Below are 72,089 nucleotides of genomic sequence, written 5' to 3' on the forward strand. Positions count from 1 at the left end.
TACTATGAGTCTATCTAGATATATTGAATAAAGATAATAAAACATTTATTAATTAATAATACAAATATATAGAAAATTTTTAATGTTTATAAACTTTAAAAGTGTATACTAAAAAAACAGTTTTCAATTACAAAGTTTTAAAAATATCATTTAAAAAAAAAATAAAAAAAAATTATTTTAGAAGTTTTTTTTTTATAATGTTTTTAAGAAAAGTTTAAAAAAATAAAAGTTATTAAATTGCTGCATTTTCAACAAAAAAAACTACAGAACAAAAAAGTTACCTGTTTTCAACAAAAGTTGGAACCAAATTCAACAAATGTCAAAATACTTGGGGAATACTTGTGGGCTGATCTTGGTGAATTCACTGTGTCTATTCCTTTTACTTTATTTTTTCATTTCTGTTCAACTTTTTTTCATGGGTAAAGATATAAAACACTATTCAGATAGTGGAAGCACAAAACTGAAAAATTGCCTCAAGTATAGGGATGAAATTAGATAATCATATGGAGCTTAAGCATGTGACCTAGGTATCTATAGTATAATATATAATATAGATCTCTCTATAAATACCATCTGGAATTGTCTACTTCCTCTCAGCTTTAATGTTCCAACAAAGATTTCTTTATTGTTCCTAGTGAGAGAGTTGTCAACATTTGGCCATTTAAAAGTTAATATACCATTATAATCCACTTTAGCTTTTTCCAAAACATGGGAAAAATTTTAATGAGGTCATGTTTGATAGTTCTATGACATACTTCTAGGATCAGCAGGTTATCAACATATTAACATACTTGAGAGAATCAAACCAATTTCATTAATCAATACTACAGCTCAGAGTGGTCCTAACAAGGTTTCTTGAGGAATCCCATGATAATTAGGGAGGGGTTCAGAGAAAATATTTTGTACTTTAAAACTTGGGATCTATTTGAAAGAAATATTTACAGAATTTACTAAGAGAGGGTCTACTTCAAAGTTATTAAGTGATAAATGAATTAGGGTGTTGTGATCAACCAAGTCAAATGCTTAAAAATATGAACATAGTATGAGGCAAAGCAGCAGTTCGTCAGGTAATGGAAAAATCTAGCATCATATCATCAAAACTACAATAAAAAAAAAATTAATGTTTTATTCATGTGAAATATTATTATAAATAATAATCATCAAAATCTCTTGTTGTTGAGAAAGTACCAATACCTTTTACAAATATGTTTTTGCCAAAGAACAATTGAATTTCATCATCACTTGTGAATGATATATATGATACGTTCAGTGAAGTTTTGAATAATCTATATATTGTGAAAGGGACTGGTGCCGTCTGTTGAAAATTATGACAAATTTAATACAATACAGCTATAAGTTACATGAATTTCAGTATAGATGCTAATATCTACATTTGAATTTGGCTGAAGGAACATTTTGAATTGGTCTGGTATTCCACTACATCAGACAAGAATTTCCAACACTTGGAAAATGATTATGTCAATATAATATTATCTGCCATTTTAACTTAATTTTATCAAGAAAAAGCCAATGTGGCTACATTTTCAAGAAGATCAGATACATCTTTATGCATTGTTGTGATCCCAACATTTTTTTTGCAAAAAAAAATAACCAAGTTAAGTCAGCTCGAAAATTATCCAGCATTTATAAAGAAATGTTTATAGATTTATAATATTGGATTCTGATAAGGAGAGAAACTCTAATTTAATCACATCGGTGTCTAAATTTATTAACCGCATAGTTATGATGTCTATTGATACTAGTGTTAGTCCAGAGTCTTATTATATATGGTTCACTTTAGTTTTAAAATGATTCTTTGCATTAATTGTACGTGATATTTTCTTTAACCTTGTGTTGATTTTATCTTCTTGATAGATAGATCTGCTTGCTTATATCTTCTTAATGTGTAGTGTTATGTTCAATTCTGCATTCAATTTTTTTACATTTTCTCTTAATATGTAAGTCTTCATCTTTTTATAGCACAAATAGCTGCGAGGCAAGTTCACAAATAATTAGTATTAATCTTGTAGACCTTTGATGTATTCTTTTTCTGAAAAAGACTTTAAATATTATTGTTTTTAAGTTTTTGAGTTTTTTTATTTCAGCATTTAATAATTAAAATAATGTTTGCAACCTTTGTCTTTACAATATTAAGAGGTTATGATGATTAGATAATTGTAGGGCATTTCCTTGGTTAATTCTGTTAATACCTTCAAACTGTATTCTGTAGGTTCATCAGCTGCCAGACCTGTTCAAATTTTCTTTACGTGATTAGTCCTATAGTCTCTTGTGTAGTTTCCATCATTATTTTTATAATTTGAATTGCATTTGAGAGATTTTTTCCAAATATAACTATATTCAATTATTATTAGTCCCCATCGGTATTTAATTATTATTATTAATTTAAGATTTCAATAAAAACAAGTTAGTATGAAGTAAATGTCTAATTGTTACGTAATTATCATTTAGGTGTATCAGTTTGGGGAGTGACTTGGTGGGTGTTATAGATATTTATGTTCCCTATTCTATAGGTTCTTGGGTAATGGTTATTATTTCTCTTGTATGTTATGTGTTGGTGGTCCTTAGTATATTCCGTGTCTTCACTTGTGTTTAGTTTTTGAATTATTTTTCTACAAAAATATTGAAAGTTTAATTTTATTATTTATTTACTAAAATTTTTTGTATAATATTTCTACCTATCTCGAAAGTAAGTTAATTGAATGATGAATTGAAAAGTACTTCCTTTTGAATCATCATTTGACTGGAATTTTCTTGTTTTACCTTTACGTTAAGTGGATTTAAAATTAAAAATAATATGTTACAATTAATATAATTTTGGTTTTTTTTGGTTTGTTAAAACATATATATTGTGAATTTTATAAAGTTTTTCTTTTGGATCTTTTTATAACTTATTGCTTATATAATTATTTTTCAATATTAATTTTTTTCTCTAGATTAACTCGATAATGTACCATTAATTATGTCTTTGGTAATAGTAAATATATTATTTACTTCATTTGTTAATTAATAGTTTCCATCAAAAAATTTAAATTCTTGTTCAGGGGGTTGACTTTGACTCTTTTACTTTTTATGTTGGTATTGAAATTTTTAGGATTAGTTTTGTTCATGTTTAGATATTAAGCGTCTTGTCAAGTTTGCTATTAGTAATCGGTAGTTCCATCTTTTTTCAAGATTCTGATAACATTACTATATTATGTATTTTTATTTAAATTTTAGTGGTACGATACATTAAATATATTCCTTCTTTTTTTGGAAGTTTTATTTTAATTAAATCATGGTTCTGACCTTAGAAAATGAAAGAGTTAATAATGTATTACATGTTTATTTATTTACAGTCTCATTAATTTTAGAAATATGATATCAAATAGTTTTTGATATACTTTAAAGAATATAGTACATTGATATTGGATTGATATTAATGAATTTGTGACATTAAGTATTAATAAATGTTTTACTATGTCCTGAGCTTTTATACTGACTACTAAAAGGATAACTTTTAACAATCTTATAATAATTATTGTCTATACAGTGATGTTTAACATAATTTATTTATTTCAGTAATAATTAATTATTTGACCTTAAATTGAAAAATTTTAATGTTAAATATTGTTTTGATCACACAATGACGATTGATTTTTATTTATATATATTTATATAGTCTTTTAGAGTTTAGGAGTAATAAAAATACTGACATTATTCATCATTATTTGATAAAATTGTTAGCTAGCATACCCAATAATTTTAGTTAATTTCCAAATTTTATTAAACATTTACTATGACTAATGTTCTTATTTATTGTCTATGCTATACTAAATTGTTTTATAAGGTTAAGCTAAAGCAATTATTATATACTAATTCTCAAAACATTAAGCATTGTATCATGCATTATGGTTAGTTGATGCAAGTCAATTAAGCATCTTTTAGGTTTTCTTGTGCTGGGTTTTAACTGGGTTGAATTTACTCATTTGGTAATATATCCACTATGGCTGATATTAGTATTAATTGTATTTAAAATATATAGTACATTAAATGTTAAGCATAACTAGTTTCTGGATGAATTTTTTTTAGATAGGCTATATTGACAAGTAGTCCTATGTCAACTTAATTTAGGTTTATGTTATGTGTATTTTTTTTTCATATATTAAATAATAAATTAATTAGTTCAAAGGATTGCATATTTGGTAATTAAGTCAATTTTTATACATTTATTTTATTTAATTGTTAGTAATTTAATATCCTGTGTAGTTTAACAAGAATGATTTTGGATGTGGTATTGGTCGTTCTAATGTTTGGTTGGTTTAATTTGTCAAGTCTGTTAGTGGTCTTTATGCATTATTAGTGTTTAGATGTGTAGGCTATAGGATTTTTGTCCTTTAACTAAAGTTATTTTTGTATATAACATTGAAATATATACACATATAATTTATATAGCCTATATATATAAATATATATATAGACTATAATATAAAGGACTTATATTGATAATATAGTTAACATTGATATTTGATTATAACTGTGTGGTTAATAGGCCTATTTTATATGTGGTTAATATTTGATTTTGCTTGACATTGAGTAGTCTATAATTTGTAAATTAGATTTGATATTATGACTCTGCTTTAGGGAAAGAGGGTAAGAACTTTTTATGGAAGAAAAAAAGGTTTGGTTTATGTTGTTGTACTGGATATTTCTTCTTAGGTTAAAAGTCATTAATTAGATTGTAACCATATATCTTGAAAATTAAAGATAAGCCTACTTTGTAGGCTAGGTTAAACACACTTATCCTCGACTTAAAAAATCATAATGTTGATTTAAAAAATTTAAAATAATCTTTGGTAGCTATATGTTTCTATGTGGTACAATTAAAATGTTGGATTAAGTACATGCAAACCAAATCAGCTATTTTGTTGCAAATGTTTTAATGTCATGCAGCATAGTTGTGTAATAACTAACTTTCCCAAAGGATCATTGATACTGAATTCTATTATTTGTATTTAAATAAATATGATTTTTTTTGTTTATAGATTATTAAGGTTTTTTATGTTTTAAATTATATTTTTTTCTATTTAAGTTCGTTCAAAATTATATTCTTAACGTATTATGCAAGATTTAATTTCCTTTATTTTGATTGGCTTGGAGTTTAGGAACGGAAAATTCTTTGTTTAAATTTACGCCATTTTAAGAATGACTTGATTCGTTAGTCTGATTCTTCTGTGCTTGTGAAGCGGATATTAAGGTAAAGAACATTTAAAAAAGCTAATCTTTGTTTTCTTAGGCTAAACTGTTTTCACTGTTAAACTGTTTGACGTATTCTAGGGCTTCCTATTCTATGCTTTGGGTGAGAAACCGTTTAAATGTCAAGAATTTGACCGAACCTTTCTCGAGCAGCAATGCATACAGGTTAGAAGCCGTTTAAATGCTATATATATATATAAAAAATGCCTTTCTGAACTGGCATTTTTGCTTCTGCCTCTCTGAACTCTGCCTATCAGAATATGTATATTAAAACTGACAATGCACATTCATTTGTAATGTTTTTATAAAGTGCAAATTATGTTCTGGCCTTGGGAAGACATTGGGGGGTTTTGAGTCCAAACTTGTGTTAATTTCTGCTCATTTTGAGTTTGACTCAGTTATTTCTTGTAATTTCTGTTCGTTTTGGGTTTCATTTATTTATCGATGCTGATTTGTGGTAGTTTCACGCTTGGTAGATTATTTGATTTTATTTTTTCTCATTTTTTATTTAATGTATCTATTTACTTTTATTTGAAAAACTTATGTTGCGAAAAAAGTTTTTTTTTTAATTAATTTATGTTAGTTTTATTTTTCTAAATTCTTTTCAGGGGAAAAAACTATACTTTAAATCTTTTCGTTTTTTTAAGAATTTATTTTGGCCTGCTATTTGTATACTGGAGAAAAATTGGTAATTATTTAGCTGTGGCCCCCTCATAAGTAGACATGTTAAGAAAACAATTCTTACTTTAAAATATGTATAATGATCCTAGTTCTTATATTATCCAAGGGGAGAACCTTTATCATCAAGTCTTTCCTCTAAAAATCCTCAAAACTAAAAAAGTTTCCAAATATCACCACACTTTCAATTCAATGCTTAAGTCTTTTTAAATTGCCGCTTTAAATTGCCACCTAATAAATTCTTTTATATATAGCGTTCATGCTGGTCTTTTTATTTTATTTTTATTTTTAAATAGTAGTGGAACAGGGAGAATAGCAGTGGCGATGGGAGAATAGCAGTGGCGTAAATACAAAATATTAATAGCAGTGGCGAAAGGCGAATAGCAGTGGCGAAGGGCGAATAGCAGTGGCGTAAATACAAAATATTAATAGCAGTTAGAGAAATTCACAATTTCTATAATCTCAATACACCACTACTTTTTCCTTAAACACGTTTTTCGACACATGTGTTAAACACGTGCTAAGCGCTATCTATAAAACAACTTATTTGGCAGCAGTTTACAGCGGCAATTTCAAAAGACTTAAGCATTGAATTAAGAACGTGGTGATATTTGGAAAATTTTTCAGTTTTCAGGATTTTTAGAGGAAAGACTTGATGATAAAGGTTCTCCCCTTTGATAATATAAGAACTAGGATCATTATACATATTTTAAAGTAAGAATTGTTTTCTTAACATGTCAACTTATGAGGGGGCCACAGCTAAATAATTACCGAAAAATTTTCAGCAATTTTAGCAACATAGACCCTTTTAAAAATCTGAACACAAATAGTACTGTTTAATTTAGTTTCATACCTCCTCTAGTTGACCTGAAAGGGAAAACTTGAGGTAAAATTATACTTTAGCTACTTTTGGCTACCTTGGAAAGGGGTCAGGTTAGGAAAATGAAACTTTCAGGGATGGGTCTACAGGCTAAAGTATGTCCCGGAAGGTATTTTGAAGTACCTATCTCAACTCCTTCTCCCTCTAGAGGGCCCTGAAATTTGCCTACATGACAGGTCTATACCTATTGAAATTTTTACAAAACAGCATTTTACCTTAATTTTCAGTTATCAGTTTCTGTTTCTCTAGGTTTAGTTCTGAAAATGCAATTCCTGTTACTTGAGTAGAATTTTAAGCCATATGATTTTTTTTTTCACAATTTAGGAAATGTATTTGCATATCTTTAAAACCTTATAAATTGGGACTTAGCAAAGTTGTGACGCTGAAAACAATTTTGTTGTACTTCATTTAAGCAGAAGATTAATTTTGCAAGTCTTCACATTTATAGAACAAAAATTTTTAAAGATTATCAAAGGTCAAGACCCTCTAGAGGGAGGAGTGGAGGTAGCCTAGGAACTTTAAAATACCGTCCCATGACATACTTTGGTCTGTACACCAATCCCTGAAAGTTTCATTTACCTTACCTAACCCCTTTCCAAGATAACCAAAAGTTGCTAAAGTAGAATTTTACAAAACTTGATACCAGTTGCAAAAAATCTGTTTACTGTTTTCGATAGCTTATAAACACTTACGCTCTTTTGATCCTCCTCAAAGACCTAATTTCCAGAACTTTCTACTACGTTGAACACAATGGCTATGTGAAAATTTTCAGTCGATGTGTTTGGGAGAAAGGTGCATGTGAGAGGGTGGTTAGTTACCCTCGAATCACTTTTGACTATTAAAAAGGACTCTAGCCCTGTTAAGTCCTAATTTAATAAACCCCTTTAGAAGTTTCTACGAAAACAATCCCTAATAACCTCAAATGCTCCCAGGTCATAATTTAAAAACTTAGCCTTGGGGACTGTGGGGGGTTTCTTGTCCTTAAATACATATTTCCAGAACTGTCAACTAGGTTGAACAAAATAGCTATCTCTAAACTTTGATTGAATGAAGGTGAGGAAATGGTGGGAGTGGGAGGAGTGTATATTACTCTTGACTCACTTTCAAATATTAAAAAGGTCAATTTAAATTTAAATAAACTATTACATATTTTTTAAATTGTTAAAAAACCGCTATAACAAACTAATATGCACCAATGGCATAAACAACAACCATTACAAGGAAGGCTCGGAGGAGGGGGGGGGTTATCAACTTAACAGACATAATGTCCCGAAATTTAGAAGACGGTGAACCATCGGATATATCAAACTTTTGTGTCGCTGTGTTTGGGGAAATTGTGGGCGTGAGACGGAGGTTAGTTGCCCTTCAATCCGTTTCTACTATTAAAAAGGCACTAGCCCTTTCAATTTTCATTATTACATAATTTCATTATTTCAATTTTCATTATTACATTTCATTATTACAAAATGAAGTATTTTTGAACGATTAATATTTACTTTGGCTTTACTAGTGAAAATTACAATATTAAATTGCTAAATAAGTATATAAAATGGTCCGTGATAGGTCAGTTACAATATAACCCAAATATCAGAAACAGCTTTCCATGCTGACTCGCCTGACTGCCTCTTTGCAGTGGCATTGATTTAAGTGGCATTTGCTTCATAATCCTATAGATTCTACGGTGTAAGTACAATATCCCGTATTCAGTTCAAATGAAGAAAGACAGATATGAAAAGAAATCTTTAAATCACATTCACGTTGAAGAAATTCAATGGCTAGACTTTTAAATAAGATCAGGGGCAGTTTTAGTAAATATTGTGTTTTGATTAATGTCTTAAGGGACTTGAATCTGAAGCTCTTTGTCTGTGTTTTTTTGACATTACAAAAAACGGCTAAAATCCACGCTAGGAAGGCCAATTTTCTATAGGGTAATTTTGGAACCATGTGAGTGGTTATAAGCTATAAATATTGAAAGAATTCATAAGGAAATTTAGGCCCAGGTAAGGTACTGAATTGCTGATTGTAACAAGCAGAATAAGCAGTGAATAGTTGGAAAACAAACAACCAACAGCAACAAAAAAACAACCAACCAATATCACGATTAAGAACTATACAGGTTGTACCTCTTAAGCATAAAGAACTACAGTTTGCATCAGCTGCATTAAACAGGTTCAAAACTAATGATTTTTTTTTTGCAGCGGTTCGAATTGGAAACTGGGATTGGTGTCAAAAGGTATTTTTATCTTATGGCTGGTTATTTCTGCTCTGGAATGGATCTTTTAGTTGCACAAAATGCTTTATTTTTTCTATTTTGCTCTTTCTATTCTTCTCTTTAAAAAAATAACAATAGGTGTATTTAAAACATTTACAGTTTTTGTTGAAGAAATTCACAGACTTACTAAACACAATGCAGCACTAACAAAACCTTTCAAGTAAAATAAGAAGAGAGGAAAGAGAAAAAAAACCCGGCCAATTTCTCTTCGCAACTGTCCTAGTTGAAAATTTTTCTGCGCCACCTCCTAAGCCTCACCTCTTTACGCATAATCATCATTTAAGTTAAAGGTTCTTGTGATTAAGCAGTCATTTTTAAAAGATTGGGAAAAAACTTCAAATTTTAATGTAAAAGAGTTGTGGTTAGGCAGGGAGGAGTCGTTTTCACATATAAAAAAAAATCTTTTTAATTTTTATTTATTTCTTTAATTTAAGCTTGGAAAAAAATGTTTCTTCAATTATAACAAAAGATTTAAATGATAATACCATCTACTGCTTGTCAAGTTAAAATTATTTGGGCTCCATTTCAATTATTGGTTAAAGTAAATGATATTAACAGTGTAACAAAAAAATTTCATCGCCAAGCCACTTGAATTGTTGATCTTATAGTAAGTTAAACTATAAGTTTTGTTAACAAAGCCTGTATTGCTGGAATTAAAAAGCCTGTATAGATAGACTGTATTAATAAAGCCTGTAGCCTTTTTGTTTTGACGTCATATGCATATGTTGTGCTGCACCTTCTTTCTGTTTTAATTTTTTTTTTTTTTTAAGGGAAAGGTATTGGGCCAAAATGCCTTTTCCCTTTGCAGGTGCCCACAACCACTAAAAGATTAGCCATTAAGAAAACAACGTAACCATTAATAGTAAAAGATTTAAAATTTCTTTTAAACTTAAAATTTCACTATTCGTTGAATAGCGAAACTGATTGTAATATATACGATACAAGGTATATATTCCCACAAAAAAGAGCTATTTTGCTGCAAGTCAGCAGCTTTAACTTGTCTTAATTACTTAGTCTTAAATTTGTCAATCACCAAGCCGAAAAACAAACCTGCATTGATTTTTTCTTAGAGAAGGATCTAAGCTGGCTTAAAAAATGGAAATTTTTTCGTTTTCTTAACAAAATACAGCCAATATTCAAAGTATTTACAATTTAAAAAGAATATAATACGCGTTAAAATTTCAAAATATGGTTTGGTAGATTTATAGAGATATAGTAAACTGAGGAAAATTAGAATAACAAAGTACAAAAAGTGTTTACAAGTCACATAAACCTTAAGTATTATTTTTTTCATTGTGGGAAATATCTAACATAGATTTTTTGTATCAGGTGAACTATTTGATTCAAAATCTGTTCAAACCTGCCAGGCTCTATTAAACACTCTTTTGGGATGATTTCTCCGGAGGAGTCCTCAAAAAATTAAGCAAATTACAGCTCTTTACAATATTATCGGGCAGAATTGAATTGTGTATTCTGAATCTAAAGAGCTCGCATGTCTTCTTGTTTGTTTTTTCCTCTTTTGGACATTTTTATTTTGTAGCAATTTGGACAAGCTGCATTTTTTCTTATAGGGCTATTTTTCTACGCTTATTTTAGTTTTATACCTTTGGTAGTTCTTGCTGTTTTTATTTTTTTATTTTCATAGTGAATTATTTAATACTGTTCCATTGGTTTCAAACTCTACTTTGATAAAATGCATGAAAAAACAAAAATAAAATATTTGGATCAGTTTCAAGCACTGTCATTTGTCAACCAGGTCCAAATAAGTTAACTCTAAGTGCAAAAACATCCTGTATGGCTTTCTTGCATTAGATCTCTTAACAGGACCCTTATGATTGTTGATTTTTATATTTACATTTGATAAGCACTGGAATATGTTTTATTTTAAACACTGTAAATAAAACCAAAAGGGGACAACTCTTTTGCAAAGGAAAATGAATAAATGCAAAATGTCAAATTACTACTAAGAAAAACGAGAAGGAAATAAAGTTCTTATATATTTCAGCTCATGCATCAGTGTTGCCACTTGACCGATACCAAAAAGCAATACCGGTCGATGAAAAAAGCGGTGTTTTTGCGGTATCCTTTCTACCGAAACACGGTATTATTTACGGTATACTTTGATACCCGCAATGCAAATACGTCGTCACTAGTTTAAAAAAAAACTTATTTTTTAAAAGCAATTAATTCCTCGCTACTTTTCTAGAAAATGGATAATATTCTTTATTATTTTTTTTTAAGTGGTTGATTTTGCCATGGACTTTGAACAGAAAAGGTAGAATAAAATGAAATGAGACATCTCCCAGATACCCACCCAATATAAAAAAGGAAAAATAGTCCCCAATGATGAATTCATATCTTCCCCATTTTATGGCACTCTCACCCGTTCTTCATCACTACCAGACCATTCGTTCTCTAAAAAATTAGAAGCAGGATAATCTACTCTTTTCTGTTTTAAACCAGATTAAAAGTTTATTTATCAATATTTGCTTCATTTTCGGTTCTTTCTCCAGAAATACTGTGTATACTGTCGTTTTTGCCCCATTTTTCTGTTTTTGTATCCTCTGATATAACGGCCTTTAAAAAGATAAAATGAGTATTCTCAAAGACATAGTTTCCTGACCTTTCAAATACGTCGCACAAAATGGCTATTTCAAAATTTTGATTGGAAGTGTTTGAAAATATGGTGGGAGAGGGCTAGTTGCTCTCCAATCGCTTTCGACTATTGAAAAGGGCACTAGCCCTTTCAATTTTCAATCGAATGGGCCCTTTTTCAAGTTTCTACGACAACGTTTTCCATAAAAAAAAACAATGTATATGCCCCCGGGGCATTACGTACCACCCTCGCCCTGATAGTTGTGGGAGGTTTGTCATACTCAAAGACGTAATTTTCAGACCTTTTATCTACGTTAAACAAAATGGCAATATCAAAACGTTGATCGGAAATATTTGGGAAAATGATGGGCGTGGGGGGGGGCGCTTTCGCCCTCTGATCACCTTCGACTATTAATAGGGGCACTACCTCTCTCAATTTCCAATCAAATGAGCCCCTTTTGAAGTTTCTAAGACACCACATTCTACAAAAACCTTATATGCACCAAGGGCATAAATTACAACCTTTGCCCTTGAGGACTGTGAGGAGGGAGTGTCATCCTCAAAGACACAATTTCTGGACCTTTCAACTAACTTTAACAAAATGACTATCTCAAAATTCTGATTGGATGTATTTGGGGAAAGGGTTGGCTTGGGAGGGGGCTTAGTTGCTCTCCAATCACTTTTGACAATTGAAAAGGGCACCAGCCCTTTATATTTCCCATTGAATGGGCCCTTTTTTAAGTTTCTACGACAACGCTTTCTATAAAAACCTTATATACCCCAAGGGAATAACTTTCAACCCTTGTCCTGTGGGGGGGGGGGTTGTCATCCTCAAGGACCTAATTTCCAGAGCTTTCAACTACGTTGAATGAAATGATTATCTCAAAATTTTGATTGGATGTAGTGATTTGGGGGAGGGGGATGTCATCCTCAAAGATAAAATTTCCATACCTTTCAACTACGTTAAACAAAATGGCTATATCAAAATGTTGATCTATATCAAAATGGCTATATCAAATAAGTTAACTCTAACTGCAAAAACATCCTATATGGCAATCTTGCATTAGATCTCTTAACAGAACCCTTATGATTGTTGATTTTTGTATTTACATTTGATAAGCATTGGAATATGTTTTATTTTAAACATTATAAATAAAACCAAAAGGGGACAACTCTTTTGCAAAGGAAAAAGAATGAATGCAAAATGTCAATTTACTGCTAAGAAAAACCAGAAGGAAAAAAATCCTTATATATTTCAGCTCATGCATAGTGAGTTCTCTGAGATCTTTATTAAAACATCCACTATAAAAGCTCCATTAATATCACTGACATGGAAAGCCATATCTACTTTCATGGCTACGAACTTTTTTTAAGCTACGCTATGAGTATTCACTTATTAGCAACCTTAAACTATGTTATATATATAATATTATATACATATGATATTATATTGATAATATTACAATATCATTAACATTATAATAATATTATTAATATTATAGTTATATAACATGCGCCAAGCATTTGCAACTTCACTTGGTTTTATAATTGATTTCTATTTTCAGAGGCTCATGGCATGTCCAGCTCACAATTTCAATCGTTGAAAACAACGATTTTCTTCTGAATTTTTTTTTGGCGGAGGTACGTATTAACCTTTAATTCAGCTGTTTAAAAGTAATCTCTAGCGTTTTTCTTTGAAAGAAATCCTTGAATTGGTTTACGGTCTTCTAGAGCATCTATCCTACTTCCTGTTTCCATTGTTTGGACAACAAATAATTCTTTGTCTTTATTATTTTTGTCTATTTAATTTTTGATTTAATTAAAGTGTTTTTTTCCAAGTCATACCCCAGTCTCTCTAGTTTCTTACCAATTGATTTCTAAACTTTACATTTTGGTGTTTTGTCATCAATGATTTTTGAACAGTGTTCTGGAAAATTTATATATATATATATATATATATATATATATATATATATATATATATATATATATATATATATATATATATATATATATATATATATATATATATATATATATATATATATATATATATATATATATATATATATATATATATATATATATAGTACCGGGAGGCTTCTATATATAGATTCTCACTGTCGCTTGCCTTCTAAACCCAAACAAATCACCGAACCTTTGTTTCTTTTAATTATTCAGGTAGTGGGACAAGAACTTCTTCTTTTGCCTCGGCTTCTCTTTTGTCATTATGAAAGACTTATCACCGAACCTTTGTTTCTTTTAATTGTTCAGGTGGTGGGACAAAAACTTCTTATTCTTCCAACGATTTATCTAGCTAGGTGTTTGATTTTCAAAGGTATGGTAGGGATTGATGACTTCATTCATGCCAAAATCCAAAACCAAATCATCATCGCTATCATTTTCAATTTGCTTAGTTCGTTTTACCTTGGCTTGTGTTTTATCATTATGAAATACATATAGCCAAACCTTTGTTTTTTGTAACAAAGGCATGGTAGGCATTGATGATCAAAACAGATATATCACTCTAACAATAAGACGTTTCGTAAGTAGTTGTCAGGACTTCCTTCCACACTTCGTTATGTTTTTCATTCATTTCCAGGTGGTAGCAGAACTTTTAAGCTACGTTGTCTTTTCACAGGAGAAAATGCAACGTATAACATTCCATGATTAAAAACTGGAATACTAAGGTCGGCGCCAACGAATTCAAAAGTTTGCCCTTGCGACTTATGTATAGTCATGGCAAATGCGGGTCGAATTGGAAATTTATGTCTTTGAAAAGTACATCCAAGTTGACCTATACTAGAGTCCAGTGTAACTCGGTGTTGGGGTTCCACCCCTTGTTTCTTTTCTTTTCAGATAAATGACCTATTTTCTGTTCCGTAATTGCATTTGCCTATAGTATAATTTTCAATGATAGTCAAACTTGTTGCTAGGCTAGTGTGTTGCAATAAGCAAGCTTTCGAGCTAAGTTCTATTTTTGTCTTTTTTCGGGGCCATTGAAAAATAGTATTACGCAAAAAGAAGCCAGAGATTTGAATGTTGATTTAGCGGATTGGTAGGGGCAAATGTAAGGTCCACCCCTATGCAAAGTTTGTTGTATACACCCAGTGTTTTAGTAGTTAGTCGACTTTAAGACCCTGTGTGGGGATATATATGTGTGTTTTGTGCACTTTTTTGGAAGATTACAAGTAAGCTATTTTCTACAGCTGTGTAGACCATTTATTCAGGAGCCCAGACAGGGTAGGAAAAGAGTTGCGAGAAATACCGTCATTATCATATTGACAGGGGGCCCGTTTACCCTCCAAAGAGATAGCTAGAGATATTAATGGTGACACAGGTTGGGGCACCCTTGGCCTAGAGTAAAGCCGTTTGACCGTTTGATCACGTTATCATATCTTGGAGCAGGGTATACCGTAATAGGGTGTTAATATACTCTATATTTACGGAACAGTAGTGTTAAACACAGGTATTCCATTACAATATTTGGTGCCAGCGAGGCTTTCCCTCCAGTAAGTTGTGTAGCACCATTTTTACGCCAATATCTGGTGGCAGTTGTGGCTTACCACTATAAAACTCGGGATAAGTAGACTTCTTTTCCTGATTTTCCCCCAGTAACTATATTTGCCTTAGTTATGTTGTTACATAATTCAGTAACAATAAGACGGGTCCCATTACACATCCCTTCTGAAAATATGTAAGTTACGCAAACGCATAACTATTATATTTTTCTTTATTTTTAAGTCTTGTGGTGGTAAATCCGCTGTTTCTATTGAATTGAAGAATTCTGGAGTAAATTCATAGATAATTTTGGAGACCACACTGCCTTTCCATGACGATAAATAAAAGTTTAAATAGGGATAAAATCCTTTTAATAGACATTGATGATGATAACAGTGATAGATATTCACAAAAATACTAGATATTTCGGTCACATATGCAGTGACCGTCATCAGTTTTACTACTGATGATGGTCACTGCATATGTGACCGAAATATCTAGTATTTTTGGGAATTTCTATCACTGTTATCATCATCACTGTCTATTAAAAGGATTTTATCCCTATTTGAACTTTTAATCATCGGAGTAAATTCAATTCCTCCTTTTTCTATATCTTTTACAGAATCGTAACTTTTATACGATTTGTATTCTCTTGGAAGACAATCGACAATTTTTGCATTTATTTTATTAACGTCTTTGTTGACTGAAGCTAAAATAACTCCATCCTTAACTAAATTAATTTAAAAAACTTTTCCCACAAAATAAGTTTTTCAAAGAAAAGTAAAGAACTCCATTAAACAAAAAGTGAGCAAAAATAAAATCAAATAATCTACCAAGCGTGAAACTACCACAAATCAGCATCAATAAATAAATGAAACCCAAAACGAACAGAAATTACAATAATTATTCGAATCAAACTCAAAACGAACAGAAATTAACATAAGTTGGGCGCAAAACCCCTATGCCTTCCCAAGGCCAGAACAAAATTTGCACTTAACTGAAAAAATATAAATGTTTTTACTTTTATAACTTTAATAAATCAAATAATATTAACATTTTGATTACTAAATATCAGTATTTATATATTAAACTGGCAATGCACATTCATTTGTATTTTTTCAGTAAAGTGCAAATTTTGTTCTGGCCTTGTGTGGCAATTTAGATGCGCCAAATGTGGCAATAAAGATTGACCGCGTCAAATCCAACGTTAAGATTTAAAGCTGTATACCGATCGCGGCAACTGCGCTGTTGAGATTTGAAGCTTTGAACTTACACCTTATAAGTTTTCCGATAGTTCCACTTGTAACGCTAAGGATTCTGCAATCAAGGACTCCGCCTCAGCAACGGGGATTAAGGCAAATGGGTGACCGCGCAACTCTCGATTTTAGAGAGAAAATAGAATACGTAACTATATAAATGTAACCTCTTTTCCTTGAGTTATCTCGAAATCAGATTTCTTAGGGAACGCAACCAATGAAGGCAAACGAATTAGTCATCTGCTGTGCGATTAGATACAGACATATAAATAAAACAAACACAAATAGAAAAGCAATAGTTTTATTGTGACTTACATTTTAGGGGTACAACAGTGCTTCACTTCAACTGACGACAAATAGAGGCAGAGTTAATCATTAAATTGACTCTCAAAAACAATGATGATGGCAATAGTGACAATCCATAATTGACTGCATAATAATGATTCTGACAAACGAAATGCCCAATAATAGTTCTGACAAACGAATATTCTCATTATAATGCCTCTATAATAATTCTGACAGACGAATGTTTCGAAAAACACTTTTCTTCACTATATCAAAACTAGTATAGATTCTGCGCCCTACTAGCTATTTCACGATTGGCCCAACTCGTGCGGAGGGGGCCGCTACCTTGCAATTATGTTTGCAAACTCACTTCATTATGCTAACTGTCCATCCAATAATTTGTTTTAAATATTTTTGATGATAAACATTCATACTGCTCTTATAACTTAAGCTTCCTGTGAACTATGTATCTAGTAATTTTTTTATTACCAAATATCTTGGCGAAATTCAAAACCGTCTCCCGTGATTAGCGCCAAGGTTTGGCTGAGACTAAAATGCAGTTTTTTATTTTGCTGATTAAGAATTTAGACTCTTGGGGATTTAAACTTAATTAGGGAAAGTTTAATTTATGTCGGAATTATTCTTAGAAAGAAAGAATTTAATTTTTTTTTGTATTTTAAATATATCACCTATTACTCACGGTACATATTACCCTTCCCATTATTCAATGACGTCCCGTCATTAGGACTTGCTTGCCCTTGGGTTTTTGAAATACTTGCGATTTATTTATTATTGGTCCTACGTAATTTTAATTGAAATTGTATTATTCTGTACTTTTGTATAAGCTTAATCAGGAGTACTAAAAGTTTTTTCTTATTATTACTTTCCTTGTTGTATTATTTATCGCTTTCTAAAGTTCATCTACCGGACTAAGATTATCTATGGTTCTAGCCTAGCTACGATAATAAAGTTTTTTTTCTCTACATCTAACATTAATGACTTCTACATTTCCAACAAGGTTGAGGCTATTCTAGTTTTACTATAAGATTTTTTGAAAATTCACCTTTTGCAAGTTTTTTTTTATTTCGTTTACTATAGGATAATTATGCTTTCTATCTCCGCTAAATTAATGGGGAAATACATTGACTTTACATTAACTCTATCTAAGTAAATAGCAATACGTATATATATATTATATATATATATATATATATATATATATATATATATATATATATATATATATATATATATATATATATATATATATATATATATATATATATGAACGATTTAAAGTGTTCACAACCTTCACTGGTAATCAATAAAACATTTTCACTTGGTTTGTTCGTTATATAATTCTGATAGTAAGTTATCGAAGTTGTTTTTCAAAACTATTTTTTTATCAAAATTATTAAAATGTGACATGTATAAATTCACACCTATTTCATAACCTACGTGTCTCTTAGCGTACTCACTCCTTCTGTTTTTTTAAATTGTGGCCCTTCACTCCTTTCGTCTTGGCAAAATTTTTAAAACACTTACAATATAGTTTCTTCACAGAACAGTTCGAGCATGATTATGTTCATCTTGGACGAAACGCTTACTCTAATTGTCAAACGGGAAATGATACTCCCAGGTAGAGGTGTGTGGAATTTTGATATCAGAGTTCATTCTTACCTGCTGTTTTTTGGATAGTTCATAAGGTGCCTTATCGTTAAGGGGTTGAACACTGGGACTGTTGGGACTTGATCTATTATCAACGCAGTCCGGATTGGGAGCGTAGGCTCGAATCCTACCAACCGCGCCAAATGTGGCAATTTAGATGCGCCAAATGTGGCAATAAAGATTGACCGCGTCAAATGTAACGTTAAGATTTAAAGCTTTATACCGATCGCGGCAACTGCGCTGTTAAGGTTTAAAGCTGTGAACTTACACCTTATAAGTTTTCCGATAGCGCCACTTATAGCGCTGAAGATTGTGCCATCGAGGACTGCGCCAAAGCAATGGGGAGTAAGGCAAATTGGTGACCGCGCCACTCTCAATCTTAGAGAGAAAATAAAATATGTAACTATATAAATGTAACCTCTTTTCCTTGAGTTATCTCGAAATTAGATTCCTTAGGGAACACTACCAATGGAGACAAACGAACTAGGTATCTGATCTGCGATTAGATAAAGATATATAAATAAAACAAACATAAATAGAAAAGCAATAGTTTTATTGTGACTTACATTTTAGGTGTACAACATTACTTCACTTCAACTGACGAAAAATAGAGGCAGAGTTAATCATTAAATTGACTCTAAAAAACAATGATGATGGCAATAGAGACAATCCATAATTGACTGCATAATAATGATTCTGACAAACGAAATGCCCAATAATAGTTCTGACAAACGAATATTCTCATCATAATGCCTCTATAATAATTCTGACAAACGAATGTCTCGAAAAACACTTTTCTTCACTATATCAAAACTAGTATAGATTCTGCGCCCTACTAGCTATTTCACGATTGGCCCAACTCGTGCGGAGGGGGCCGCTACCTTGTAATTATGTTTGCAAACTCACTTCATTATGCTAACTGTCCATCCAATAATTTGTTTTAAATATTTTTGATGAGTAAACATTCATACTGCTCTTATAACTTAAGCTTCCTGTGAACTATTGTATCTAGTGATTTTTTTATTACCAAATATCTTGGCGAAATTCAAAACCGTCTCCCGTGATTAGTGCCGATGTTTGGCTGAAACTAACATCCAGTTTTTCTTTTTGCTGATTAAGGATTTAGACTCTTGGAAACGGGATTTAAACTTAATTAGGGGAAGTTTAATTTATGTCGGAATTATCCTTAGAAAGAAAGAATTTTATTTTTTGTATTTTAAATATATCACATATTACTCACGGTACACTTGGGAAGGCATAGGGGTTTTGCACCCAACTTATGCAAATTTCTGCTCGTTTTGAGTTTGACTCGATTAATTATTGTAATTTCTGTTCGTTATGGGTTTTCTACGCAATCCTTTTTAAGTTTCTACGCTTTCAATAAAAACCTTATTCGCCCCCACGGCAGAACTAATAACCCTTTCCCTGAGGACTTTGGGGGGGGGGGTGTCACCCTCTACGACATAATTTCAAAAACTTCCAAGTACGTTGAATAAAATGACTATCTAAAATATAGATTGAATTGGTTTGGAGAAAAGATGGGGGTTAGTTGCCTTCAAATCACTTTTGACTATTAAAAAGGGCACTAGCGCTTTGAATTCCCAATCGAATGAGCCCTTTTGCAAGTTTCTACGACAAAGATTTCAATAAAAACCTGATTTGCCCCGAGGGCATAACTTATAACCATTGCCCTGAAGAATGTGGGGGGAGTGTCCTGCTCAAAGGTATAATTTCCTGAACTTTGAACTGCGTGGAGCAAAATGGCTATCTCAAAATCTTTATTGCATGTGTTTGGGGAAATGGTGGGCGTGGAAGGGGTGTTAGTTACTTTCCAATTACTTTCGACTATTAAAAAGGGCACTAGCCATTTTAATTAACAAAAGAATACAACCCTTGCCCTGAGGGCTGTGGGGGTTTGTAATCATCAAAAACTTAATTTCTAGAACTTAAAACTACGTTGAATAAAATGGCTATCTGAAAGTTTTGATTAGATGTGTTTGGGGAAAAGGTGGGCGTGAGAGACGGGTTATTTGCCGTCCAATCACTTTCGACTATTAAAAAGGGCACTAGCCCTTTGAATTTCCAATCGAATGAGCCTTTTTTAAAGTTTCTACGACAAGGCCTTCTATAAAAAACCTTATATGCCCCCAGGGCATAACTTACAACCCGTGCCCTAAAGGCTGTGGGGGACTGTCCTCAAAAACATAATTTATATGTGGAAATCAACTACGCTGAACAAAATGGCTATCTCAAAATTTTAATTGGATGTTTTTCGGGAAATGGTGGGCGTGGAAGGGGTATTAGTCGCCTCTCAATCCCTTTCCGCTATTGAAAAAGGCACAAGCCACACCAATTTCCGATTGAATGAGCGCTTTTCGAAGTTTCTACCACAACTTCTTCGATACGAAGTGCCCTTCTCTAAAGGAAAAAATTAATAAATAATACATTGTGCCAACATCGTTCTTATATGCCCCCAGGGCATAGCCTAAAACCCTTGCCCTGAGGGTTGTAGGGGAGTTTCCTCCTCTTTACTTAGTCCCCGTTTCTTGTCTCGTTCTCGAGTGTCCCCGTTCTTTGCTTAGGCAGCACGATCGTGCTGCCTATGATTTATGCAACAACTTTCTATATAAACCTTATATGCCCCCAAGGCATAACTTACAACCCTTGCACTGAGGGCTCTGAGGGGGCTATCATCCTAAATGACCTAATTTCCTGAGCGCTCAACTATGTTGAACAAAATGGATACTATTATGGATACACTACTATGGCAGAGTCGTCCAAATCTTCAAGATTCAAACCTTCAGGTAAAGTTGCACTCGATATGAACCGCCATTCCTGGTCCATCTTTGCCTTATTTTATATGCCAGATGTATAGCACTAAAAGAACTACTGATGATTAGGAACTCGTAACTAGAGAGGTCAGAAAATAAAGGAAGTCATTTATCTTTTCAAAGAAGCGTAAAAGATCTAGAATTGGTTTGATGGTCTCTTGTGAGGGATCTTTAATAACAAGAGTCCCAATACAACGTTTGAGTATCCCACAACTCGAGAATACGCCTTGTGGAGTTTTTAAATGAAAGCCCACAGGTGGGAGCCAAAGCAAGGAATATGTGTTGTTCCACCTGAGTGAAGACTCATGTATATTTATTACTATATGCATCTTGCCATTTTACACTGTGTTAAAAGTGATTGCAAAAATTTTTGCATAAATATTCCCGACTCTTAGATTTTTTAATTTTTTTTTACAATTATGACTTGCAACCAGGGTATATTTACAACTGTAACCCATGGTCATTTTTCTTCAACAAACCTTTTGACCAAATGATTTATTTCCATTGGTGGTGCGATCTCCAATCTAGTTCTGCATGGGAACGCCCGTCTTCTTAACATAGTCCGTCCCTCCAACCAACTGTCTGAAAATAACAGATACCGATCCATGATTACACTCTAACAGAGCAAGTAAATCTACCAGTAAATCCATTATGACATTACAGAAACTAACTATTGTCTAGTCAATATCCACAGAGAAAAGATTAGTTTTTAGGAGAACAAGAAGTTTTTCATGAAAATGAAATGCCAGAGCCTGTCGAGCAATGTTGGTTGCATTTATTCCAATCAGACAAGCATGGCTCAGCAAATTCGGTCATGGCATACTTTTCACGAACTTCAGCAAGTTGTCAGTGATCGAATAGGGTATATCATGTTCAAAAAAAAATTAGACAAACCTTGCTTCAATAATGGTCTCCTTTTCGTTTTTGGAAAAAGTGATGAACAAGTGGCAGAGTCTGAGAAGACGAAGCGATCCATGTATTTTCATTAACCCCTGACAATAAAGGTTACAGGTCTGCTACTTAATGGAACCATGAAACAGCCTAGGCTACAAGAAGGAGTATGTGGTTTCTATCCTGCTTCCTCTGGACAGGAACTCTGCAACTTTGCCTTCACATTTGATTTGAATGAATGATATCCAATAAAAAATCAGGTAGAAATTAAAAAATAGATAATTTTCTAAATTTTGGAATGCATGTTCTATAGGAAATGAATTTTAGCCTATATTTGAATACAGTAATAAAGTTGAATAATAAAGTTCTAAGTGAAATAGCATTTTTATTTCTTAACCGTTGTTCTGCATTCTGAATTTCACACATACAAGAGCTTCTTTTACTGTATACTGTTCAGTCTGTTGGGCTGTAAAGGTAGAAAGGTAATGCCCAAAAGAAGCAAGATAGGATAGCCCTGGACTACTTATTTACTCAATTCTAGTATATTATTCACTCTGCTTTGCAGTGTTTGTACACCTTTACCATATTAATGGTTGAAAATTAAAGTAGAAAGACTGAGTTGATTTAAAAACATTTATTGAGCCAATCGTTACAACTCTTTAAAAACTTTCAAAATAGGCTCCTTCTGCGTCAATGCAGCGCTGCCAGCGGGATTTCCAAGCATTGAAGGCGCCACGGTATACATTCTCCGGAATAACCTGGAGAGCTGCGGTGCATGCTGCTTGGATCCCCTCTGTCACCTCAAAATACTTGCCTTTCATCGGCCTTTTCAGGCGAGGAAACAAAAAAAGTCCGGGGGCCACATCTGGGCTGTAATGCGGCTGTGGAAGCCTTGGGATGCCAGCCTTGGTCAGGTAGCTGTTTACGAGAAAGGCGGTGTGATCTAGGGCGTTGTCGTTGGGCAACTTCCAGTCGGCTGCGATGTTTTGTCGGACCCGATTGACCATTCGTTGGAGTCTCTTGAGCACTTCCACATAAAACTTGGCGTTGACGGTTTGTGAATGAGGAACAAATTCATGGTGGACGATGTCTTTGATGTCAACAAAGACAGTGAGCATCGTTTTGACTTTGGATTTGCTCATTCTTGCCTTTTTGGGTGAGGAGACGCCGACGAATGCCACTCGGAAGATTGCCTCATTGTCTCAGGATCATACTCAAGATTCAGCACTCGTCACCTGTAATTACGCTATGCAAAAATTGGGGGTCACTTTCGCTCATGTTCAAATTTACTTGGCACACTTCCACTCGCCGCAATTTCTGGTCGTCAGTGAGCCCTTTTGAGACCATCTTCGCGCACACCTTGCGCACGTTTAAATGTATTGGTACAATGTCATGAACGACAGATTTTGGTAAATTTGACATTTGGGCAATTAAACGAATACTTAGTCGACGGTCTGAGTTAAAAACTTTGCGCGCACGAGTCACATTGTCGGTTTTTGTCGAAGTCAAAGGTCTTCCTGCACGGTCTTCATCGACGACCTCTTCCCGGCCCTCCAAAAAGGCCTGGTGCCACCGAAACACCATTTCTTGCTAAAGCAACATCTGGGTAAGCCTGCTTGATCATATCAAACGTGTCTGTCGCAGATTTACCGAGTTTCACACACAATTTAATCGCGTCCCTCTGCTATAACGAACGCTGCATTTTTGGCTTGCACCACTTACAGAAAACAGGTCACGAAAAAATGCCTGTCCTGACTCTCTAGGTGCTCCGAGACAACTGACCAGCAGCTCATTTGTTAGCTAGGAAAGTCCTTTACTGAACCCAATCGGAGTGCAAACGCTCCGAAGTACATTCATGGCGGAAGAAAATTAGTCCTATTACTTTCCGGACAAACCCTGTATGTAAAATATTTGCTCTTGGGAGCACGTTAATTACTAGTTTGAATTCTCACGAGTTCCGCAGTAACCTATCCAGCCATTATGTCATTAGAAGTAGAGAGCAAACATGTCCCTTTTCCCGTACGGTGACATTACTTTGTATAAATTCAGTGATAAAATTCATTTCACGGTATAAATACGCTGATCAAAGTCATTTTGCAGTATAATTGCGGTATGTGGTATAATCAGAAAAAAATGAGGCATTTCTCTCCAAGTTGTGGTATTATACCGTAAGATGCGGTTTAAGTGGCAACACAGTCCTGCATAGTGTGATCTCTCATATCGTTGTTTAAATATCTACTATAAAAGCTCCAGTAATATCATGGACATGGAAAGTTTAATATCTGACACTGCCATATCTACTTTCTTGGCTAGGATCTTTTTTTAAGCTACCCTACGAGTATTTAATTATTAGCAACCTTAAACTATGTAGTATATAATTTTATATACATATGATATTACATTGATAATATTACAGTAGTATTATCATTATAATAATATTATTAATATTATAAAGATATAACATGCACCAAGCAGTTGGAACTTCACTTGGTTTTATAATTGATTTCTATTTTCAGGGGCTCATTTTCAGTTGGACTAACAATACTGAATAACGAAAACAACGATTATCGGATCAATTTTTCTTGTACGTATCAATTGTGGTACGTATTCAGCTGTTTAAATGTAATCTCTAGTGTTTTTCTTTGAAAGATGTCTTTGAATTGGTTTACGGTCTTCTAGAGCATCTATCCCACTTCCTATTTCCATTGTTGAAACAGTTGTTGAAACATTGTTGAAACTACGCTCATTGAATAACAAGCTATTAAGTGCATTCATTAATTGTTTAAAGACAGAGAGGATATGAGGGATTGTTAACTCCGTCAGCACATTGGAATACTGTCCGCTTCTTCTGCATACATGGATCCAGGGGATACTGTCCGCTTGGAATATAGGGCCGCTTGTAAGGATTGCCCATAAGGCCGCTTCCTTATATTACTACATAACTACTTTCGATACAGCCACCACGGTAAAATACAAATTCTACCTTAAAGTTGTGGCCAATTTAGGTCGTTTTAGTGACCAGAAATGTCAATATGCCAGTTAAGAAAAAAACTATGTAGCCAATTTCGACGCCGGGCCCTGGCACTCGAAATGTGTTAGGATCGTATATATTCATTCTCGTTGTAAGTAGCAACCTCCAAATGAGTCAGCTTTGTTTGCTACTCTTTCCTCGGGAAATTGAGGGCTCCCTATGGAAGACATTGAAAGATAGTATATATATTAGACGAGCGACAACGAGAATCAATATAGAAACTTGTTTATTTCTAAATAAATTAAGTTAAGTTTAAAATTTGTTTAAAAATTAGGTTTCAATAATTGGTAAACTGTACTTTGATAAAATATAGCAATAAGGCTAACAGCAGAAAAATAAGATTGATGTCTGTTTTAAGCATGCCAACTCATTTCAAATACATTGGCTAATAGTGCTATATCCTATCTGGCTTTCCTGCTTTAGATCTCTCGACAAAAATTTTAATATTTTTATTTTTATATTTGTATTTAATAAGCATGGAAATATGCTGTATTTTAAACCTTTAAATAGAAGCAAGAGGGGGAAAACGGCTTTACAAAAGAAAAAAAATGAAATAAAATAGGAAATTACAACTAAAAATGTTTCTTCGTGAAATTTGTCTCTTTCTGTCTCTCTGAAATAAAGCCATAGTTGTTTAGATTTTCGTGAAAACGGCTGCTTTAGAAGGTCCAATAGTGTCTTACACATGTAGAGCAAATATTTGATACAGCCGAAATTTTTTTTTTAATCTAAGCTACAAGTGTTTGCTTATAATGTAAATACAACTCTAAGCCACAATCTGCCAAGCCGCGGGAGCTTTACTTACTTTTATAATCGAATTGTACTTTCAGGAATGTCTGGACAATGACCATCTCCGTAAGCACGTATTTTGGTGGTCTTGGAGGTGCTTATTAGTCTAGAACTCTTTAATCTCAATCTAATGTCTAATCTTTTCTCTTGGCAGCTTTCCTCAAAGTTTATCTTGTTGGGATGACGACTTATTGCTCAAGTTGAAAAAGACTTCTTTGGAAATTTTCGCCACTATCGTGTTTTCCATTCTATGTTACTTGTTTGCTGTATTCAAAGCTTTTTTGTTAGCTTAATTTTCGATCATTTTGTTTAGCTAGAAAGGTGTTTAACACCACAGTTCCTTGGGGGGGGGGGGCAACCAAAAAAAAAATCTTTTGAAGTAAAAATTTTTTTTAATTAATGTTTAAAAAATTTTATAGATTTAGCAAGATAATTTCTCCCAAACTCCTCCGGCTATGTCCATGGTTCTATATTAATCCTCTTTTATCAAGGTTGATCAATTATACTGAGGTTGCTTTAACCTAATCCCCCCCTCCCGTCTTCTCCACAGTAAGATGGTTAAAGTCTTGGGTCCTTATAAACGGAACCCACACAAAATCAAGCTAGGCAAATACTGACAAAACCCAAATCCCTCCCCCTTCATAACTACAAAACAATCAGAGAACCGTACTGAAGATGTTTCAAGCTCTCATCTACAAATATTTGGAATTATGTATTTTGTGTCAAAGAATACTTACTTAAAACTTCTTCGCATGCTGAACAAAGGTCTGCGTTGCGCATGTACCGATCTCCTAATTCAGTGTCTTCGGCCGCGTGTGCAATGCGTGGTTGAGGGCAAATCTTCCTGTGCTTTTTTCCCAGATTTCTCCAGGTACCCATTTTGAGCTGGGTCAACTCTGGCTGAGCTTATAGGGTCACACCATTGACCCCCGTTCCAAACCAAATAACCAACGAAACCAGGAATTGAACCCCTGACCTCTTGATTTCAAGTCTGGAGCACTAACCACTCGGCTAGGACGGCTGTGTCAAAGAATGGTCACGGATAAAACAGCAACAGCGCTTTTTTTTCGCTCCAACCAAATCATATAGAAGAAATGTTTGTGAAAAACTGCTTAAGGGCAACTCAGTCCCAAATTAGAACTTTCATTTTCCTGATTATGGGTCAAAATCTATTGGCAGGCAGCCAACAAGGGGGCAACAAACATTTTTTTTATGTTTTTTCCTGATTTTGCTCTATTTCATTTGGTTTCCTAATAATTACTTTATAGTCCCAAATTTCCCGGGGGGCATTGTGCCCCCCCCCGCGGGACCGCCGCGCCCCGGCCCGCCCCCCGGAGGCTGGGTAAGCCCCCCTACCGCCCCAATCGAGAGGCTTCCCCCAAATAAATCTAAAAAATCAATTTCCTGTCTTACAGTCAAAACAGGATTTCACTGTTTCACAAAACAGGATTTCACTGACTGTGAACACACAGTCAAAAACAAGATTTTGAAACATACATGTCGAAAGGCGTGCGTGTAACTGAACCCTCATTCATTTGAGTCGTCGTTCAACTCAACCTTCGTTCAACTCAACCAATGCATATTTAAACCCCTGTTTAACTCATTCCTCATTCAACGCTACCCCATTTAAATCAATTTTGTACAATTCAGTCCTCATTCAACTCAGGGCCTCTCAAAGATAACTTTTTGAATTGTCATTTTCATTGTATTTTGTACCTAATTAATGAATATTTTATATGAAAAGATGTTTTGATCACTGGGATAATTTGAGTGTTGTGCCTCTTTGCTATTTGGATTTTTTGTAGTGGCTGTTTTTTAAGGAACAAGAAAAATTTAGCTATAAGAGATTTTAACCCAGAAAAGGTTAACATAGAATAAAAGAAATAAACTGAAACTACCGCTTAGCTGCTTAAGGGTATCAAAACCCTTGAGTGAACCCTTTTACTTTTTGAAATTATAATAGTGGATTGTGATAGGTTCAGTGTTGGATATAATCTCCGACACTGCACCATATTTCAATTCGGTGGCGAAGGACGGAATTACGACAGGGGAAAGTTTTCGCAGCGCGCAGCTGATCGATCGATGTTTGTTCTATTTTTGGTAGTTTTATAAAACTTTCGAAAACTAAATTTGACGAGAGATCAAGGACTGGTTAGAGGTCTTTACCCCCCCCGGAAAATAAACCCCGCCGAAAATACCTCCCCCTTCGGAAAATCCCCCCCCCCTCGTCCCATGGTAACCTAAAGTTAAAAAACACGTTTTGAAGAAAACTGCCTAGTGAAAAAAATTTTCGTCTGACACTGATTCACGAATGATAACTATTATTTCGGTTTATGTAAAAAAAAAGTTTATTGCAAAAAGAAATTTATGGTGATATCGAAAAAAGCCTAAAACTCCTCGAAAATGGCATCAGATCAAAATTAAAAGCGTACCATTGGAATCATCATGGTCGGAAGCCTCTCACAGGGAAACTAAAGTTTCCCTCCTTGAACAACAAGAAAAATCGCTTTTTTGCATCGGTAGCACTGATCTGTCTCCCTTTTTTTCTGTTTTTTTTTTATTTTTTTTCCAGGCCTAGTGGGTTACCAGAACATCATAGAGAGATACTTAATAGCTCATTCAAACGCTATTTCTTATATCTACGTGCTTTTTTATAAAATCCGCCATCTGCAAGTGCCATATGGCACTAAAATGGCGCTTTGTGCCATTTCTCAAGCAGTGGCACTAGCAGGCTACCAGAACATCGTAGAAAAATTTTTTATAGCTCGTGTAAAAGATATTGCTCATATCTACGTTCTCTCTAGAAATTCCAGCATCTACAATTTCCAAATGGCACTAAAAACGGCACTTTCTGTACCATGTCTCAAGTGGAAAAGCTGAGGCTATTGGGCTAGCAGAACTTATAAAATTTATGTTTAATGGCTCGTTTGAAAGCTATTGCTCATATCAACGCGCTTTTTTGATCAATTCTACCATTAGTAAGTGCGACGTAGCACTGAAAATAGCACTTCTGGTGCCACTTCATAAGTGGAAAAGCTCTGAAGTACAAAACAGGTACTATTGTGATAGTTATGTTCCAAAACCCTTAACTGGAGGTTTACAAAAACCCTTCCTGCACTCTCCCCCTTGCAACCCCCTTAGTAAGTTTCATAAATCGTCTGCTTACCAGTAAGCTACTGAAACACTAGCAGGCTACCACACCATCGTAGATAGATGTTTAATGGCTCAATTATAAGCTATTGCTTATATTTACTGGGTTTATGCAAATTCTACCATCTATTATATCTCACTGTTTATATTATGAACTAGTTTCTTGGTATAATTTGAAATTATTTATTGGTCAGGTTTGAAGCACTTGCTGAAACCTAGTAAACAGCTAACCAATGTTAAAAAAACCACAGTATTAAAAGTTAAAAAACATTAAAACGGTCTTTTTTTTCTTCTATTTTCCAGGCCTAGCGGGTTACTAGATCACCATAGAGAGATGCTTAAGAGCTCATTCAAAATCTATTTCTCATATGTACGTAATTTATATAAATTCCGCCATCCGCGAGTGCCATATGGCATGAAAAAGGCACTTTTTATGCCATTTCTCAAGGGTTGGGTCTAGTGGGCAACCAGAACATCGTAGAGATTTTTAATAGCTCATATAAAAAATATTGCTCATATTTACGTTCTTGCTATAAATTCCACCATCTGCAAGTTTCAGATGGCACTAAAACTGGCAATTTTTGTGCCATGTCTCAAGTGGAAAAGCTGGGGCTAGTGGTCTACCAGAACTTCTTAGAGTGATGTTTAAGGACTCATTTGAAAACGTTTGCTCATATTTACGTGCTTTTATCAATTTGTAAGTAAAATATAGCACTGAAAACAACACTTTTGGTGCCATTTTGTAAGTGGAAAATCTCGGAAGTATAAAACAGTATAATTGTAATAATTATGATCCAAAACCCTTAACTAGAGGTTTGCAAGAACACCTCCAAAATGTTCCTCCTCCAGCCCCCCTTAATAAGCTACGCTATTAAAGTCCTACAAACACCAATATGTTAAATTAGATTATTAAAAGCGTGGTTCTGTTAGTACAGGGCTGGACTTTAAATTAGATTATCATTCGTTCGACTCCTCCTAGGATTTTTTTTTTCAATCATGGTTTGTCCCTTCTTATTATTAATTTTTAGTTAATATATAAGAACCACTCACATATACACCCCCTCCAAACCCTCTTAGTAAGTTTCATAAATCCCCTACAAATCTTAAAAGTAAAAGATTATTGCGAAAACAAATAAACTAAAACTAAAAACTTTTCAACTAAAAATTTACCAAAAATTGAGTTTGAATGATCAAAAGTTTTGAATTAAACCTTCAAACTTCACTATGCGATGAAGCCTGTGTGCTAGTTCTAATGGCGGTAATTGAGGGGAAGGTACGTCCTTGCCCTCTTTTTTTTTTGCTCCTTCATATTTTTTTAAAACAAATTTTTTTTATAATTACAGTGAAAAAGGCACTGTTTTCTTGCGCCCAGCGGGGGGGCGGGGCCCACGGAAAGTGCAATTTTTGGGAATGTGCTATCAAGTCAAATTTATAAAGCGATTAGGCATAAATATAAGCTTTTAAATGCACCCTTAAACAGCTCCATAAGTTTTCAATTGAAATTAAGGAATGACATTAAAACTTAAAACGAACAGAAAATATTCCGTATAAATAAAACATAACATGGCAGGGTTGTTTCTACATTCAATTTGAATCAAAATTGTGCAAAGATTAATCTAAAAACACAGTTTTTCCAAGGGAAGTAAAGAGCGAAGTTGAAACTTAAAACGGATAAAAATTATTGCTTCACAGTCTATCTAATATATATCAATTAAACTAGTACAAATAAAAAAACTACTTATGTTTCCCAGTGTTTTTAGGATTATAGAAAACTAGCGTTCTACTGAAAACACAAAATAATATAGGAGTTTTGGCACAGAAAAAGTAAACCAATTAAAGACTCATTTTACAGAATTAATTAAAAAAAACGAAGTTTTTCCGAGGGAAGTAGAGAGCGAAGTTGAAACTTAAAACGGACAAAAATTATTACTTCACAGCCTATCTAATATATATCAATAAAACTAATACTGATAAACAAACTAATTATATTTCCCTATATTTCTAGGATTATTGAAAACTAGCGCTTTACTAAAAACACAAAAGTCAAGTATAAGAAACAGGAATATTGGTTTTGGAGACAAAAGTGAGAATGTAGCCTGACGACAATAAACTAATCTGTAATGCTTTCCGTATCTTACACCAGTTGTGACACCAATAACTCTAAGTATACAATTAAAATTATCTTAAAAACATAAGCGTGAAATTAAATATTTTTTTAATAACCACAAAGTCATTGAAGAGCACAAAGTCAAATATAGTCACAATAACCACAAAGTCAAAGTCACAATAACCACAAAGTCAGAATAACCACAAAGTCAAAGTCACGTAAATATTGGATTGATTCAGGTTGTATTTTGGTCTTGCCAGCTATAATACCAAGGGTGAGTAATATACAATCTTAGATTGTAATAAATATGCTTTAGTATCACTTGAAATGAGGATCAAATAAGACATAATATGAACTATGGAAATCTGGTTATTTCTCTCTACACAACAGTGAATTTCAAGCTATGAGACAAATTCTAAAGCTAATCTATAGTCCTAATACTATCAAGATGGTTTTACTTCGAGCTTGTCTACAAACTAATCATGACTTGTCCTTTTCAGAACAAAAACCAGAGCCAGTCATTTAACTGAGCAATTGTGCAGAAGTTATACCATATTAAACAACAATAAAATAAAACAACAATCCTAAAATTTATTGTTGCTTTATCTTAAAAGGGATTGATCCTAGGAGGGATTGATAGCATTTTTATTCTGTAAAAAGTGTCTTTAAATGATTTGCTTTTACTATGGCAGATATCTTTTATTCTTTTGCTTTGTCAGTAAAGCACTAGTTTTCTATAATTCTAGAACCACAATGAAACGTAATTAGTTTGCCTATCTGTATTAGTTTTATTGATATATATTAGATATGCTGTGAAGTAATAATTTTTGTCCGTATTAAGTTTCAACTTTGCTCTTTACTTCCCTCGTAAAAACTTTGTTTTTTTTTAAATTAATCTTTGTTCGTTTTTGATTAAAATGTAATGTAAAAACAACGCTGCCATGATCTTTTTTATTTATACGGAGTAATGTATGTTAGTTTTAAGTTTTAATGTCACTTCTTAGTTTCAGTTGAAGACTTTTTTAAATTTAATTTACCGATCTAGGGAAGATAAGACACCTCTAGAAAATACTGCAGACAACCTTGAGAGCTACGAAAAACTTCCAGTATATAACATAAAGCTCATTGTCCAAACTTCACTAAATAATACATGTTTTTCAGGAACATTTGTTTTTCGATGAAAAAAAAACTGCTTTTACTCGACCGACTTTGCCTGAAAAAGCCAAAACGAACTCGCCTACTGACTAGCAGAAACTAGAAGGCTACTGTAACAAAAGAGAGCTGTTTAAGGGTTCATTTAAAAGCTTATATTTATACCTAATCATTTTTTATAAATTTGACTTCATAGCGCATTCCCATAAAGTGCAATATCGGTTGTTTCACCCTTTTTTTTCAAATGAAAAATGTGCCTTTTCCAATGAAATGACCAAAAAAAGCTGTTTTTCAAAACTTAGGCAGGAGAAAAAATAAGGGGGCTAGGACGTTCGTTGCCCTCAATTACTGCCATTAAAACTAGCACACAGGCTTCATTGCAGAGTGAAGTTTGGAGGTTCAGTTCAAAACTGTTGATCATTCAAACTAAATTTTGGTTGATTTCTAGTTGAAAAGTTTTTAGTTTTAGTTAATTTGTTTTCGCAATAATCTTTTACTTGTAAGATGATTAGCCGATTTATCAAACTTACTAAGAGGGTCTGGAGGGGTAGTATATGCGAGGGTTCTTATAAACCTCCAGTTAAAGGCTTTACACCAAAATTATTGCAATGGTACCGTTTTACGCTTCCAAACTCTTCCACTTAAGAAGTGGCACCTAAAGTGCCGTTTTGGTGCTATATGGCACTTATGGATGGTAAAATTGATAAAAAGCACATAGATATGAGTAATTGGTATAACATAAGCCTTCTCGGGATATGCTTTAAAAACGAGTGCATCACATTTGCAAAAATTGTGGTTTAAATTAAAATTAATAAAAAGCCGGTAAAAACAATTATTGAAAAAAAAAAAAAATCCAAGCTGAAATCGAACACATGATAATATAATTTTAATTCCAGCGCTGTACAAAAATATCCACACCTCAGATAATGTAATTTGATATATTAGTGTTTGTAGGACTTTAATTGCATAGCTTATTAAGGGGGCCTGGAGTAGGAACATGCGGGAGGTGTTCTTGCAAACCTCTAGTTAAGAATTTTGGATCATAATTATTACAATGAAACCGTTTTATACTTCCAAGATTTTCCACTTAAGAAATGGCACCAAAAGTGTTGTTTTCAGTGTTCACTTACGAATGGTAGAATTTATAAAAAACGCGTATATAAGAGCAAAAGTTTTCAACCGATACATTAAACATCAATCTAAAAAAGTTCTGTTAGCCCACGAGCCCCAGCTTTTCCACTTGAGACATGGGACTAAAGGTGCCATTTTTAGTGTCATCTAAAAATTGCAGATGGTGAAATTTATTGGAAGAACGTAGATATGAGCAATATTTTTTATATGAGCTATCAAAAATCCATCTAAGATGGATTCCCACCCCATCTAAGATGGTAGCCTGCTATTCCCAACCCTTGAGAAACGGCATAAAAATTGCCTTTTTTCGTGCCACATTACACTTGTAGATGGCGAAATTAATATAAACCAAGCACATATGAGAAATAGATTTTGAATGAGCTCTTAAGCATCTCTCTATGATGTTCTGGTAACCCGCTAAGCCTGAAAAAAAACAAGAAGACCGTTTTAACTTTTTTTAACTACTAGTTACTATGTAATGTGGTTCGCTGTTTACTAGGTTACAGAAAATGATTCAACCGTGGCAATAAGTTCATTGCTAATTCTCCCCAGAATCTAGTTCGTATTGGAATCCGTATAATCTAATAGACGGTAGAATTTGTAAAAAACTAATAAATATAAGCAGTAACTTTTAATTGAGCCATTAAACATATATCTACGATGGTGTTGTAGCCTGCTAGTGTTCCAGTAGCTTACTGATGAGCAGAAGATTTACGAAATTTACTAAGGGAGCTGGGAGGGGGTGTACGGGAGGAGTTCTTGTAAGCCTCCATTTAAGGGTTCTGGAACATATCTATTACAATAGTACCTGTTTTGAACTTCAGAGTTTTTCCACTTAAGAAGTGGCACCAAGTGTTGTTTTCAGTGCTATATCACAATTACGAATGTTAGAATTGATAAAAAAAAAAAAAAAAACACATAGATATGAGCAATAACTTCAAATAAGCCATTAAACATAACTCTTATTAGTTCTGCTAGCCCAATAGCCCCAGCTTTTCCACTTGAGACATTGCATCAAAAGTGCCATTTGGAACTTGCAGATGGTGGACTTTATATAAATAACGAAGATATAAATCATATCTTTTACATGAGTTATAAAAAATCTATCAACGATATTTTGGTAGCCTGTAATCGACACTCATTGAGAAACGACACAAACAGTGTAATTTTAGTATCATGTGGCAGTTACAGATGGTGGAAGGCATAAAAAGCAAGTATATATTAGAAATATCTTTTGAATGAGACATTAAGCATCTCTCTATGATTTTCTGGTAACCCGCTAGGCCTGGCAAAAAAAAAGGGAGACAGATCAGTCCTACCGATGCAAAAATATCTGATTTTTCTTGTTTTTCAAGGAGGGGGACTGTAAGGTTTTTGACCATGCTGATTCCAATGGTATGCTTTTAATTTTGATCTGACGTAATTTTTGAGGGGTTTCAGCAAGGGTGCCGGCAGACATTTTCCAGGGGGGAGGGCAGACGCCAAAACAGTAGTGGTGGTTCGGTGACAGTTTAGATGGTTTACGGCACCAAAATACGACTTTACCCCGAAGAGGATGAATTTGAAATACATTTAAAATCTTGAGAAGCTAATTGATTTAAAAGTATCAACAACTATATTTTAGGCTATATTTTGCAAAAGAAGTAATGCCACAGGGTGGTAGAACTGGATTCAACTAAGTGGATTCACATTATTGATAATGAAATGTTGCTATGTTGGGTGAGATGTAATTGCGCACCAGCTATAAGTAGGGGGTGTGAGTCATTGTTTAGGGGGGGGCTGGGTAGATTCCTTCAGAAGTACATTTTAATGGACAAACTGCTTACTCTTCATGAGGCTTCAGATAAAAGTTGAAAGCAGAAAGGGGGAGTAGGAATTAATTGAAATGTTTCTCTATACAGCTAATATGTTACATTCCCATATTTACCAGCACAGAGGTGGAAAAGGCAAGGCAGGTCATCTTCAGCCCCGCCATGAAATTTCTTTGGGGTGTCAAATACTGCTAGGAACTTAGTTTTTAGAAATTTTCAATGGTAATATTTTTCTTTTTCATTTATATGAAGTACTTCAATGTATTTAAAAAAAATATATGTAATGTGTTTATCAATAAGAAAATCCTATTGTAGAGGTTGTGATATGGTATCGATTGTCTATGGTATACTTTTCATTTCCATCTGCCATTTTCGAGGGATGATATGCTTGTCATTCAACAGGCTCTGTGGCCAAATTGAAAAAAATGTGGCATATTTTTTTTTATAAGATTTTTTCAACCTTACTTGATGCTTGAGAATGCTTAAACAAGCTACAATTACAGGCTACAATTCTTACCCCTCCCCATCGATTAAGAAAGATATCATGGAAAATAGAATATAAATCTAAAAAAAAATCTGATTATGTATTATTAGTAACCTCTTCGACGAGGAACGTTTTAGAGAACTTAAAATTTTAGGCTTTCGTCTTGAAGCTGTTAAACCATTTAAAATATAGGATACCCTCCCTCACCAAAAATGAGAAATATCCATGAACATAGAATGAAAATTTGAATAATTTGTTTCTGTGTATTTTCGTACCTTTTTCGACGACGAGAATTTTAGAGCGCTTATAATTTTAGGTATTATATATTCAATGTTTTATTTTCTTTGTTTCTTTTTCAGGTGCTGGGGATTAGTCTATTTGCCACTTATTTCCTATGATTTGAGTTATAGAAGGCTTCAATTAAACACAATCACAGGAAATAATAGCATAGACTACTAGGAACTACTAAATTTCACTGAACATAATCACTACTACTGGATATAATTCACTGCAAAATCTTCAAAGTTCGCTTCACAATAACAAGAATCAGCTCCACCTACTTTTTTTTAGACCTTTTTTAAGTAAATATTTAGAAAATTACATGTGTATGAACTTATTGGCTCCACAGGCACAGCGCTTGTACTGCTAAAAAGGGCTGTGTTTCTTTACGTCACCTTTCAATCTATGATGCAAGTTGCCGGGCATAAGTTTCTTATTTGGGTGATACTGTTCTAGAAGTTAAAATGGCCTGAAAATGGACAGACGTTTTTTTCCTATCCATTTTAAACTTATATTCCTAATTCCCTGGATCTAGGGACCCCGAAACACAATAGCTAATTAAAAAAAAAAATTTCTGTTCCCCCAAAGAAGGCCAAATTTTTTTTCTAAGCAGCTTGGAGCAATTTACCCAATTAAGTTCCTGGACAAGGGGGCAATAGTGTATAAAAAACGATTCAGGGCCGTGGGTCATCTAAAAATTCGCCAGAAATCTTAGTTTTGACTGGTTTTAAACTTATTATTAAAATTCCTTGTTACGAATATTATTTTGATAGTTTGAAAATTAATATCTTAATCATTTATGTTATTACGCCTTTAGGCTCCTCTATTTCATCATCCTTATTTAAGGAAAGGGAATTACAAGATTTCGGATAAAAATAAAACACCGACTAAAATATTAATAATATACAAGAAAAAAAACTGACTCGGTGGATTACCACTTAGTAAAACAGAGTTACGGGATTATTCGGTTGAGTACGACAGTTCATCTGTGACAACTAAGAAGGTGTAAATCTAACTCAGAAAACTCTGAAAGCGACCTAGATAATATACTGCCTTCCTTTAATGGGTACTTTCAACTATAGGGTAGAAGGTCTACCATTGACAAGTATATTCAACCTTGCTTAGACCAGAATCATGCACGGATTCTCAATTGTAATCTTCTGCTTTACAAAACTTGGATTTAAGTTTCTCCTCCTAAAATAAATCTTATTTACCGATTGACCTTTTTTTCTGTCCAATTTGTTTCTCAAGCTCACAAGTTTTTCGACTTTTGTAAGACGCTCTATACTCTCTTCACTTAAACAAACAGTGGAAATTCAAGCTTTTTCTTATACGAAAATTATTTTGCCGTATCTGACTTTAAAAAATCTTCCTTTTATAAAAAAAAGATTACTTATTTATAAAATTAAAAAAAACTTTAAAAACCTTATTTCAGTTTTGCCCTTAACCTGCAAAATTTAACTCGTGCAACATGCCGCCTTTTGAATTAACCATAGTTGACTTTTGAATTCTAAAATCGACCTACAGTGAAGTTCCTTTTCATTGCTACTGTTTGCTAGGTCGTTACATTACTACTGCTATTATTCGGACCTCTTCTTCAGAAAGTCAGACAAATTTTTCAAGGTATCTATAAGTCACCATAAATTGTTTCGGTTAATATTTGGGTCAGTGTTCTTACAAATAACAACATAATCGTTTGGGTTTTTCAGTTCGATGATGTTATTGGGAAGTGCCATAATATACTTTATGTAAGACCAGACATGTACTCAAAAATTTATTACAAAAGGTCCTACATTTCTAAAGGGATGAGGCAAGGGGGTGACAAGGCACTGATCCAAAGAAACATAATAATTTATAAACTATGCCTTAGACCTTAGATCCTCCTGTGCCTCCAGAGGTGATTACGGCATCCAAGAAGAGTCGCCAGGCATCTCTCATTACTGCGGCCGCCTAGACATATTCCCAGTCAGGTTGGATTGAGGTTTCCGAGGTCATCCCAGTAGCTGCGTCGTAGGGTATTTTTGGGGCGTCCTCTTCTTCTGGTACCAAGTGGCTGCCACTGAAGGACGAGTTACGGTAGTCGAGTTTCGGACATGCGGATCACATGACCAAAGTATCTCCACTTCCTATATTTGATCACTTTGGTTACCAGTGGCTGAGATGTCTTCTGTCGTATAGTAGTGTTTGTTACTTTTTGGAGCCAGTGGATATTTAGAATGCACTTTAGGTAAATGATTTAGAACTCGAGAAGTATCTTTTAAATTAATTTCTATATGTGCCAATTTTAAGAACCGTTGTAAAGAGTTGAAAGGAAGTTTCTGTTGAATAGTCTCAGCTGGAGTCGGAGAGTGCTTCTGACTGCGACAAATTTGAGAGCGTTTCCATGAAGATTCATTAACCTGGACTAGTCTTAACCTGAATTCTCGCTGACACGATCCTGAAATGTGGATGGTAATTCCTATGTATTTGAACTCTACGATTTTCTCTATCGTCTTGTTATTGCATCGTAGGTCGAGTAGAGATCCAGTGTTCACAATGCTTTTTGTTTTGTTTGTATTTATCTTAAGGCCAAAAGGATCGACAGCGTCCCTGACTTGGGTAAGGTCATGCTGGAGCTTTTCTTTGCAGGACTCTAAGAGGCTGATATCGTCAGCAAAATCAACATATCCAAGTCTCTTATTATCCATGTATACGACAAAAATCGATAAACTATACGACAATAAATAACTATTAGACTGAATTGTAAGAATGTGGAGATTTTAGGGGTCCTGTGAGGTTCCTTTAAGTTTGCCTATGTCCCAGAGTTAAACTTATAAGCAAATCAAAAGGCTAAAAGTAAAATATCATTTTTATAGCGTTATTTTAGGGAAATTGTGAAAATCCATGTTCTAAAAAAAAAAATAATTAGAATTATTGTGCTTGCATTTTAAACTTTTTTTTCTAAATAAATCTATAGTAGTAAAATAAATTTATACTACATAAATTTAAAGTATATATACTATATTAATTTATAGTAACTAAATAAACTTATAGACTGACGCTTAGTCTTTCTGACTAAATGTCAATCTATCACTGCCACTCCTAGTGGCTGATTTATCTGCTACGGCCAACGGCAAAATACTAAACTTTCTGTAATATTCAGGATCCATTTTTCAACACGAAACCTCTGGAGGGGGGGGGGGTCAACCATAATAAAGCAGCAGTCTAATATAGGGAATTCTAAAACAAACACAAATAGATAACATTAAAAGTTTGGTTTGGTTCCCCCATGTTTGGGGACCATTGAAAGTATTTATTCGACAAAAAAACTAACAACACATTCATGAAAACTAACAACATAACACAACAACACTGTTCAAGTCAGCTACAACTTATTTTTTACTTTTTCCATTATCAGTACACATTTATGGCTTTAATTCAGGTTATAATAAGCAATCTAAAGTTTAATCAGAAGTTTTGTACGAGTTCAACATAATCCATTTAATTCAAATTAATGAGAAAAAAAAAAACTATTTATGCTTCACTCTTGCAAGCTTTTCAGTGATTTCTATGGTTAATAGATTTTGAGGAAGGGTACTGACCCTTAATTGCGTCTCGGGCAAGTAAATTACTTGGTTTTAATTCTTTGGTGCGACAGGGGATGCTCCTCCCAAGTCTTATTTTCAGCCCTTACCGTCAATGCATTTACGTTTTCTTTTAGGAATATGTCAATCCTTCATTGAATTAAATAAATAAAAACTTTCTTCAATTCAAAGTAAGGAGCAACATTAAAAATGATAACGAAAAGAACTTGTTCCATATATTCAGGGGGCTGACTCCGTCTCAGTCCCTTGCTCTTCACATTCAAGTTTCAGTATTTTTAAAAAACCGTCTGATTCTAATCGGACTTGTATAGAAATGAGTAATTATGTTTCATGAGTCGTTCTTCAGGAACTGGGACAGACGGTCAAATTTTAGCGTAAAAAGCGAAGTATTTAGGAGGTAGCAGACTGTATCATATACAGAATAATTTCTGTTCTTTTGTTTTGATATTCCTCCTTATTTTCCGTTGAAAAACTTGTCTTTTGTTTTTTTAATGTCTGATCCTTTCTTCAAATAATGTCGGGAAATCCGCTTCCCTCCTCCTCCGTGGAAAATAAATTTTTCATAAAGAAAAATTCCGAGTCCGTTGATTTTTGAACTTGATCAACTTTTTGGAAGTGATGAAAGACTTGAGAGCCAAGCCATGGTTAAGTAGAGTGAAGCCAAGACAGATAGTTGCTGTAAGATGGAAAGCTGGCACAACTTTTTCAAAGTTGTATAGAAATGAGTAATTTCACTTGCTTATGATTTATAGTCTATCATCCATCTTAGGGCTGAACTAAGGTAGACGGACATAGAGTAAGGATAACTCAAATAATATATAAGTTTTTTGAGTTATTTGAGAGCAATTGGAGATAAAAAAGATGACTTAAAGATAAAATGAAATTTTTCTTAGAACCCAACAAGAACTCAAAGAACAAAGGATTGAGCGGCTAACTGACACACACTTGAGCTATTGCCTTTCATCTGTTAAGAAGATCATTATTGCCAGTCATAGAATGGAGATCTACAACGGCAGTTTGAATGAGTGCTGTCTAGTGGCATATCCTATATGTTCAATAGATCTGGTTGCATTAAGGTGTTAGTCTACAAACACTAAGACTTCATAGTTCCAATCAAAAGCCTGTGCATGTGGTTGTTATTAGCACACAGATCAATTTTATGTTGATACCACTGTTGATGCCAAAAGAAATCGTACGGAAGACAATCAAATCTTGTATTTTCTATATTCCATGTGATATTCTAATCTGATATTCTATACTTCATGGTCGATGTAATAATTTCAGAACTTACAAAGGTTCTGAGAAAACTACGTGGTGATCATGGGTACACACATAGCATTAGATATAGTATGTGTATTATCTGTCAAGGAGTTGACCAAAGAGTTAGAACTAGGCATTGCAAAATCTTACCCATCGTAAAAAGCCAGAATGCGAGTTGAAAGCTCTTGTTTATATTACATGAAATATAAACACATAGCTCTGATAATTTTGGAGACCCCACTGCCTTTTCATGACAATAAATAAAAGTTCAAATAGGGATAAAATCCTTTTAATAGACAGTGATAAATTTCAAAAAAATACTAGATATTTTGGTCACATATGCAGTTACCGTAATCAGTAGTAAAACTCAGTTATGACGGTCACTGACTGTGACCAAAATATCTAGTATTTTTGTGAAATTTATCACTGTTTGTGAAACTTATCAATGTCTATTAAAAGGATTTTATCCCCATTTGAACTTTTATTTAACACGGAGCTCAAAGTAATGATTGTTTTCAGTAAAGCACAAATTATATTCTGGTTTTTAGAAGGCATGAGCATGAAAAGTGGGGGGAGGGTCCCATGTCGAGGTAGCATGGTCATTTATTTTTGAAAAAAAAACAAGTTTGTAACTTTTTTGTAAATTTTTCCCCGAGGTGTATGTTTCAAACAAATAGATTAAAAAAAAATATTGTCAAATTTTCGGGAGTCACCTCTCAATTAAAATTCGGTGTCCACTTGGCCGGCTAAACAATACAGAAAGTTTCAAGCTGATCCAGACAATAGACTTTTTAGTTGCAATTGTAAAACAGCGTTTACATGAATTCTGTAGTTAAACATTATTTTGTTGTCAAGAAAGAAAGAAAAAACTTTTGTGCCTAAAAATGTGACCTTGGATTCACTAAAACATTACCTGAAGTAACCTAGCGTCTGAAGTAATTAAATGTACTAGCTTTTTGAGCTAGAAAGAGCTTTGAGCTAGCATCATTTTTTGAGCTTAATAGATTTAGTAATATAGTAACTAGTCTCACCAAAGATCCGACATCTAAGATTGAGAATATTCAAAAAGGGGATTTCAAAATTACTCTTGGTTCTTCCTTCACTGCTTGTAAGGACTCAGTTCAACTCAGCTTAACCTGACTTCCTTGTGAATGAGACGACAAAAATTTACCAAAAACCTTAAACTGAACTGTCTGATATCCGACTTTTGCTTTTACCTCCTTCTCCCCCAGTAGTATATATAAAGTGAAATTCAATGATGTAACAAGACTCAATTGTTGTAAACAACGATTACAGTGGGACACGGATAGTCGAATATCTAGTCAAATTAATTTACAACACCTTCCACTCACACCATCTTAAGGATAGTGTATTAGTTAAGACCGATTTGATATTTCTAAATTTTTTCTTGGAGCAATAAACTGCCTAGTGTTTTAAATGAATGAGAAAACAACGTCAAAAAAGAAATTATCAAAAGAACAAGTTTTTAAGTCAGAAAAAAATACAAAGGAAATTGGCAAATATAATATGGCTCGTATATGTAGTAATTTCACAATATAATTGACTATTAACGCTTTATTTTGATAGGACTACATTTTTTCTTAGTCTTCAAACCATTTGAAGATAAAGCCTTTTGATGTTTTTGAACCTAATTTATTTACAAACTAATACTTTTCATTTCCTTTTTTTGTGCGCTAAGGTAAGAACCTTGCTTTTTTTGTTACCACAGGACCTTGCTTTTTTGTTAAACGGTTGGATAATTCAAAATCCTAATAATCATGGGTTTTGAAAACTGACAAATTCTATTTGAGTAGAAATTACCCATTTAAGAAGATATTTTACCAGGCCCTAGAAACTAGGCGGGAAAATAGGCCCTAGGCAACAGGAAAATGGGCACTTGCTCTGTTTGTGTACTTTTATAAATGCAAGAGTTCTTGGATAAAGATCCAGCCTTACTTGTCAAAGAATCGGAAAAACCAGAAATTTTCATTGATAGAAATAGCAAAGCATTAGTTCAGATCTGAGAATTAGCTAGCATGCAACCGCTTTTATTCTTAAACGTCTATTTCAACTTCTGTCAACGAGAATCACTATTCCATCCAAAGTTTTTATTGTAAACTATTCACTATCGGACTTCTTCCTAGAATGGGTTGCTAGGTGATATTTCAGGGCCGACATTGCTGAGAATGCTCTCTTGCAAAGATTACATTTGAATGGTGTCTCACCTGTATGCACAACTTGATGCGTCTTCAAATGGCTTGGTGAAGGAAAGCATTTCTTACATATGTCACATTAAAATGGACTCTCACCTGTATGCACTATTTGGTGCATGTTCAAATGACTTTGTGAAGGAAAGCATTTCTTACATATTTCACATTTTAATGACCTCTAACCTGTATGCACTATTCGATGCTTGTTCAAATTGCTTTGTGAAGGAAAGCATTTCTTACATATATCACATTCAAATGGACTCTCACCTGTATGAATTATTTGGTGCCTGTTCAAACCGTTTGATAGAGAAAAGCATTTCTTACACATCTCACATTCAAATGAGCTCTCACCTGTATGCACTATTTGATGCTGTTTCAAATGGCTTGGTGAACGAAAGCATTTCTTACATATCTCACATTCAAATGGTCTCTCACCTGTATGCACAATTTGGTGCTTTTTCAAATGGCTTGATGAATTAAAGCATTTCTTACATGTCTAACATTTAAATGGGCTCTAACCTTTATGCATTATTTGGTGCTGTTTCAAATTGCTTGATGAAGAAAAGCATTTCTTACATTTTTCACAATCAAATGGTCTCTCACCTGTATGCACTATTTGATGATGGTTCAAATGGCTTGGTGAACGAAAGCATTTCTTACCTATATCACATTCAAATGGACTCTCACAAGTATGCACTATGTGATGCTTTTTCAAATTTCTTTATGAATGAAAGCATTTCTTACATCTCTCACAGTTAAATGTGCTCTCACCTTTATGCATTATTTGGTGCTGTTTCAAATTGTTTGATGAAGAAAAGCATTTCTTACATGTTTCACTCTCAAATGGTCTCTCACCTGTATGCACAATTCGATGCTGGTTCAAATGGCTAGGTGAACGAAAGCATTTCTTACGTATCTCACATTCAAATGGCCTCTCACCTGAATGAACAATTTGGTGCTGTTTCAAATGGCTTGTTGAAGAAAAGCATTTCTTACAGGTCTCTCATTCAATTGGGCTCTCACCTTTATGCATTATTTGGAGCTGTTTCAAATTGCTTGATGAAGAAAAGCATTTCTTACATGTTTCACACTCAAATGGTCTCTCACCTGTATGCACAATTTGATGCTTTTTCAAAATGCGTGGAGATGAAAAGCATTTCTTACATAGATTACATTCATATATCTTTTTTTCTGTGTGTATACTTTTATGTCTTTCTAATTTCCTATTCTTTTTACTGAGCAAGTATGTTTTTTGATCGTCTAAACTTTTTTCATGAGATTCCAATTTTAATGAGTAGTTTTAATTTTAATTAGAGTAGCCGCTTGCTGACGAATTCTGTGAAACGACTAGCGATTCATTTTCCGGTAGGTCTAGTTCAGATGTGTTTGGTAAAATGCGACCTTGTAACCCTAGATGTTGTCTCATATCACCAATAGATTCTCTTAAACAAATGCCACACCTCCTTGTCCCTCTCATTTGGTGTTCCATGAAATGAACAACAAAACTGCTGTATTCACGAACTACTGCGGGGCAAATATCACACTCTATTGGTGAAAGCTCTTCACAACCAGTGTCAATGTGAAGATCTAAAATCAAAAGGGATTTCTCTGCTTTTCCACAGGAGCCGCATCGCCAGATTCCCACTGTAAGTTCTTCAATAGCCTTCTCTGTCAGTTTTTTCACCATAACGATTGGTTTTGGGCCTAAGAGTATTGGATGACTCACACCTTCAGAGCTGCACAAAGTAGAATGCATCACCCCTATAGTGAAAAAAAAAGAATTAAATTTCTTTAATTAAATTAATAAAATAAGAAAACAAAGAAATTGGCATTACAACAATTAGGGCCCGAACAATGTGGGGGTCTGAGACATTATCGGCTTACGGGAAATAAATATTGAGTCATATATTTGCAACTTATTCAGAAGATCGCACCAGATTTTCCTCAGGTAATTTTGCTTGTCCAGTCCTTGGGAACAGAGCAATCAGCTAAGTTTGATTGTGGTGATAGAATAGCAGCACTTGTCATTAACATTTGATAACATGCTTGCAGCTTCAGCAAGTGAGGAAGAAGAGTCAGCAGATAATATTGATCAGCAACTGGGAAGGTACATGAGTGAGGCTGTCATTGACTGGAAAAAAGCTGGCAAAAGAACAGCAGTCGTTTCGAGAAACTGGAAAAACTTGCTCAAAAGTATCTCTGCTGTCTGACATACAGACTAAAAATTTATTTGGTTTAATTGTTTTTCTAAATCTTTTCTAAATAAATCTTTTTTGCATTATCTGGAATCCACAGTGAATTATTGAGGCTGTTCTTTGGATTGTAATCGGGGAGAAACACGTTAGGATTCATGTGGTCAGATAATACAGAGTTTAAACTGTAGAAAAGTTTTTTTTTTTTCAAAGGAAATTTATCGGCAAATTATATAGGTAATCCATATCGGTCGGGCTCTAATAACAAATGTAAGTGAAAGTAAAATAATCAAAAAGTATTAAAAGATTGGGATCTACATTGTCTTACACTGGTTCTATTCAGTTGCTTTAATTATAAAATAAAAAAAAAAACTTTAAATTAGTTCAATTTCAAAGGATAATTAGATTAGGAATGATAAAAATTATCTTTGTCAGCTTCAGAACTTAACGTCTATCTTTCTCCATATCATTCGAGAATATTTTTGTATGATTTATGATTTAAGTAATATTAAACTGAACGACGAAAGGTACACTCCGTGGGTATACCAAAGCATAAGCAGGCAGTGGGGAGTCGGGGGAGTCAGTTATAAGAAAGACTTAAAAATGTGGTATATTTAATTTTCTGAGTCTACTAGAGTACTACTACTAACATCTCAACGCAGGCCAAAACAGCCTGAGGCCAACACAGCTGTGTTGCCTGAGGCCAACAGCTACATAGGCTCCTCCTTCATCTCAATCTCTTCAAAGCCTCCCTCTTTACAGCCTCACAGGAAGTTCCCATTTCCTTTAATTTTTTCTGTCAAGTTTGTATGACAGTTTTACTTAAAAAATAAAATTTTGAGAGTTATTCCCATGGGCATGCAATACCTCTGACAACCCATGTTCAGTGATGTGGTGTACATCCCCCCCATCCTTTTCCAACACACTGCGGTCTCGTGTGATAAAAATCGTCTAAGGAGAGAGCAATAACTGCCAGATGAGCTTTTAACCACACATGAGCTGAAAATGGGAGCAAAAACAAGAACCGCATATGAGTGTTGGTTTTGTCCTTCTTTCATTTATTTTCTCTTTTATCTTTCATTTCAATTTTGTCTTTCTTCTTTTTTGATGTCTTTGTATTCCCTTAAAACAGTCTTCATTTTTATCCCATAGTTGTAACTTAAATAGTCTTGAACTACTCCAAACGAAAATGGCTTCAACTATTCCTGTTCAGAAATAGAATTAAAAGTGAAGTTATTTCTTTTAGCTACGCCATGTTCGGGAGAAAATTGGCGTTACGCAGAAAATTTTTCAAAAACCGGCAAAGTAAAAAAATAAAATCCACCTCTACTTTGCTAATGTAACTTTCTAGTTACTTAAAAAGAAAGTTTTTAGATTAATGTTGAGAGGCTCAAGACCTAATTTTGTCTTACACTGTTTCAGTACTGTGCTTTTAAATTTCTTTGATGCACTTGCCTAGGAGCCGAAATGCAACCTAAGTCTTACTATAGACCTTATTCGTTTTTGAAGCGCCACCCTCGGAGAGAAAAAGAACTACTCGTGGCAGCCAGAAACAGAAAACGTTTCTTAATAGCCACCTCTACGGTAAAAAACATAGAAAATTAGAAAGACTTCGAAGAATATATGCAAGAAAAAAAAGATATTCAGGAAAAAAATCATATATGTGTGACGTATGTAATACATGCTTTTCTTTTCAAAGTAAGTTAGATGTGCACAGGAGAGTCCATACCGGTGAAAAACCATACAAATGTCATGTATGTAACAAATATTTTTCTCGATCTTCTCATTTAATTAGGCACCAAACAGTGCATACTGCTGGAAAACCGTTTAAATGTAATGTATGTAACAAATGCTTCTCTTTATCTAACAATCTCAATACCCACCAGATCGTGCATGGTGTTGGCTATCAAAATAAATGTAATGTAGTTAATCAATGTTTGTCTTGGTCTTTCCCTGGGCATAGCAACAAGCAAGTTACTAGTGGTCGACATACGTATAAGTGTAATGTATTTAACAAATGCTTTTCTCGATCTAGCCATTTAATTAGCCACCAAAAAGTGCATACAGGCGAAAAACCGTTTCAGTGCGACACATGTAAAGAATGCTTCTCTGAATCTGGTGCTTTGATTCAGCACCAGAGGGTGCATATTGGTGAAAAACTGTTTAAAAGTAATATATGTAACCATTATTGTTATCAATCCTCCCATTTAAAGAGGCACTAGAAAGTGCATAGAGGTGAAACATCCTACAAGTGTCATGTAGATAGCAAATGCTTTTCTCAACCAAGCAAATTAATTATGCACCAGAAAGTGATTATTGGTAAACATCTATTTAACTGTAATGTTTGTGAAAAGAGGTTTTCTTGAGCAGATGACTTAAAGACGAACAAATGAGTTCATCCTCTTGAGAAACAAATAATGTGATGTATGTAACCAGAGTTCTTCTTGTTTGGATGTGTTGAATGAACGTCAAAGAGTACAAATAGGTAACGAACCATTTTAGTGTGACGTATGTTTAAAATGCTTCTCTGTATCTAGCGCTTTTATTTAACAGCAGAGGGTGCATACTAGTAAAAAACCATTTAAATGTGATGTATGTACCAAATGCTTTTCTGAATCTGGCAGTTTGATTATGCACCAAAAGACGCATACTGGTTAAAAACCGTTTTAAAATTGATGTATTTGAGAAAACCTGTTCTACATCGTCATTGTTAGAGGCCTCAAAGCATGCATGTGATATATGCAAGAGAGCATTTTTTAAGTAAACCCTGAGTCTTTATATAACAATTTTCAGTATATTTTTCACTTTTTAAGTGTTGTTTATTCTATGGAATGCTAATTTTTATAAGCTAATTTTTGAGAAACCGTCCAAATGTTTAAATTTTACAGTTTTCTTTTCAGTTCCAAAAATTTGCTTTTTACATTAATTGTAGAAATGTATCCAAAAATATTAAGTTGAAACGCCAGTCCCAACTGTATAAGTTAAATGCTATTACTCGAATCTTGAAAAGGGGTACCTATATACCATTATCTATTGAAAAATATCAATTTTCGATTGTTGGTTATACTTATTTAAACTGTTCAGAAGTGTGTGCAGTTATTTAAATAAGTAAAATAATTCAAATCTAAACATTGTATTTCCTAGGATCGAATATTAAATATTATTTTCGTATAGGGGTAAAAAAAAGTCTACAGCGTCTTTCTTTGAAAAAAAGAAGTCAATTTTAAGACGTTTATTATGGTTGAGGGATGAGATGTCAACTGTGGGAAGCACCTGCTGTTTTTAATATAGTTTTTCTCTTGTGCTGAATTAGTTTTTGTATTTCTCATAGTTGCTGTTTTTTAAAGTTCATTTATTGATTCATTTCTCCAGGTGGTACATTTCGCTTTTGTCTTCTTGTTTATTTTTCTATTTGAGGAATACACCAAGGGAAAACACTAAGGTTGTTGACCTCATTGTTTTCCACTTATTACCACAATCAGCCACTGCCTGTTTGACTCGTTTCTGACTTGAGCAACAACTTGGTACAGTCAATTTTTTTGTTTCTAAAAGCTTTTTCTGCTCTTGCGTATATTTACAACTCCATTTCTGTAACCTTTCTAATGAGCAAATTTTTTAATTGGTTTCTGTGTGATAAAAAGCAGATTTTGAGATTGAAAGGACATCTGTTTTATTAATTTGTATGTTTTCGTTTACCTGTCATCAGTAACATGCATATTTAGAAACATGATCGTAGCCAGGGCTTTGATTCAGGAGAATATCAGCTAGTCTGGAGATAGTTTTTACTATGTAAAAGGCTTTACGCCAACAACTATGTTTTGGCTATATTGATCTGAATTAAAGCTCTTCACAACAGTAAGGTGCAAATGACGTCCAACTCTTTAGAAGGGACAAGGGAGGGGGGGGGGGCGTTAGTCTTTATCCTGTTTGTGATTTCCAGCATTCAAAACAAGAGATAAAAACGAGGAATTTGGTTATTTCCGGTCTTCACAATTTTTTTAGTTATCTTCTCTTGTTTTACTGCAGCCTTTTACTTTTCTTTCAAAAACAACATTTCTAGAAAAGCTTGTTTTAAAATTAATCTATGTTCTTTTTTTAAAGATTTTTGTTGCTTAATTAAACTTTTTGTTAGTTTCTCTCTTGGGTAATTTAGATATTTGCTGATTATTTTTTTTTCTTACAAAATTTTTCAACAAATTTTAAAAGTAGTTTTACCCCCAAAGATATCCAATCAAAATTTTTAGATTGCCATTTCGTTCAACATTTTTAAAAGTTTTGAAAATTAGGTGTTTGAGGAGAATAACCCCCTCAGAGCCCTCAGGGCAGGGGTTGTAAGCTATACCCTGGGAACATATAAGATTTTTATAGATAGCGACGTTGTAGAAACTTAAAAAAGGGCTCATTCGATTGGAAATTAAAAGGGCTAGTGCCCTTTTTAATAGGCGAAAGTGATTGGAAGGCAACTAATACCCCTTCCACGCCTACGATTTCTCCAAACACATCCAATCAAAATTTTGAGATAGCCGTTTTGTTCAGCATAGTTGATTTCCAGATAGAAAAAATGTTTTTCAGGAGGACACTCCCCCCAGAGCCCTCGGGGCAAGTGTTGAAAGTTATGCCCTGGGGGCATGTAAGGTTTTATAGAAAGGTTTGTCGTAGAAACTTTAAAAAAGGGCTCATTCGATTGGAAATACAAGAGGATGACAACCCCCCCCCATAACCCTCAGGGCAAGGCTTGTAAATTATGCCCTGGGGGAATATAAGGTTTTTATAGAAAGCGTTGTCGTAGAAACCTCAAAAAGGGCTCATTCGATTGGAAATTGAAATCACTAGTGATCTTTTTAAATGTTGAAAGTTATTGAAAGGCAAATAACACCCTTTCCACGCCACCCATTTATCCAAACATATCCAAATGAAAATTTTGAGATAGCCATTTTGTTCAAAGTAGTTGTAAGGTCCAGAAACTCTGTCTTTGAGGATGACACTCCCCACACAGCCCTCAGGGCAAGGGTTGTAAGTTATGCCCTGGGGGCATATTAGGTTTTTAAAGATAGCGTTGTCGTAAAAACTTCAAAAAGGGCTTACTCAATTTGAAATTGAAAGGGCTAGAGCCATTTTTAAAAGTCAAAATTTTTGGAGGGCAACTAAACCCCCTATCACACCCACTATTTCCCGAGACACAGTGAAAGCTTTGTCGTAGAAACTCGAAAAATCGCTCATTCGATTGGAAATTCAAAGGGCTAGTGCCCTTTTTAATAGTCGAAAGTGATTGGAAGGCAACTAACACCCCTTCCACGCCCACGATTTCCCCAAACACATCCAATCAAAATTTTGAGATAGCCATTTTGTTCAGCGTAGTTGATTTCCAGATAGAGAATATGTTTTTGAGGAGGACACTCCCCCAGAGCCCTCAGGGAAAGGGTTGAAAGTTATGCCCTGGGGCATATAATTTTTTATAGAAAGCTTTGTCGTAAAAAAATTAAAAAGGGATCATTCGATTCAAGATAATGACAACCCCCCCCCATAACCCTCAGGTCAAGGCGTGTAAATAATACCCCGGCGGACCGTAAGGTTGTTATAGAAAGTGTTGTCATGGAAACTTCAAAAAGAGTACAATCAATTGGAACTTGAAATAGCTAGTGATCTTTTTAATAGTTAAAAGTGATTGGAAGGCAAATAACACCCTTTTCGCGCCACCCATTTATTCAAACATATCCAATCAAAATTTTGAGATGGCCACTTTGTTCAAAGTAGTTGTAAGGTCCAGAAATTCTATCTTTGAGGATGAAACTCTCCCATAATTCCTCATGGCGAGGATTGTGAGTTATGCCCTGGGGGCATATAAGTTTTTATAGATACCGTTGTCGTAAAAACTTCAAAAAGGGCTCACTCAATTGGAAATTGAAAGGGCTAGAGCCATTTTTAAAAGTCAAAATTTTTGGAGGGCAACTAAACCCCCTATCACACCCACCATTTCCCGAGACACATTGAAAGCTTTGTCGTAGAAACTCGAAAATTGGCTAATTCGATTGGAAATTCAAAGGGCTAGTGCCCTCTTTAATAGTCGAAAGTGATTGAAGGGCAGCTGTCCCCCCTCTCACACCCACCTTTCCCCCAAACAAATCCAATCAAAATTTTTAGATAGCCATTTTGTTAAACGTATTTAAATGTTTTGGAAATTAGGTGTTTGAAGAGGATAACCCCCTCAGAGCCCCCAGGGCAAGGGTTGTAAGCTATGCCCTGGGGGCATACAAAAAAAGAGCACTAGAACTTTTAATTTCCGTTCCAATGAGTCCTCCCACGATATTCTAGGACCACTGGGTCGATACGATCACCCCGGGGGAAAAAAACAACAAAAAAACAAAAAAACAAATAAACACGCATCCGTGATCTTTCTTCTGGCAAAAAATGCAAAATTCCATATTTTTGTAGATAGGAGCTTGAAACCTCTATAGTAGGGTTCTCTGATACGCTGAATATGATGGTGCGATTTTCATTAAGGTTCTATAATTCTAGGGGGTCTTTCCCCCTATCTTGAAAATAGCCATTTTCTCAGGTGCGTAACTGTTAAGTGGCAGTACTAAACTTGATGAAAGTTATATATTTGAAATCAGCATTGGTATCAAAAACCCGTTTTCTAGAGTTTCGGTTACCATTGAGCCGGGTCGCTCCTTACTTACAGTTCGTTACCACGAACTGTTTGATAATATGTTTAATCTGTTTAAAAATGTTGAATATATCATTAATGGTAAAACAATTGAATCTATTTATTATGTTGGTATATCGAGAACCGTTAAAAGTCTATTAGAATTTTCTGATGATTATTCGAGAAGCGCAGCAACAAATATGTTTTGGTATAAAGATAAAACGCAAACAAATGATTCATTTACAGAAGAATGTGAGTTTGTAAGTACTTCTACAACTGCAAAAGCAGGTGAAAGTCCAACAATTAAAAAAAAGAAAAATGATAAATTTAATAGCGGTTTATTAAAAAGATATAATAAAACAAAAGAAAGTCATGTAGTTAGTATGTATTTACCATTATCAAGATTATTTGGATTTTGTCAAGACATTAATCGTGTATTTAGAGGTGTTACACATAAAATTGCGTTGAAAAGGAACAGTAACAATAACATGATTATAAAATAGGGTCCTCAAAACTTTAAAGTAGATTTAATGTATTTATCTTGGATTCTACCAGTATTAAATCCTGGTTTATTCATTAGAAATGAGTTAGAAGGTAAATTAGTTAAAAAGAGTTCATTTGAATTAAGATGGGAAGCGTGTAATACTTATAAAAGTGATAATAGAAATGACAAAGAATTGACATGGAGAGTCGTCAGTGGAAGATGCAATACAACTAAAATTGTTGTAGCATTACAGAAAACAGAAAAAAATAGTAATGCTTTACAACATAATATGATATTTGATCATATGAATATTGAAAAAATTGAAGTGAGAGTGAAGGGCTATAAATATCAGCAAGAAGAATGAAAATATGATTTTAGCATTGATAATGAAGATTATTCTAATGATTATCAAAGATTTTTACATTTAGGATACAAACATCGAAACGTTGATAGTGGAACTATTGTCAGCTATAATGACTTTAAAACAGTATATCCATTATTTTGTTTTGACGTTTCAAAAATGAACCTAATATTTATGCATCTGGATCAAATGTTGATATAGAAATTAAACTTTGTTAGATCAAGAGCCTGCTGATTCATACAACATTTACTGCGTTATATTTTCAGACGGAAAAGCAAACATGGATGTCACTGATCATTAATTATATGTTAACCTATAAATTATTTACGATTCAGAGAAGCTTTTTGATAAAATAATTTACAAATAAATGGAGAAGCTTTTAAGAGAAATAAAAATGGAAAATAAATACAATTGAACCATTAGGAGAGAAGACTTAGACGTTGGAATAGAAAACACAATTAAAGCAATGAAAAACGTTGTAACTAAATATGGTAATAAACTTGTTGTTATTATTAATTTTGAGGGTCAAATGGTTGATATCATTGCACCTAAGTGATTTGATTCTACATCAGCTTATCTTGATAAGAAATTTAAAAAAATAGAAAAAGAGAAAGGTATGATTTTAAAGGTTATTGAAAGAAAAAGGAAAGATACAAATGATTATCTAGATATTGATATTGAACTTAATTAGTAGTATATTGAACTATCTAATAAATATTATATTATTACATTTTATCATTAGTATAAGAAGAATGGGACATTTTTTCAAATTACTTCAAAAATTCTTATTTCAGAAGACATTTTTTGATGTTAAAGGTCATGATGGGAAATTTTTAAAATGTTGCAGATTTTCATTTAAAATGGGGTGAATTCAATTGAAAAAGGGGGTAAATTGAAGGGGTGAGATAGGTGAGGCAGCTCCTGTATTTCTTATACTACTAACGCCACATTCAATTTAAATTGAAAGTTCTACATCCGTTTTTAAAGTCAAGAATAATTAGACAGTAAGGAACCCCCCCATGCAATTAAAACTTTAAACTTTTTACACTCAAAATCAAACTGAAGTTAATTAAAAAAAAACTTTCTTAAAAATAATTTTTTCAAATAAAATTGAAGCCAATTTTAAACTTAAGCTGTTAATGTTAACCTGTTAAAATTCAAACTCAAAACGACCAGAAATTACTATTAAAGAAATTAAATCGAACAGAAATTAAATAAACAATCATAGCAAAAAACATACAAAAAGTAATAATATAAATGAATAAATAGATTTTAAAGCGAGTAATGCTTAGATTGAATATGAAAATCAAGCTTTAAAACGAAAAAAAATAGTCTGCTATTAAAGTATAAGTGAAACTTAAAACGAACAGAAATTAAATAAACAATCAATGCGAACAAACATGGCTACAACCCCTGGAGCAAAGTGGAATGGTAACCAAAAGTTTTGCTTTAACATCTGAATTGAAAGGAAAACTTCAACGCAAGCAAATTGAAAGATTTTGCCGTTATAATTTGCGTAATTAGCTAATTTGGGATGGCCACGACGTTTTTGAACCATAACTCAACATCTGATAATAAGCAGCTCTTAGTAGTATTCCCCTCCCCCAACAAATTTTCTGGTGAGGCTCAAGACAGCCCGCCTCACTTTTTCTGCCTCTGTGCTGATAGGCATGTAAATGTAGTATTCAATGCTACATAGAGAAATACTACATCAATGGAAGGGGTACTAATAACCCCTCCCCACACACACACCAATAATAAAGGTCTAGATCAAAAGCATTCCTCGGAATCAAGAGTGATTATATACTAGTTTCTACCCCTCCTCCCTCCCCTTCTCAAAAACCCATTCTAGATTCATCAGGAGGCTTAACGAGAATAAAGATATTTGGCATTAAAATGCACTTTATGAAACATCTGGCTCCCACATCGAATACAAACGGACCCAAAAAGAGCTTTAAAATAAATGTCAGTAACATTTTTCTGCAACAAGAAGGGACATGTGATCCCGCAGAAGAGTTATTTAGTCTTAGTGTAATGAAAAGAGATAAGAGATTAATTCCCGCTTCCCCTACCGCTTTCTATGTTTCCCTTAAGGTTCAAGAAGATTTAGCAGTTTGAGCATTGAAATGTGCTCATTTAGGTAACTGCAACCCCCCCCCCCTTCACTCCTTCCTACGCAGTGACTTCTTTATAATAAATCTTGTGCAGTTATACATCACTAAACATATTATAAGAAATACACTGAATCAACTTTGTTAAATCAAGCCTTAAGATAAACATCCATATTAACCATTAATTTTATGCAGACTACATGACTTTTCAGGAACATTCGTGCCACCATGTGGCATTACTTCCTCTGCAACAGGGAGGTTATATAGCCTTAATTTTACTCTTTACAACCGCTCTATTTCTCATATATTCTAGGCCAGCGATAGACTCAATGTGATTAAGCCTACATTGCTGGCCTAATTATGTTGTGGCTACGAACTGGACTTGGACTAGCTTCTGCGTCTGCAGAAGGTCTCCAACGTTTATGTTCAAAACAGCCCAATTATCATCACTTCAAGGAGGCAAACCCCCTGGAGATTTTCATATACAATGTCTGTGTACAAAAGTGGGTTCGAAAATTCTCTTCCATCATGACTCCTAAGTCCTTTCTGGGGGGAGGGGGATCAAACAAAGTACCCCTCACTCTACCCCGTAAATTGTTCTATAACTCATAAAAAAAACTAGCAAAAATAGATTTACACAAATTTTTGATGCGTTTTTTTTTTAAATAAAGTTCTTAAGCTTTGAAACAAATGCAACAAATATTTTTTACAATAAAAGGAACTTATGATCCTCCAGCAACCTTATATGGATTTCATATAAAGGATGGGATATGAGGTATAAATTTCTCTGATTCCCCAACGAATTTACGTTTCTTCGATTTATTGCTGCTCAAAAGTTAAGTTTTGACTTAAAGATTCGTTTTTAAAGGGATCATAGTGCCTCTAGCATTTTGTTCAGACATGTTTACTATTAAAATCATAGAGATTTCAAATAAAAAAAAACAAGTTATTTCATATCAAAGTAAAGAGCGAAATTGAGCTTTAAACCAAAAGTAATTAGTCCATATATGAAGGGGCGTCCTCTTTAAAACTCCCATCCTTTACTTTAAAGCCTGACTTTTTGTCAATAATGGGGCCGAGTATATTATAAATAAAAGGATGATGAGAATTATATTAATATATGATGATAGTTTTAAATTAATACTTCAGGCGGTTTCTGAGACTTTGCTCATCCGTCCTTTTGATAACCTGCTTGTACTTTTTGTGTTTTGATTTAACCCAACATGCCCCTCAACAGGCAGTTAAAGTTCTACTTTAACATCATTAGCCTTAATGGTAGTAGTACTAATAGTTGGGGTAGTGGTGTACTAGTACTGCTACTGCTAGCTGGATTATTATACACATGTTGCACTTTTATTAGTTCAACTTACTAAAAGCTTAAACTTAAATCTCTATGCCGTTCTTAAGATACTGCTGATGTGCCCTTTCGACAGCCTGCATACACATACTCAATTTTAATTTTATTTACGGTTTCAAACTATTAGTCTAAGCTGTTTCTGGGGTAGAATTTTACACCTTAAAAACTACATCAACATAAAGTTGAGTTATTTTTATATTATCTTAAGAAATACCTGAAAGTCGTACAAAAAATAAAAATAATAGTATCAATGAATTTAGTTAAATTATTATTATTCGAAGCAGTTATAGATGTAGCAGCTTTGACATAACACCTTTGGTTGTTTAAACTTCCTCATGCATATGCCTTGAAATTTTCCACTTAATACAATAGACAGTTCTTAGAATATTTCTAATGCGCCATTTAGACCACCTGCACCCAGGAAGTATGTTTTTATTTAGTTCAAAATCTCCCTAAGCATTCCCTGAAAGCTTCACTAGCATACTGTTTGTCTCAGTAGAAGTAGTTGTAATAGAAGTAGTATTAGCAATAGGCTAAGTGTGTCTTTTGAGTTGGTCCCTCTCAACATGCTTGAAAGTTTGGAATTTTTACTTTCAGACGTTCCTCTAAAATTGCTACTACATCCTATTTGGTGACCGGAATGCCAAAAAGGGTTTTAATTTAACTGGAACTTCTCCTAAATTTTCCCTGGAAATTTCACTTTAATACCATTAATCTCAACAAAAGCAGTAATAGCAGTAGCAGTAGCAGTAGTGGTAGCAGTAGAGAAGTAGCATAAATTTGCTGGTAGTTGGAGTAGTTGCTATTTGCTGGTAGCCTATACCCTTTTGACAATAGAGATGCTCTTAGTGTGTTTTGACTTAGTTCAAAACCCACTAAATATATCCTGAAAGCCTCCCCTTAATACCCTTAATTTCAGTTGTGGCAATAGCTGCTGTACCAGCAGCAGTAGTAGCATTAATAGCAGTGTGCACATAAAACCTTCTGTTTTTTTCAGTATCCCAAGAACGACTGAGGTTATTATGTTCAAACTTCCGGGGCTACTTGTGCTCTTAAAATTTAACCAAATCAAAATAGCGTAAGTGTATCCAAGCTATCAAAGAAAGTGAACAGATTGTTTTTGCGAATGGTATTAAGTTTTCTATTTCAGGTCAACTAGAGGAGGTATGAAACTAAATTAAACACTACTATTTGTGTCCTGATTATTAAAAGGGTGTATGCTGTTAAATATCGCTGAAAATTTTTCTCCAGTATAAAAACAGTAGGCCAGACTATAAAGTCTTAAAAAAACGAAAAGATTTAAAGAATTATTTTCTTTTTCCCTGAAAAGACTATGTCAATATAAAACGAACAGAAACTAATTAAAAATACTTTTTCCACAAGATAAGTTTTTCAAAGAAAATTAAAGAACTCCATTAAACCCAAAATGAGCAAAAATACAATCAAATAATCTACCAAGCTTGAAACTACCACAAATCAGCATCGATAAATAAATGAAACCCAAAACGAACAGAAATTACAATAAATAAGCGATTCAAACTCAAAACGATAATAAATTAACATGAGTAGGGCTCAAAACCCGTATGCCTTCCCAAGGCCATAACGTAATTTGCACTTCACTGAAAAAAATACAAATGAATTTGAATTGTCAGTTTAATATACATATACTGATATTTAGTAATCAAAATGTTAATATTATTTGATCTACTATGTTCTGCTAGTTTGCTTATGATCTACTAGTTTATGTTCTGGCCTTTGGAAGGCATAGGGGTTTTGAGCCCTGAGATTATAACGCCCAGGTCGGTAGAAATAGGGATACATGGTATCCTAGCCTAGGTAAATTTGGTGTATGAAAAGAAAACAGTAATGGACACAGACTTTTACAATTTTGTAGGTATAACAGTCTAGTTATAAACAATACGGTGTTTGATCATAAAATGGCTCATAAGTTAACATGGTATTCACGTGATGGTAAGATAGAAAACCTTATTGATTATGTTATAATAAACCGAATACTGGCAGGATCAATACAGGATACAAGGGTATACAGGAGTGCTGTTATTGATGTTAAAAGTAAAGATTACCATCTAGTAGCGTCAAGGGTTAATTTAAAGCTCAAATTTCGGAAGGGTAACTACCTCCCGGGAAGTTATGATATTGGTAGACTCCAAGATGAGAATTTGAGAGAAACTTTCCAGGAACAGTTGAATACTAAACTTGAGAGTTTAAAGTTTGACAATACGGGAGATGGTTGGAATAATTTTAGAAAAATAATTTTTGAAGCTGCTGAAGGTATCTCAGAGAAAAAAGCTAGGACCACAGCTAAGAATATTAGTGAAAAAGCTTTATGTTTAATAGGAGAAAGGACTTGTACAAGAATTATCTTAGTGATAGATCATATGAAAATAAGAGGAATGTAAAAAAAGTGGAGTAAGCATTAAAATATGAACTAAGGAGACGTGGAGTTGAGGCCATGGATATAACTGCCGGGGATCTGGAAGATGCATCTAGACGGCATAAATAGTAAAATGTTGCACTGGCATGTTAATAAATGGAGAGGGAGTAGTCAATCCGGACTTAGCCCAGTTAAAGATAGGAATGGAGCCACAATTAGCGATAAGGAAAGAATTAAAGAGAGACGGGCAGAATATTTTGAAAGTGTGCTAAGCCGAGATAGAGCTGCAGGAAACGATATAGAGGAAAATGAAAAAGTTTGTGATACCTTGGGTGTGAAGGAAGATTTGTTTTGTGAGGAAGAATTAGCGACAGTACTAAAAGGATTAAAAAATAATAAGGCTCCAGGTGCTGATAAAGTGGTAAATGAGTTTCTTAAATATGGTGGCGCTGAGGTTAGAAATAAGCTATTGAAGATTATGAATATGATTTTTGAAAAAGGAAAAGTACCTAAAGATTTTAGGAAAACCTTAATTAAGCCACTTTATAAGAAAGGTGATAAAATTGAGTGTGGTAATTATTGAGGCATTAGTTTGGTCTCAGTAGGTAGCACATTAAATAGTAATATGACACTTTTTAGAGTGAGAGATGCGCGTTAGACAAAGTTTTAAGAGAAGAAAAGTGCGGTTTTAGAAAAGATAGAGAATGCGTCGACCAATTTTTCACTCTTAGGCTAATAATTGATAAGTGCCTATGTTGTCAAACACCTTTGGTCCTCAGTTTTATAGATTATGAGCAAGCGTTCGATTCTGTTGATAGAAGAGCTTTCGTAAGGTTTTATCCTTGTATGGTATATCAGACAAATACATTAAAGTGATTAGTGCTATGTACAAGAATAACACTGCTGTGGTTAAGGTAGGAAAAGAGGTTAGCAGCTGGTTTTGTATTAAATCAGGAGTTAAGCAGGGTTGTGTTCTATCCCCCTTTATATGGATTATTTTGATGGGCTTTGTCTTAAGGAGCACAGGAAATGCAATGGGAGACCACGGAATCAAATGGGAAGGTAACAGTCTCCTGGACTTAGATTATGGTGATGATTTAAGCATCCTATAAGAAAGTGTGAGCAAAATGAAGGAACTTTTAGAGGTTTTGCGAGTTCAGGGTGCTAGAATAGGTTTGAAAATTAATGTTAAGAACACTAAGTCGCTAAGGCTAGGAATAAGTGAAGATAAAAAGGTGGCGTTGGGTAATGAAAAAATTGATCTGGTTGGCAGCTTCACTTACCTTGGTATTATTATTAGTAAAGGTCGTGGGAGCAGTTAAGATGTAAAAATTATAATCGTCAAAGCTCAGGGTGTTTTTTTTTTTTTTCCAGTTAAAAAAAGTTTGGAAGAATAGGAAGAGAAGTCTGCAAACCAAGATTAGAATATTAGAAGCTATAGTGATGACAGTATTCAAATATGGCTCTGAAGTATGGGTGCTTCGAAAACCAGATGAAGATTTACTAGATTTTTTCCAGAGAAATTGCTTAAAGATTGTTCTGGGTACCCGACTCACTGACCGTATTTAAAAAAATAGGCTGTACGAAAAATGTGGTTCAATACCGCTCTCTAGGGCTATCAACTGAAATTAATTTGGAACTAAATTTGTTCACTCTTTAGCCATTTGTTCTAGTTAGTGTGTTTTTTCTAGGAGTCTGAAGTTTTTGGGTCATATTGAACATGCTGATTATACTACGAATGGAAAAATAGTAGCCATTGGAACTGCAAAAAATGTTTTTAGTTTATTAGATTATAAAACAGGTAAGTAGGGAAAAAATAAGGTATTGAGGAGGGGGGCAACCCCTTCATATACGGACTAATTACTGTTCTTTCTTAGTTTTAATGTTGCTCCTTACTTTCAGCTAAAAAAACTTGTTTTTTTATTTAATTTCTATATAATAGACAAGCTTTTAATAATTGTTTCATCTTTAAACGAATTTCTTGAAAGGAAATTCTCTCTTGGGGAAAACGACAGGAAAAAGATGTATAATGTCAATTACTTGAACATTTACTTGAACATTAAATGTCAATTACCTGAATATTTAAATTTTATAGATATTAAACTCTAGGTTATTTATTTTTCTTCTCGGATTGAATCAAATTCACTCTTTACTTTTAATAGATAATTAATGAGGCCTAATAGTTACTAAATATATTTAAAAAATGATAGCGAAACTATGAAAAAAATTGTACATTTAGAACCACAGTGCCAAATTTTTTTCTTTTTAGGACTTGTAATTCCTCAAACGATTAGTTCTTCAATAATTCTTATAATTATAGAATTATTATAATTAATTATTATAATTATTATAATTATATATAAATATATTATATAAGTATATATATATATATATATATATATATATATATATATATATATATATATATATATATATATATATATATATATATATATATATATATATATATATATATATATATATATATATATATATATATATATATATATATATATATATATATATATATATATATATATATATAATTGGTTATTGGGAGGCATACAGACGTTTTCTGGCGAGACTTTTGCTGGTAGTGCGAGGTCGGGGTTACGTGGGGGTTCTTTCCATGGGGTAAGGGACATTGCTATGAAGGGGGTGCCGGATTTCCCAGCATTATTTAAAAAACGATCAGAAATTAAATTAAAAAAAAACAAATTTTTCAACTAAAAGTAAGGAGCAACATTAAAACTTAAAATGAAAAGAAATTATTACGTATATGATGAGGGTCTCCCCCTTGTCAATACCTCGTTCTTTACGCTAATTTTTTTAGTACTTTCATAAAAGCTATTTATTCTAATTCACGGCCTTTGTGATTAAGGGGTCATTTTTAAAGAGTTGGAATAAAATTTGAACTTTAGTGTAAAGAGGGAGGTATTAACTAAGGGGTGAACCCCATAATATACGTAATATAACTATATGAACAGAGAAGTTCGTTATGGAAGTTAATTCATAAGTAACGTACATTTATTACTAATAAAAACGTGCGTAAATAAAATTAAAGAACTTTCGAGAAAGCTATTTAACCAAAAAAAGTAAAATTAATATGCAAATTTCGTTTTAATTATTCATGTACGATTAGCCAAAATCAAAACCCGCATTAATTCAAAACGTTCAGAAATTGAATAAAAAAATAAGTTTTTCAACAACGTAAGGAGCAACACCAAAATTTAAAACGGACAGAATTATTCCGCATACAAAATCGGCTGATCTCTCATCAACGCATTGTTTCTTATGCTACAGCTTGACTATGTAATAACTATATGTTTTTAAACAATGCAAAACTTTAGCGCAAAGAGCGAGGTATTGAGGCCGAGATTTTTAATTTTTCTTCCCTGAGACATATGAAAACACAAACAGTGACGAGTAAAGTGTGATTGAAGAAGGTCAGTATGATCAGTAGAAAACTGAAGCGTCCAGGGCTTAACAGCTTGGCAGAATAACTCATACCATTTCATATATAGTTTTTTTACGTAAGGTTTTCCGAATTTCATTTATAATATTAGAAGTAGAAAGGAAGTTACCGAACATATAATTTACTTGCGGGTCCGTATAATGTGTATGTTCATTTAAATTATTGTTATTTAAGTTATTCAGGTGTGGCCAATAATTAGGCCTTCCTCTCTTTAGATATCTGGCGAGAGATATCCTTTGGCTCTAAAATCGACAGGAAGGAAGGTATATTAAACCAAATATATTTGATTTTAGCGTTGTCCGGCATTAGATATGAGTTAAGAAAAAAAAACCTGATAAATTATATAGCATGACATTTTATCGATGATCCAATTTGGCGAAATATTGTTTAAATTTTAATTAACTATAGGATTAGCCTGAGGACATTCAAAAAAAGATGTTAAGGAAACTGCTAAACAACCCCATAAAAAGTTGTAAATACAGATCAAAAGAGAATGCCTTCATTTTGTTGGTTCTTACATAAATGTAAAATTGCCGTTAATTACTTTAATATGAAAAGAAAAGACCATATGAAAAGACTATACAATGGGAAAACATGCCGGTACTTGTGCACTATCTGGTACCCACCGCTATAACTGTATCAAGGAAACCAGACACGAAACCCGCCAAACAGGTATTTGCAATAGAGAAATGGAATGCAAAGCGTGGTTTTCATTGCATTTACCATATTTGAACTCTTGGTTTTTGGGGTTTAGGTGGGGGAGGTACCTAGGTTAGGTTACGTATTCAATATATACTATGCTTTACCCCCTCCCCCTCCCACCCCCCTAAGGTGCAAATGTATAGCCCAAATTTGTTACTAAACTATTATATATTCATCCTATTTTTGTTCATTAGCATTAAACAAACTTGATTTATTTTGTGGGTACCATATTATACACAAGCACCAAAATGCCTTGTTAGGTATCGCGATAATATGTAAGCAAAAACTATTGACAAAATATATTTGGTAGCATTGACATTTCATCTCGATAAATACAAGATTTATCTATGGTACTGGACACATTTATAGTGAGTCAGGAGTAGATACTCGACCATTTTCTTCTCTTTTTTTCATAGCATAATTCAATATATTTCATAAGCAAACCCTACCAGTTTTATTTCTATTTGCTGTCATCGCAAAAGAGTGCTGAAGCAATGGCTAAGAGGTTAGATGCTAAACTACTTGATGATTTGTCAAATATGAAGAGCCTAGCGGACATCATATGGTCTTCTGATTACCTGAAAGATGTTAAAGGACGTCATAAGAAATATTTCTTGATGAGGGTACATGATCACTTCAGAGCTTCAGCTTCCTACTTGCTAAAAGACATCTCCTCGAACAGCGACTCTGCCAGACTCCTGAAGAGCTTCAGATGCTTTCATCCCGCAGAGAGAAAAACAGCGAGAAGTTCGGAAGATATTGATTTCATAGCTACGAAATTGCAAGTTGGTGTCTCAAGATTAGATGTTTTGGATGACGAGGGGAAGCTCATGCAGCTTTAGAAGGATCCAGACTAGGCAGCTACCGCGAGAGTTGACGAATAATGGTTGAATATTCTGTGTGGTGAAGATTTGTTTTGGAAACGTAAGTACCCAAATCTTGCAGGTGTTGTCAAGGCAGTACTCTGTTTATCCCATGGAACTGCAAATATTGAAAGGGGTTTCTCACCATCAGGAAAGATTATGTCCGAACAGAAAGCAGCAATGGGAGAAAGAAAGTTCAGTGAGAAGCTGACAGTTGCTGACGGGTTGAAAATGTTTGGAGGCAAGCCTGACAATTTTCTTATCATATATGATCTGATGAAGCTTACACGGGGAGCTCGAGCCAGTTTCTTGAACCATCATGAAGCTCAGTGTGAACACGAGAAAGCTCAAGAGGAGGCTACAAAAAAGAAGTGAGAAACTAACCCAGAAGAAGCTAAGGTTCTAGAAGATCTAGAAAAAAGAAAGGAAAAGCTGTCGAATCTGCAGGTAGATCTACAAACACAACGAGAAAGATGTGCGTCCAAACAAAATGTTACCGACAGTTTGTTAAGAGGTAGTTGATAGACTAAAAAAAGGGTTCGACCGCAATAATCTGGAAGAAATCAATGTTGCCCAAGCCACGTTGATTTGAACTGAATTTTCATACCAAAGGCTGAACTGAACTGAACTTTCATACCAAAGGTGTTGCAGCTATAGAAAAAAAGATTGATAACATTCACAAACGAAAGCAAACTCAGATCACATTGGTGCTGAATAAGAAGTCTAAGGGGAACTGATCTATGCTCGGTGACGCCGTTTAGTTTGATACATGTATCTGAATGTTTTTTTCTATATCGTGCCTATTAAATGTTCCTTTTCTTGCTGTGATTCATTGTACCTTTATATGCGAAGTAAATATAAATAAACGATAAAAAGAAACACAATGAAAAAATTAAGATTTGGGAATGGTGAATAACGTCTTCGAGAATTCGAGAAAAGCTAATTCTGACCCGGTAAAGTGGTATTATTTTGGTCACTATTTGGTCAATTTTTCGAGCCACAAGTTACTTTGTCAACTTCTTTAGAGGGGAAAAGTGCGTCGGAGCCCCGTGCACTAAACGAGTCAAGTGGAGCAAGATTTTCCATGGCGACTCTCATCATTGAGCGATCCGAATCATAATGAGATAGACTCTGAATCTACAAAACCTCCGAGCACCACAGGTGTAATCGTTGCTCTAGAAGGTTGACCGCAGTGTTACCTGCCTAGATTGTATTTAACTTAAGTCTTTCACACAATGAGTTGGGGAATCTACTAAACTACCATCCCATGCATACTTCATTAGTGTCCTCACAGACGCCGTCAACAAATTTCAATATAAATTCCAAAACAAGCAACTTTTCCGCGGATTTAGGTATGATTTTGTACGTAAAGCTGTCTATCACCCATGCATCATCATCATCCACTGTAAAACAATCGTTTAAATATTGTAACTCATTGAGAAACCACGGCTTTGCAGTCATTTATGTATAGCTGTATAAATAAAAATGAATAAAAATGATTTTAATAATTCAAAAATGAATAATCAAAACATGAATATGTTCAACTAATATGTTTTGTTTGCTTCTAAGTTATCTTTGGTGCATAAAATCTAAAAGTAACCTAGGTACCTTTTCCCCCCTTAAACCCCAAAAACAATCGTTTAAATATTGTAACTCATTGAGAAACCACGGCTTTGCAGTCATTTATGTATAGCTGTATGAATAAAAATGAATAAAAATGATTTTAATAATTCAAAAATGAATAATCAAAACATGAATATGTTCAACTAATATGTTTTGTTTGCTTTCTAAGTTATTTTTGGTGCATAAAATCTAAAAGTAACTCTAGGTACCTTTTCCCCCCTTAAACCCCAAAAACAATCGTTTAAATATTGTAACTCATTGAGAAACCACGGCTTTGCAGTCATTTATGTATAGCTGTATGAATAAAATGAATAAAAATGATTTTAATAATTCAAAAATGAATAATCAAAACATATTCATGTTTTGATTATTCATTTTTGAATTATTAAAAATAATTTAACTGGCTTTTGGAACAAACGCCATCTACCAGACGCGAGCTAACAGAATGTGACACAGAAAATTCTTCGACAGAAAGCGATATAGCTAAACTTGGGCCATCGTCAAGAAAACCTTCTTTGAGAGAAAAATTATGGAGAACAGAGAAGAAACCAAAGGGGCAGCAAGAAGTTCCTTTGTCAACAGCACAAGTCGCTAAAACACTCATGAAGAAGGCCAAACATCAAGAGAAACAACGATTAAAGAGATTTGACGAGGCGACAAAACAGCACTCGGACTCAGAGCCTTGTAAACCACACTATAGAAATCACGGAAAAGATTGCAAATATTATATAGTAAAAAGGCAAACATTTTGAGTCCAAAACTTGGACCGGGAAACGCAGTAAGGTAGAACAAGCGGAGCATCCAGAATATTAATATTTGAGGAAAATAATAATAACAAAAAAAAATATTAAACAAAAATCAAACGAGCATAAAAGCAACTAAATAAATATCTATATTTTTTAATCGGTACATAGATAACATCAAGTTTCCTTTTAAATATTTTCAACAGTGTATGTTAAGAGTCCTGAAGTTATCAGAGGATCAAATGTCCTACATGCTCATTTATTCCGTGAAAAGGAGAGCCTCAGGAGTTTATCCCACCTGAAAAGAGCTTTAAATACCATTTCAAAAGGACCCCTTTCTAATATAACATCTTAAAGCATGCTTTTGAGTCTTCAATTGCGATTCCTGAGCCTCTGGCAGTCAGTCGGACCTACATCCAGTTCCAAACGTTCCGTTGATAGGCTCCCAACAAAACTAGCCTCTTGTCTTTACAAAATTGCCAGCAACTTACAATTGCAGGAAGAAATTCAATACTAAATATCCTTATTGTCATTTGTTGTGTGAATGTGCCGAAGCTTATGAATCACCATCTCATACTAAAAATTCTAGAGGTGAGCGATTGAAGTATAAGGAACTACAGACTTACAATTTGCTTTCAATAAATCATTTTTGAAGAATCTGTGAATTTTCTGTGGTAGTTTCAGTATCAATTATGACAACACAGTGAGTAGTTGTGGCAATTCAAGAGACATTAAAGTATACAACAAATTACATAGAACCTTGAAAATGATTAATTTCGGTTTTTAGACAACTAAAATTGCACTATTTTTCAACAATTGACTTTGCAGCTCAGGATAGTTCAGGGATGTACAGATTGTACTGGTTTTAGATCTCTTTTTAGATTCGAATTGATATAAAAGACAAACACGTAACTTTTTCTATAAGGGGGCAATTGGTATATTAGTGTACATCTTTTACAACTAATCTATTGCTCTGCATACTATTGTGTCCTGTATGTATTTTGGAATATAAGTAGCATATTCCAGAATTCCTTCTTTTCTTCCCTCTGTTTATTTGTCTTAATTTTCCTTTGGCTGCTAAATTTTACATGTGGGGAAAATTTTCCAGGGGGAATTTTTGGAGGAAGAATTTCACACAGGGGCAACTTTCCGTTTCTTGATTTCATCAGCATTGATTCAATTTATGTATAGTTGTATTGAAACAATAGCATTACAAAATCCATGTAAAATTTGTATTTGGGTCTAGCCGTTTACAAATTAGAGGGACGGGGGGAGGGGGTATAGTATAGTGGAATCGCAGTCAAAATGTATTAACTACAATTATTCTGCGTATTATGAAGTAAGAATTGTTTTCTTAGCATGTTTCCTTCTCAACAACCCCAATTCTGGGCTTACACTGATGATTCTGAAAATTCCGAATTACTGTGATGGCTTTTGTTTCTTTACGTCCCTGCTTTCCATGCCGATTTTGTCCCATCCTCTCGAGGGCCCGTCATCTTAGCTACACCTCAGAAACTCATAGAAATGGGAACTTCGTGGGCAGGTGTAAAAAGGGAGGCTTTGAATCGATTGGAGGGGACGTTGAGTGTGCGTAGCTGTGTTTACATCTTGTGTAGTTGTTATTATCTTAGGTTTGAGGTTGTTTTAGTAGTAGTGGAAAAGAAATTTAAGAACACTGAATTTGTGTTAGGTTTATCAATATGTTCATAGAAAAATACGTACTTATTAAGGACGACTCATTAATACAATTTAATTCAAACTTATGTAATATTACTGACTTTAAATCATCTTATTGAAAAAAAACTTCCATTAGATAAGTCAAATCACTGTTTACTTACTAGTATGTTATTTAAACTCTCAGAGAATGTTGAGGAGAGTGTTGAACTAAATCAAAAGACGTTATGTGTATAAGGATTGCCAAAATGGGGTAACTCAGAGGGGACTTTGTACTAATTCAAAAGACGCTATATGCATGCACATTATCAAAAAGTGTATCTTAAGAATTGATTTTGGTATTAATTGGAACTTTCAGAGAATACTTCAAGGGGAAGATCATCTGACCAAAAGGAAACATTTTTACACTACTGCTTGTACTACTGTTACTGCTACATTTAATGCTGCTACTACTACTACTTGTATTGCAGCTACTTGTAAGGCTAAGAGCATTGAAATGAAAATATCAAGAAGTAGAAATACTAATAGAACTATATGAATATACAGGTTATCAATCTATTTGACAAGTTTTGACTCAGAAACATGTCCGGCTTGGCTGTATTGCTAGTAGAAACATTATTTTATGCTAAAAAATTGAATATATTAGCGTTTGGCCAAAACTGGTATTTTTTCTGGTAGGACATTCAACGCTATGGATTACACTTCGTATACATTAAGACAGGAAATGTGATCAGCTTGGCCCATGAACCTAGAAAACTTGTCTGGTCGCTTTATAGAATCTCGTCCCTGAATATCTAGTTACAAATATAACGTGTTTGCTAGCTTTATACAATCCGTCCTCGGACGAATAGATAGCACACTACTAAGGAGCGAGGGAGCCAGGAAGTGGCAGCCCTTCTTATATACGGGATGCTTTCTTTTGTTTTAAGTCACAAACAAGTAACAGTTTTTGTAAGTTTGTTTTAAGTTTAAGTTACTCTGTTAACTTAAGTTTGAAAAAAAATTGCTTTTATAAATTTAGTATCTGTTTCTTCTCAAACACGATTCTTTAATCAAAATTTTAATTTTGCATAGAAATGTCTCGAGAAAACGAGCTCGTTTAAAGTATTTGGTTTTCGAAATTAAGTATAAATATCCATAAAAAAAATCATATCCGCAATATTAGAGGGGCTTTCACCCCGGGAAAATCAGAAGTTATATCCTTAATCATCTGGAGATTCATTCACTTCTTAAGAAAAGAGATATTTCAAATTTTGTAGGATATGTCTCTAAGGGCCTTATAAATATTGAATTCTTTTCACATTTGAATTTTGAAGGTTCAAAACAGGCTCATTCGATTGGAAATTTGAAACAAAATTTGAATTTTAGCGTAAAGAGCGAGGTATTGACTAGGGGCCGAATCCCCTAATACACGTAATACAAATTTACGAATATATAAGTTCATTACGTAAGTTAGTTCGTAAGATACGTCAGATTGTTTGCAAGGCTATTTTTGCACTTTGATCAGAGATATTTATTCTAATTAACGGCTTTTGTGATTAAGAGGTCATTCTTAAGGAATTGGAACAAAATTTGACTTTTAGCGTAAACAGCAAGGCATTGACAAGGGGGTGAATCCCCTAATATACGTAATACAAATTTACGAATATAGAAGTTCGTTACGTAAGTTAATTCGTAAGTTACGTCAAATCGAAATTTCGAGAAAGCCGTTTAGCCAAAAAGTAAAATTAATATGCAAATTTTGTTTTAATTGTTCATCTACGGTGAGCCAAAATCAAAGCTATATTAATTCAAAAACGTTCAGAAATTAAACAAAAAAACAAGTTTTGTAACTGAAAGTAAGGAGCGACATTAAAACTTAAAACCAACAGAAGTTATTCGTATATGAAAGGTGCTGCTCGCCCAAATCTGGCAAAAACAAACCCCTTAAAAAATTCTATTGAAAACAATAGCAAACGACCACTGGCATAGCTTGGCCAAAAATCTAAAATAAAAAAATGGCAAAGACTACTAGCAAAGCTAGGAAAAAATCCGGCAAAAATCGACCCCTAGCAAAACTCCATAGAAATAAAAACGAATAAAGACCACTAACAAAGCTCAGCAAAATTCGGGCAAAAATAGACCACTAAAAAAATTGCAGAGAAAAAGAAATGGTAAACGACCCCTACATCCTCGACAAAGCTGTTAGACATTGTACGCCGTTATAAGGTTTATCCACCGAATTAGTTACATAAAATGGAGCTGTTAACATTGTCTGAGTTTTTTTATCAGTCAAGTAAACCCACCAATACTCTTGCTTATCCTCCGGAAAATAGGGACAATGGACGGAATGTGATATTCTAGATTTTCCTTTTAATGATTTTTGCCGTTTATTGAGTGGATTTTGGAATTTATCCCAATCCTCATCATCTTCATCACCTCGTTTGTTTTCAGATTTATCATCTTGAGATAAACTATCCTCTAAATCTGAATCCGTTTCATCATCTTCAATCTGAGAGTCTTCACTATCACTTTCATTTTTCTTCGTTTGTTTTTTGCTTTGGGCCCTTTTCTTTGGGGTTGTATTTTCCTTCTTGTCCTCTTTCTTTTCTTCAGGACCCTGTTCCACGGGCGTTTTAGTGACATTGTTGTGTTGACTAGGCTTTTTGGAGGCCTTTTTACCAGCCCCTCCTTTCCTGGACTTATTCTTTGGCTTCCATACAGGAGTTTTCTTCTTTTCTTCTTCTTCTTTTTCCTCTTTAACTTCTTCCTCCTTAATCTTAGGCTCATTTAGTAGTACACTAGTAATAGTGGATTCGCCTCCCACATTCAACAAGGAAGAAAATGATTTCCTTGACAAAGAAACTGTGACAGTAACAATTGCACCAGCTGTTATAACATTTGTTTCTTCATCATCGACAACTTCTACTTTAGTCTGAACATCCAGCAAAGGCATATTGGCAAGAACTTTACATACATTACGATACTGATCTTCAGTTAAGCTTTTTAAACACATTCTCCTATCATCCTCACCAAGTCTTGCCAAGTGTTCTAAAGTTTTAACATGATACTTTTTAGAATGGAAATGTTTCAACATATCTTCCTCAACATGAGGCAGCTGAAGAAGTGGACTCTTGTAGTCCCAAAGGGCCTGGACAATCATAGGACATAGCTTCATAGCATTTTCTAATGAACATAAGTTTGGCATTTTGCTAATCCGTCCAGCATGGGCTAACATCATCAGCTGGCTTATACAAACGCCCATCTCTTGAATTAACGTAGGACATTTCCTGACAACAGCTATTCTATCTTTTTCCAAAGTATGGGGATTCAGGGGCAAACGAGATAAATGGGCATGTATTAATGCTCTTGCTTTCACCGAATAAGAAAAACATAAGGGCCTTTCCTTATTCTTTTCATTCAATTGCGGAAGATCTTTGAACAACATTGGAATTTTTTGGTTGTCACTTGGTCTTTCTTGGATCTCGGAATTGTGTTTGACATGAAACTCAGCAGATGCACCTAATACCATGATAACCCGTTTCAATATCATATTGGGCGTCTTATGGAAAAAGTAGTAATACATTTGCTAAGTATCCAGCAGAACCGCACCTGAGTATTTAATCGATCGACTCCACCAAATGCCCACAGTAACAGGTAAAACAATCATAAAAATTAAAACGTAGACTATTAGAACGAGCATTGAATTTTCTTTTTCTACAATCCAAGAGGGTAAAGCTATTCCAAAGCTTATCGCACTTGGGCCATCAGGATTCCCATATTGCTCCCAGTTTCTTTTTGCAGCTTCATCGGTTAGCGCATCGTAAGCTTTTGTTAACTTCATAAATAGTATTTCATCCCCAGTTTCTTTGTCAGGGTGAAAGACCAGAGCTTTTTTCTTATAAGCTTTCTTGATTTCAGCATTTGATGCTCCAATATCTATACCAAGGATATCATACGGATCAAAGTTAGCATATTCATAGTCAAACTGCTGAGCTTTATAGGCAACAAATACCAAAAGTAGCCATCCACCAATAAGTATACTTTGAATTACATATTGTCTAAAATTCTTCAAATGCTTTTGCTTCTCTAAGAGTCCATCCTTTATTTTACATCTATCACAGCTGCATTCTTTGATCTTCTTTTCTGGATCTTCTTTTTTTTTCTTGGCCAGAAAAAATAAGTGAGAGGTATAAGAAATAATGCCAAAAAGGACAGCAAAAAATAGTAAAAAGTTGATCCAGTTTCATCATACTGAAATTTTTGAGCCATACCAACTTCTTCACATCAGATACAATACACTTGTGTCTCAGCTTCTTCCAAGATGTCTGACAAAAAACAAACTAAGTTTAAAATTTTCAGGTTTTGTCTAATTTGAATAAAAAC

At 33.9% G+C, this 72,089-nt stretch overlaps 1 long non-coding RNA gene and 1 pseudogene across 2 annotated transcripts; one reads left to right on the forward strand and one right to left on the reverse strand.

Annotated features, from left to right (window-relative positions):
* The first annotated feature begins 5,178 nt into the window (after positions 1-5,178).
* LOC148939018 (uncharacterized) lies at positions 5,179-36,326 on the forward strand. 2 transcript variants are annotated; one of them, XR_016143570.1, is made up of 5 exons: positions 5,179-5,254; positions 9,010-9,044; positions 24,627-24,710; positions 25,972-26,024; positions 36,125-36,326. It is a non-coding gene; the product is annotated as an uncharacterized LOC148939018 (long non-coding RNA). The 2 variants fall into 2 exon arrangements; XR_016143571.1 differs by lacking the exon at positions 5,179-5,254 and adding an exon at positions 6,532-6,645.
* Positions 36,327-69,888: 33,562 nt separating this feature from the next.
* On the reverse strand, positions 69,889-71,975 carry LOC148939019 (translocation protein SEC63 homolog pseudogene; annotated as a pseudogene).
* Between the last annotated feature and the right edge of the window lie 114 nt (positions 71,976-72,089).

Source organism: Artemia sp. Qi Xiang Cuo, unplaced genomic scaffold (assembly GCF_049724085.1).
Source record: "Artemia sp. Qi Xiang Cuo unplaced genomic scaffold, ASM4972408v1 HiC_scaffold_22, whole genome shotgun sequence".
NCBI classification, from domain to species: Eukaryota; Metazoa; Arthropoda; class Branchiopoda; order Anostraca; family Artemiidae; genus Artemia; species Artemia sp. Qi Xiang Cuo.